This window comes from Oncorhynchus keta, chromosome 29 (assembly GCF_023373465.1).
Source record: "Oncorhynchus keta strain PuntledgeMale-10-30-2019 chromosome 29, Oket_V2, whole genome shotgun sequence".
In the NCBI taxonomy this organism is placed as follows: domain Eukaryota; kingdom Metazoa; phylum Chordata; class Actinopteri; order Salmoniformes; family Salmonidae; genus Oncorhynchus; species Oncorhynchus keta.
The window spans coordinates 17,854,032-17,926,120 of NC_068449.1; the positions used below are offsets into that span (position 1 = coordinate 17,854,032).

Here is a 72,089-nt window from a genome sequence, read left to right on the forward strand (position 1 = left end):
ATCCGTCAACTGAAACAAATTAATTACAGCCTAATCTATGGATTCACATGACTGTGAATATAGATATGTATCTGTTGGTCACAGATACCTTAAAAAAAGGTAGGGGCATGGATCAGAAAACCAGCCTGTATCTGGTGACCACCATTTGCCTCATGCAGCACGACAAATCTCCTTCTCATAGAGTTGATCAGGCTGTTGATTGTGGCCTGTGGAATGTTGTTGCACTCCTCTTTAACCTCTTGGTGCCACCCGACACGCTGGCGTCCCACCTAGCCAACAGGAAATGCAAATGCGCCACGCCAAATGCAAATAGCACTCGTTAAAACTCAAACTTTCATTAAAACACACATGCAAGGTACTGAATTAAAGCTACACTCGTTGTGAATCTAGCAAACAAGTCAGATTTTTAAAATGCTTTTCGGGCGAAAGCATGAGAAGCTATTATCTGATAGCATGCAACACCCCGAAATATCTGAAGGGGACGTAAACAAAAGAATTAGCGTAGCCGGCGCTACACAAAACGCAGAAATAAAATATAAAACATTCATTACCTTTGACGAGCTTCTTTGTTGGCACTCCTATATGTCCCATAATCATCACTATTGAGTCTTTTTTTTAAATGAAATCGGTCCATAAATACCCAAAATGTCCATTTATGAAGACTGTGTGATCCAGGAAAAAACAACCTTTTCAAAACGCAACGTCATTTTTTTTTTATTAAAAAAGTTGCCTATAAACTTTGACAAAACACTTCAAACTACTTTTGTAATCCAACTTTAGGTATTAGTAAACGTTAATAATCTATCAAATTGATCACGGGGCGATGTGTATTCAATAGCTCCACGTCTAAAAATGATGGTCGAAAATCTCTCTTCCAAAACATCCTGTCGTGTACCGGATGACATGGGGTGTCTCTTCTTCATTTGACCAAGAAACATCCTCAAGGCGGATGACATGGGGTGTCTCTTCTTCATTTGACCAGAAACATCCTCAAGGCAATTGCCGCAGGATAATTTGAAAGAAAAAACTAAAAGGTGACATCGCTGCAATTCATGGATTATCCGCTAAGGGGCGCACTCTTTCCATGTAGGACTTGAGACAGACTAAACAGGGAGCAATATCTGCTCTTGTTATGTTGTTTTTGCCTTCCGCTACACCCTCATTAGCCAAAAGTTATCGGAGAAAAGTAGATAAGGAGTGTAGAATTTTCAAAGAAAAATGGACCAATTTATTTACAGAGATGCACGGAAAACCTTTGTGCTTGGTGTGTTTGCAACAAGTTTCGGTATTGAAGGAATATAATATTCGACGCCACTACGAGACTCATCACAGCGAAAAACTAGACTAACACCTTTAAAATGCTGCCTTAGATACTGTTTGCATTGAAAGAATACAGCTATGTGAAGATGAATCCTTACTGTGGTGATTTAAAAAATGTGCACTTTAATGTTAGTCAGCAGCTTCAAAACAAAAGTTGTGTGATGGAATTCTACTGTTCATACAACTCCATAAATTTTCAGTATGTATTGTATGTATGCATGTATGTATGCAATGCATATTTGTGAATGATAAAAGTAAATTGCACATTTGTCTAAGGAAATATGAGGTGTTTCATGAAATGTTTTGTAAAAGGATAGTTCATTAAATTTATGCCCACTTGACATCTCCCTAGGCCGTATGTGGCCCACGATGCGAAATGAGTTTGACACCCCTGCCATAGACAATACAGGCAACTGGCGCATTGATATTTTTTTTCTTTTTTGGTGATCAGTTTTCCTTGGGCTTTTTCACGAAACACACGTTCTGTTATGGTCACAGCCGTGATTTAACCAGTTTTAGAAACTTCAGAGTGTTTTCTATCCACACATACTAATCATATGCATTTACTATATTCCTGGCATGAGTAGCAGGACGTTGAAATGTTGCGCGATTTTTAACAAAATGTTCGAAAAAGTAGGTCTAATGCCCCATATGACTTTATGGCACCCGAGGGTGAAAGAGCTGTAGAAGTGAAAAATTCACACTCCCATGAAAATCTCAATAGAGTTCCCTTTTGGAGCAGACTGTACTGTATATTCTAAAGAACTCTATGCTTTGGTTTCCCCTGTATGATATCTGACACTGACGTCTAAAATATGTCATTTTGCTCACTGGGTTATTTATTTTACCTGCACATTCATTGTGTACAGTATCTGAAGGAAACATTAGTTTGTCACTTTGGTAAAGGCTTCGGTCTAAAGTGCTTTCTCAAAGCCTTTTCATGACTTCAAACATGTAATAGGTATTGCATCCTCTGGTAGTATTCTCCCCACCAGGGAAAGCACTGTCACTCTATTTTCATTTGAAGAAACATATTGACATTGAATTTTCAAATCTAACTGCCAATGGTTTTTCTACACCTGCAGACATAATTCAATATTTGTTTTGCCTGTTAAGAGGATGGCATTTCTCACACACAACCCAAATGTGAAGATGTCTTTTACCTGAAGATAATCATTTTAATACTATTTTCTGTTTTGATTTGTGTATAAAATCTGCAGACCTTTGAGGGATGAAGAATGCAGCAGCATATTCAGCCAGACAAGGCTTTGTTGCAGGCAAATTATGTAAAAAATCAAATAAAAGTTTCAGCTTTTCGGTTGAATAGTTCAGCATAAAAAATGAGCGAAGGCAGAATCTTGACTGTGGCCAGTTGAGAACAAGTTCTCATTTACAACTGCGACCTGGCCAAGATAAAGTAAAACAGTGTGACACAAACAACACAGAGTTGTACATGGGATGAACAAACGCACAGTCAATAACACAATTTAAAAAATCTATATACAGTGTGTGCAAATGTAGTAAGATTAGGGAGGTAAGGCAATAAATAGGCCATAGTGGTGAAATAATTACAATTTAGCAATTAAACACCGGAGTGATACATGTGCAGATGATGAATGTGCAAGTAGAGATACTGGGGTGCAAAAAATAATAACAATATGGGGATGAGGTAATCGGGTGGGTTATTTACAGATGGGCTGTGTACAGGTGCAATGATCAGTAAGCTGCTCTGACAGCTGATGCTTAAAGTTAGTGAGGGAGATATAAGACTCCAACTTCAGTGATATTTTGCAATTCGTTCCAGTCATTGGCAGCACAGAACTGGAAGGAAAGGCGGCCAAATGAGTTGGCGTTGAGGATGACCAGGGAAATATACCTGCTGGAGAGCGTGCTACGGAGGCGTGCTGCTATGGTGACCAGTGAGCTGAGATAAGGTGGGGCTTTACCTAGCAAAGACTTATAGATGACCTGGAGCCAGTAGGTTTGGCGACGAATATGAAGCAAGGGCCAGCCAACGAGAGCGTACAGGTCGCAATGGTGGGTAGTGTGTGGGGCTTTGGTGACAAAACGGATGGCACTGTGATAGACTGCATCCAGTTTGTTAAGTAGAGTGTTGGAGGCTATTTCATAGATGATCACCAAAGTTCGATTGGAGATGCTTAATGTGAGTCTGGAACGAGAGTTTACAGTCTAACCAGACACCTAGGTATCTGTAGTTGTCCACATATTCTAAGTCGGAACCGTCCAGAGTAGTGATGCTAAACAGGCGGGTGCGGGCAGTGATCAGTTGAACAGCATTTAAGAGCAGTTGGAGGCCACGGAAAGAGTGTTGTATGGCATTGAAGCTTGTATGGGAGGTTTGTTAACACAGTGTCCAAAGAAGGGCCAGAAGTATACATAATGGTGTCGTCTGCGTAGAGGTGGATCAGAGAATCACCAGCAGCAAGAGCAACATCATTGATGTATAGAGAGAAAAGAGACTGTCAGGGGTCCCCCATAGAGCTTCCAGAGGTCCGGACAACAGGCCCTCCGATTAGACACACTGAACTCTATCTGAGAAGTAGTTGGTGAACCAGGCGAGGCAGTCATTTGAGAAACCAAGGCTGTTGAGTCTGCCGATAAGAATGCGGGGATTGACAGTCGAAAGCCTTGGCCAGGTCGATGAAGACGGCTGTACAGTATTGTCTTTTATCGATGGCGGTTATGATATCGTTTAGGACCTTGAGCGTGGCTGAGGTGCACCCATGACCAGCTCGGAAACAAGATTTCATAGCGGAGAAGGTACAGTGGGATTCGAAATGGTAGGTGATCTGTTTGTTAACTTGGCTTTCGAAGACTTTAGAAAGGCAGGATAGGATAGATATAGGTCTGTAACAGTTTGGGTCTAGAGTGTCCCCCCCTTTGAAGAGGGGGATGACCGTGGCAGCTTTCCAATCTTTCGGGATCTCAGACGATACGAAAGGGAGGTTGAACAGGCTAGTAATAGGGGTTGCAACAATTGCGGCAGATCATTTTAGAAAGAGAGGGTCCAGAATGTCTAGCCCAGTTGATTTGTAGGGGTCCAGATTTTTGCAGCTCTTTCAGAACATCAGCAATCTGGATTTGGGTGAAGGAGAAATGGGGGAGGTCTGTGGTTGTGAGGACGGTTGGAGTTACTTACAAATTCTCTAAAACGACATTGGAGGCGGCTTTTTGTAGAGAAAGGAACATTCAATCCTCTGTCAACAGCTCTGGTGGACATTCCTGCACTCAGCATGCCAATTCCATGCTCCCTCAAAACTTGAGACATCTGTGGCCATTGTGTTGTGAGAAAACTGCACATTTTAGAGTGGCCTTTTATTGTCCCCAGCACAAGGTGCACTTGTGTAATGATCATTCTGTTTCATCAGCTTCTTGATATTCCACAGATGTTAAGCATATGGATTATCTTGGTAAAAGAGAAATCAAATCAAATCAAAGTTTATTTGTCACATGCGCCGAATACAACAGGTGTAAACCTTACAGTGAAATGCGTACTTACAGGCTGTAACCAACCAGAAAAGAAGGTATGTGTGTGTGTGTGTGTGTGTGTGTAGGTAAGTAAAGAAAGAAATAAAACAACAGTAGAAAGACATTTGAAAAAAAGAGTTACAAGGCTATATACAGACACCTGTTAGTCAGGCTTATTGAGGTAGTATGTACATGTAGGTATCGTTAAAGTGACTGTGCATATATGATGATGAGAGTAGCAGAAGCGTAAAAAGAGGGGTTGGCAGGTGGTGGGACACAATGCAGATATTCCGGTTAGCCAATGTGCGGGAGTACTGGTTGGTCGGGCTCATTGAGGTAGTATGTACATGAATATATAGTTAAAGTGACTATGCATATAAGATAAACATAGAGTAGCAGCAGCAGTAAAAGAGGGGTTGGGGGGAGGGGGTCACTATCAGGGATGTAAACAAGTTTGTGCAAATAAATTGAGACATATCAACTTTTTGTGCGTGTTGAACATTTCTGGGATACTTTTGTTTCAGCTCATGAAACATGGGAACACTTTACATATTGCGTTTATATTTTTGTTCAGTATATATTACCAATTTATAACTTTATCTAAACCAAGGGTAAACTGGCCCCTTTGATTTCAGGACCAGTCAACTGAAGGGAAGGTTCATTGTGCTACTGAGCATCACTCTGGCCGTGTGTCTACTTTGGCTGCTTCCCAACAGGCCCAATGGACAACTCACTTCATGGTGAGTGGGGTTAGTGGTGCAATCAGCGCCATCAAAACAATTTTTCTGAACCTTGACTCATGAACAGTGAGAGAGGGAGTTGACATGCCTTGACCACCGGTGTGCAAGTGTGACCGATCACATTAGCCTAAGAGGCCTTAACCTCTCCTGTATCCAATTCACCAATGCTTCCCTCGAGCAGCACCATGTCAATGTTTAGACAGCGAAGAACATAATTCTCTTTTTGTGTGCTTTAATAAGGAGACATCCGAGTGTTCAGTCGACATGAGCACACAGACTGAAAAATACGGCAGAATGATATTATCCCCTTCATTCTACGCAATTAAAACATTAATGATTAATTGGCCCTAACTAACACGACTGGTATGCAAATTCAGGGATTTTCAAGAGTTAAAGACCACAAGGATTTTTTTTTTTGCCAAATAGTAGCCATTTAAAGTTGACCTCTGGAAATGTTATTTTGAATGCATTGTGTGGTGGCTGTTTAATTTGAAGAGGTACTTATCTCAAAGTCAACATCTTACTTCTGTTTTCCTGACGCACGCTTGGTCGCCCTATATTAGTTGGTAGCCTGGCAACCACAAGAGCAAAGCTTTAGCAAATGGATATGTTTGCAATATGACGGGCCCTGTGCACTCCTCCAGCACTGACCCTGCCAGCCATTTTTTTCTGGCCCGTGAAGGTGTCAGTTATAAACGTTACCTTGTCTCAGCAGGTGTGCCTGTATGGAGAGGCCTGCCGGCTCTGAGGGGGTCACCAACCCCACACTGTTACCCCCATTTATTTAAATAATGGGCCATTAGGACGGCTGGATGTCCAATGTGAAAGTAGCTGTTTGTGGATAAAAGAAGCAATTACCTGAGAGGGGACGATGTGCTGCTGCTACCGCTACTCTCCTACTTTTCCTCAGCTGGGCTCCAGGGCTTAGTTGAATATGCTCCCACCAATAGATGGCGACAGAGAGGGGAGTACGGAGAGGTACAGTCTAGTCTAGGCCCTGGGGAAAACTGGCATGAGAATCACACTTACATAGTTAAATTACAGTTTACTTTGATTGTGTTGGGTTGGGGAAATGAATATGGAGCAATGATGAATAGGTGTATAGGCTACCAAGTAATGGTGAAAAACATTGTGATAGCGAAGAAGCTACCTCATTCAGGAACCCCGATGATGAGCTGAATTTTTAAATCAGCTGTGTAATGCTAGGGGAAAAAACAAAATGTGCGCCCAGGGGGGCCACAGGACCGAGTTTGGAAAACTCTACTGTAATAGACATCGATCTGGATTATGTGTAGAATAGATATCCATGGCTGCAATCACTTGAATCTCATTGTATTAATCCTAACTGCTCATGGCTGCTGTATTCTCACATGCTGGTTTAATGCCTACTTTGACCACAAAAAGAATATCTTATTTTCAACCCCAGAATTCACTACTTAAATCAGCAAGTGTATTACACATTCATGTTTGTAAAGTTGGTGGGGAAGACATGAAATGTAAATCATATTACTTTAAAATGAAAAATGAAGCATAGGTTACTGTCAAACTTTTTAAGAGACTGAAAAGATACTTGATATTCTTAACAGGCATTGTGGTTCTTATTTCGCTTCCCAGAATCATTGAACTTCTTGTTGTACATTGTGTGTGCAAATGTGTAAGCAAGTCATTTAGCTCACTTAGAAAGGCACAAATTGTTCTTTTAGTCGTTATTATAACTCTCCTTGCCTTCTGGAATCCTATAGCTCAAGAGGGCCTTGCCATGCAGTCAAAGGAAAATGTGGATGGGCCTTACCTTTATAATGGAGTTGTATTCATATAAACCAACAAGAAGGCCAATTAAAGATTAGTTCTCATCATTAATTTGCCCTTGGAGGTTTATTCATCAATTGATATCACCTTATAAAAGCATCCTTTCAATGTTTTATAATGGGAGTCCAACCTCCTCTAATTGATTTCTATCTATCGTCATCACATTCAAAAAAAGTTTTCACCTCTCCACAAAACATGTTAATTGCCATCGTGGGCTTGTATAAAAGAATATCTACAACTTAATTATCCTGATTTTTTGGCTGGCCATCTGTAAAAGGCACATTGACATTTCTAAATTGCATTTCCCTTTTCTGCTTTTATTTTGGACACATTGTTAATCAAAAGGCTTCAGAAATGTGCAGATGGGTAATGCGGTCTGGTTCAAGGTGAGTGTTACCTCCTTGTAGACTCTCCTGCTGCCCTCCATTGTCCTCTTTGGGTGATGTATCTGGATTGGATCTTGAGGTTTCACTGTGAGCCATACGGACTACTTTCTGTAGCCTATGAACACACACATACACACAGAAACACACACATGCATGCACACACACACACACACACACGCACACTTTCACACACACTACAAGGTCTACAATGCAAAGAGGAAGGCACTGATTACCAGGTGTGACTCACTGATGAGTGAGTGGTCATTTTTTTAGATCATAATTCAAATGTGGGAATGTGTTCATTTTCAAAAACTAGATTCCTGTATGCTTAGAGCTTACTATGTCAGATTTAAGATAGACCTACAGTTTTAGCACATGTTGTACAAAGGAACTGATATTAAGAAGAAAGTAAAAATGTTGATCTGAGGTTTGTAAGTCAAAACAGTTGATACTCGCGCAATATGACTACTACATATTGGGGACTTCTCCCTGACATAACACAACTTAATCACATGCACTTGATGGTGTTATCAAGGGTATTTCATGACTTACAATAGTCTGTTATCAGAAAGAGCATTGTCATAAAATTATTTAGAACTTTATACGGTTTAATCTGCTCTTGAGTGAAACATTTCATAAGATTCTTCTTGGATAATGGCACCAGAGGGGATAGCTGCCGTTTTACAGGCTCCAAACCAACTGCGCTATTTTATTTTTTGCATTGTTGTAACTAATTTTGTACATAATGCTACTGCTAGCGTATCTTATGACCGAAAAGAGCTTCTGGACGTCAGAACAGCAATTACTCACCTCGAACTGGACAAATGTTTTTTCATGAATGAGTCCGACGCGAAGGAAACACTGCTTTGTCAAGACAAGCCCAAATTCGCTGTCGTCGTGTGAAGAAAAGACAGAGAAAAAGGGGGAGCAGGGCGGGGTGCCTTGTAACAATTTGCAGACGAGTTGGTAAACCACTACTACCCTCCGTGTTATAGGCCAACATGTAATCATTGGAAAACAAACTGGACAATCTACGATTAAGGCTATCCTACCAACGGGACATTAAAAACTGTAATATCTTATGTTTCAACGAGACGTGGCTAAACGACAACACGGATAATATAGAGTTGGCTGGCTTCTCCGTGCATCGGCTGGACAGAGCAGCTATGTCTGATAAGAGGAATGGCGGGGGTGTGTATCTATTTGTCAATAACTGCTGGTGCGCAATGTCTAATATTAAAGAAGTCTCGAGGTATTGCTCGCCTGAGGTAGAATACCTCATCAGAAACTGTAGACCACACTATCTACCAAGAGAATTCTCATCTATTTTATTCATAGCCGTCTATTTACCACCACAAACTGATGCTGGCACTAAGACAGTACTCAACAAGCTGTACAAGGCAATAAGCAAACAAAAAAAGGCTCATCCAGATGTGGCGCTCCTAGTGGCCAGGTATCTGTTAACTTAACTTAGTTTTACCTAATTTCTACCAGCATGTCACATGTGCAACCAGAGAAAAAAAACTCTAGACCACGTTTACTCCACACACAGAGATGCATACAAAGCTCTCCCTCACCCTCCATTTGGCAAATCTGACCAAAATTCCAGCTTCCTGATTCCTGCTTACAAGCAAAAACTAAAGCAGGAAGTACCAGTGACTCGTTCTGACGCTCGTCAGATGTGACACAGCTTGAAAACTATTACGGACGACAAAGCGAAAGCCAGCAAGTGACATGAGCCTACCAGACGAGGCAAGCAACACTGAAGCATGCACGAAAGCACCAGCTGTTCCAGACAAATGTGTGATCATGCTCTCCATAACTGATGTGAGCAAGACCTTTAAACAGGTCAACACTCACAATGCCGCAGGGCCAGAAGGATTACCAGGAAGTGTATTCAAAGCACGCACGGACCAACTGGAAAGTGTCTTCACTGACATTTTCAACCTCTCCCTGACCGAGTCTGTAATACCAACATGTTTCAAACAGACCACTGTAGTCTCTGTGCCCAAGAAAGTGAAGGTAACCTGCCTAAATGATTTCCGCCGTAGCACTCACATCGGTAGCCATGAAGTGCTTTGAAAGGCGGGTCATGGCTCACATCAACACCATGATGCCGGAAACCGGTGACAATTCGAATACAGCCCCAACAGATCTACAGATGACGCAATCTCAATCCCTTTTTAGTCCCTTCCTGTACTCCCTGTTCACCCACGACTGCGTAGCCAAGCGCGACTCCAACAACATCATTAAGTTTACTGATGACACAACAGTAGTAGGCCTGATCACCGACAACGATGAGACAGCCTATAGGGAGGAGGTGAGAGACGTGGCAGTGTGGTGCCTGGAGAGAAACCTCTCCTTCAATGTGAGCATGACAAAGGAGCTGATCGTGGACTATAGGAAAATGAGGGCCGAACAGGCCCCCATTAACATTGACAGGGCTGAAGTGGAGCCGGTCGAGAGTTTCAAGTTCCTTGGTGTCCACATCACCAACAAACTATCATGGTCCAAACACACCAAAACAGTTGTGAAGAGTGCACAACAACACATTTTCCCCCTCAGAAGACTGAAAAGATTTGGCATGGGTCCCCAGATTCTCAAAACGTTTTACAGCTGCACCATCGAGAGCATCCTGACCGGTTGCATGACCGCGTTGTATGGCAACTGCTCGGCATCTGACCATAAGGCGCTACAGAGGGTAATGCGTACGACCCAGCACATCACTGGGGCCAAGCTTCCTGACACCCAAGACCTATATACTAGGGGGTGTCAGATGAAGGCCCCAAAAATTGTCAAAGACTCCAGTCACCCATGTCATAGAATGTTCTCTCTGCTACCACAGAGCGCCAAGTCTAGGACTCACTGTTTATTATCTATGCATAGTCACTTTACAAATTAGCTCAACTAACCTGTACCCCCACACATTTATTTGGTACCGGTACCCCCTGTATAGAGCCTCATTATTGTTATGTGATTTTATTGTTATTTTTAACATTATATTTTATGTTTTTACTTTAGTTTATTTTAGTAAATATTTTCTTAATTCTATTTCTTGAATTTCATTGTTGGTTGATTAATTTTACGGCTTGGGCTTCTTCTAGCGGAACATTTCGACAACATCGGGTGAAATGGCAGAGCGCGAAATTCAATATATATACTGTACATTTCATACATTGACAAGTGCAATACACCAAATTAAAGCTTAACTTCTTGTTAATCTGGCAATCGTGTCAGATTTCAAAAAGGCTTGGTCCAAACATTTCAAACAACTTTCCTAATACAACTTTGGGTATTTTTTTATGTAAATAATCAATATTATTTTAAGATGGGATAAACTGCGTTCAATAGCGGATAAAAACAAAGTGGGGCAAGCTTTCAGGTCGCGCGTCCCTAACCACAACAGTACACTAGACTCGACCCTCGTTCTGAACAGCCTTACTTCTTCATTTCTCAAAGGAAAAACATAAACCAATTTCTAAAGACTGTTGACATCCAGCGGAAGCGATAGGAACTGTAAGCAAGCGCCTTAGAAATCTAGATATCCATAGAAAATCCGTTGAAAAGAGAGTGACCTCAAAAGTGTTTTCTATCCAAATCTACCAATTATATGCATATCCTCGCTTCTGGGCCTAAGTAGCAGACAGTTTACTTTGGGCACACTTTTCATACGGACGTGAAAATACCGCCCCCTATTCCAAACAGTATTAAGGGCTTGTAAGTAAGCATTTCACGGTAATGTTGTATTCGGCGCATGTGACAAATACAATTTGATTTGATTTGCATTAATGAAAACAGTAGATTAGTCTTCTCCTACCTTCAAAGGCACTTCAATACATTACTCAAGATACTTTCAAATGTAGTTTTAAAAGAAACTGGATATGAAGGACACATGGCATAATAGGAAGACTCTTTATATCAACTATAAATCCAAGTCATGTAAATGTGTCATGAAAATTAAACATGTTGGTTTAACCAAAGGCACTAGTTGAAAGTGCAAATGCTAAAAGTGGTGCTGTTATAATGATGTCAAACAATCGTCACAAATGAATCTAATTTAAACTGAAATTAACCTCAACAACCACATTCAAACATCTTTTCACATCCAGAGTTTATCGTTGTATGTAGAACCATTGTATGTAGACTTATTTCCATTAGGCCATCTTTTGTGAATGGTCCTTCTGATATTGTACATGTCAGAGGAGGCTGGTGCGAGGAGCTATAGGACTGGCTCATTGTAATGGCTGGAATGGAATATATGGAACGGTATCAAACACATCAAATACATTGAAACCACATTTGACTCCATTCCATGAATTCCATTCCAGCCATTACAATGAATCCATCCTCCTATAGCTCGTCCTACCAGCAGGTAGCCTAGTGGTTTATCACGTCGGGCCAGTAATCGAAAGATCGCTGGTTTGAATCCCCAAGCCGACTAGGTGAAAACTGTCAATGTGCCCTTGAGCAAGGCACTTAACCCGAATTGCTCCTGTAAGTCACTCTGGATAAGAGCATTTGCTAAATGACTACATTGTAAACTAAACTGGAACCAGACTTCTCTGCTACAAATGCTTGTCCTTTGATCAACAGCAGTCCATGTTTTCCAAACATTATCTAGGTTCATGAATGTAACTATACAACAGTACTGTATGAGTTTCCTCTCTTTGTTATTTCACTATGAACGTATAGGGATGAGGCAAACATCATCTTTTACCTCTGGACAGCTTTTGAAATAGAGGCTCTAAAGCAGTCCTTGAGGGCTGGAGTGTGCAACCAAGGACTGACTCACTTACCAGGGATGGATCCGGCCTTGGCTGAGGCTATGGATTATTACCATCAATGGAAACCTCTCTGAAACCACTCTCTCCATTCCTTTAGTGCATTTTCCTCTACACCCCCCCCCCCCCACACACACACATCTTCGTTTTTGGAATCAATGGAGAACAGTGGGGAATCATGATAGTGGAAAATGTTCATAACTGCTCTGCGATACCATCAGATCTCAGACAGTCTGCTTGCTTCTGTCCCTGTCGAACAATTGGTGGACATCTTTTGAGAGCTTTTATGTGTTAGTATACAGTGGGGCAAAAAAGTATTTAGTCAGCCACCAATTGTGCAACATCTCCCACTTAAAAAGATGAGAGAGGCCTGTAATTTTCATCATAGGTACACTTCAACTATGACAGACAAAATTAGAAAAAAAATACAGAAAATCACATTGTAGGATTTTTAATGAATTTATTTGCTAATTATGGTGGAAAATAAGTATTTGCCCACCTACAAACAAGCAAGATTTATGGCTCTCACAGACCTGTAATTTCTTCTTTAAGAGGCTCCTCTGTCCTCCACTCGTTACCTGTATTAATGGCACCTGTTTGAACTTGTTATCAGTATAAAAGACACCTGTCCACAACCTCAAACAGTCACACTCCAAACTCCACTATGGCCAAGACCAAAGAGCTGTCAAAGGACACCAGAAACAAAATTGTAGACCTGCACCAGGCTGGGAAGACTGAATCTGCAATAGGTAAGCAGCTTGGTTTGAAGAAAACAACTGTGGGAGCAAGTATTAGGAAATGGAAGATATACAAGACCACTGATAATCTCCCTTTATCTGGGGCTCCACGCAAGATCTCACCCCGTGGGGTCAAAATGATCACAAGAACGGTGAGCAAAAATCCCAGAACCACACAGGGGGACCTAGTGAATGACCTGCAGAGAGCTGGGACCAAAGTAACAACGCCTACCATCAGTAACACACTATGCCGCCAGGGACTCAAATCCTGCAGTGCCAGACATGTCCCCCTGCTTGAGCCATTACATTTCCAGGCCTGTCTGAAGTTTGCTAGAGAGCATTTGGATGATCCAGAAGAAGATTGGGAGAATGTCATATGGTCAGATGAAACCAAAATATAACTTTTTGGTAAAAACTCAACTTGTCGTGTTTGGAGGACAAAGAATGTTGAGTTGCATCCAAAGAACACCATACCTACTGCGAAGCATGGGGGTGGAAACATCATGCTTTGGGGCTGTTTTTCTGCAAAGGGACCAGGACGACTGATCCGTGTAAAGGAAATAATTAATGGGGCCATGTATCGTGAGATTTTGAGTGAAAACCTCCTTCCATCAGCATTGGGCATTGAACATGAAACGTGGCTGGGTCTTTCAGCATGACAATGATCCCAAACACACTGACCGGGCAACGAAGGAGTGGCTTCGTAAGAAGCATTTCAAGGTCCTGGAGTGGCCTAGCCAGTCTCCAGATCTCAACCCCATAGAAAATCTTTGGAGGGAGTTGAAAGTCCGTGTTGCCCAGCAACAGCCCCAAAACATCACTGCTCTAGAGGAGATCTTCTTGGAGGAATGGGCCAAAATACCAGCAACAGTGTGTGAAAACCTTGTGAAGACTTACAGAAAACATTTGACCTCTGCCATTGCCAACAAAGGGCATATAACAAAGTATTGAGATAAACATTTGTTATTGACCAAATACTTATTTTCCACCATAATTTACAAATAAATTCATTAAAAATCCTACAATGTGATTTTCTGGATTTTTTTTCTTTTCATTTTGTCTGTCATAGTTGAAGTGTACCTATGATGAAAATGACAGGCCTCTTTCATCTTTTTAAGTGGGAGAACTTGCACAATTGGTGGCTGACTAAATACTTTTTTGCCCCACTGTATTCATTGGAAGGCATTTCAGCAGTTATCATGTAGCAAATCTTGAAAGCATACTCACCATTCCACTGTGAATGTTTTGCTCCTCTTTCCATTGATCACTGGTCAAAAAGATGGTTTGCACCATTCAATTCGTTTTCATCCAAGTCAATTGCAGCGTTAATAAATGTTCACCTAGTAGGTCAAGGTAATAAGTGTTGCTTAATGTTGCCTTTTTCAGTTCAGTATATGACTGGATAGGCAAATAGTTAATTTATGGTTAAATATCGGAGTAAACTAGAAACATTCTTCATTTTGAGTTTGGTGACATTAGTTAAATAACTTTGTATAATTTCACAAGACAAAATGTGTCCCTGTTTTTTTGTGTACTACGTCATCCATTTCGTGTGATATATTACGAATTTTGCAATTCGTATGATATCATAACAGTTTAAATGAATTTATTTGGAAACATCTTGCCACTCTTCTAAGCCTCTCTACAGCCCTCATCTCCTTACCTTTCCCTTTCCAAGAAGAATTGTGAGAAGCCGGAATGTTTAAGACCCACCACCCAACACTCTGCACAATGTGCCATCACCACACAAGAAATGATAGTATCCTCCAATCTTTAGAACCAGGCACTTTTGTCTGAGCCTGAGCAAAACAAGGCTTTTATTTCTACATTCCCTCTCAGCTCTTAGCGGACCAAAGACTTCCATTCATCAGGGCTGCCACCCAGGCCTAGGACTACTAGTGCCTCACGCTCTCTGAGTGCATGAAGAAAAATGGCTGTGCCTTTTAATAGGAGAGGGCTGTCTATGATACGAACCAAAGGTATTGTATATTAACTACTCCCATACCAGGGGTCTCAGCCGCTCTGCAGGGCTCACACAAAACCACACAAGTGTGCCCTCGTGATAATTAAACATTTTTACCGAAAGTGAATCTTCCCGTGAAAATCAACCCAATTTCCCCTGGTATTTGTGACTCGAGAAGCTCCTCTCTCAGCTCTCCTCGAGTGGTCGATATATTCAAACATAAACTGATTGATTTGAGAATGCCGTGCCGTCGGTGTTTTTGTATGGCGTTTGACTACATCTGAAGTGTCTTAGTCATCAGGCTTCAGACCAGGGATTGATAGTAGCTTGACCGCTGGGCCTATTTTACGCATCCTTGTTCAGGAGGTCTTGTATTTAGTCTCCAGAGCACTTTTGATGAATCTGAAGCAGCACAAGAGGATTCACAGTGCAGTTGAGTGGAAGGTATTTCTCATTTCTCGGGACCTATGAATACATTCAAACTCTAACTAACTACTTTGGCTTAATGTGGAATTTGAAAAGTGGGATGAGGCCAATGTATGTATTTGTATTCCCTACGTTTTAGCAGGAAGGATAATCTCAGTCTTTCAGCGGTAAAGTGGATGTGCACAAAAAACATCGGTAATGTATTCTGTATTGATTGATGGTCGCTCCTGCAGTACTAGGCAACACCATTATTATCATGTAAAAATTCCAAACTGCCCACAATAAAATCACTGTGGCTTGATTCAAGTTGTCCTCCCCCCTGTCATAATACCACAGCTGATGTTTGCTTCATATATCTTTCTTCACAGCAGTCATTGGCATCCCGCCTCATCCTTACAACCACACATAGATGTACTTAGTAGTCCTGTTGCTACAATCTGGGAAGTTTTCTGAATTAAAGACATTTCTCATTTCCTGCAATATGTAACAGACGTTAATCAAATATTATTTGAGATCCAGCCTATATCGAAATTACAGAATGCCTAGAAATTCTGGTCTTAATATGGTGAAAAACTCCCAATGTAGTTGTTTATATGTATATATTTTAATTGAATTTAAAATAATAAAACACGTTTTTTATCCAGACTAAATGTTTTGCATGCTCAGTTGGCGACATACTTTGCAAATCTGTAATTCGTACTGCTGCTGTGTTATGAATAGTCTTCTATATCCAGCTAAAATATGCTATTTTCATTTATTTGCTATGATTCTTGAGTCATATACAAATGTCAGGCTTGCAGCTATGTTTACAAGTTGCAGTTGAATATTATCACCAAACGTGCATGATGACTGGCAAACGTTCGACAACAGTGAACGTAGCCTATCCATCGTTCCCGAAATAATGAACACTTTGTGTCGTCTACATCATGTCGTTGTAAAATCCCACGGTAGTGTATAATGAAAATGTACAGTTAAATTGCTGAGATTATCATTGTTATCGGGTGAGAAATTGCTTACTGTAGCCTATGGATATCAGCATGTAGCATAATTACTGGCATGGTGATCAAAAATATGAATAATATTTAGGAACAAAACGTGTATGCTATTTTATATTACATTTATAGATTAATTATATTATTATTATTTATTATAATTGTATTTGTATTGTAAATGTACATTTAGTCCTAATTGGCGTGATAGCAAGTCTCCCCATAACGTTGAACTTTAACGCTATAAAGCTAAAATAGAGATATATATGACATTTGCCTATATATTTCGATTGATTGATATAATGCATAACCTGTAAAATACATATTTTCTTTAAATTCCACACTTGTTACATTAGGGGGCGGCAGGGTAGCCTAGTGGTTAAAGCGTTGGACCATGTAACCGGAAGGTTGCAAGTTCAAACCCCCGAGCTGACAAGGTACAAATCTATCGTTCTGCCCCTGAACAGGTAGTTAACCCACTGTTCCTAGGCCGTCATTGAAAATAAGAATTTGGTCTTAACTGCCTAGTTAAATAAAGGTAAAATAAAAAAATAAAAAATAGATATAGTCCAAATCAACCAGTGTGCATATATTGTGTTGTTTGGTTAGGCCTATAAGACTACAACTGTGTGTAAATTTCATCATTGAGAGAATGCCATACAATTGCAAAGAATCATAGTATCAATCATTGTATCCGGGTATCTAATGTAAACGGGGGTGTCGCATGGATAACATGCCACATCTGGTCACTCGGCATTGTTGCTTCTTGGTTACCAAGCGATTTATTAGAGACCCTTCTGCACAACGACTTGGCTACGAGCCATGTTCTAAAGAACAGACAAAGTCCCGGGCTCAATTTCAGTTTTAAAGATCTAAGTTTCACATGTAAATATCTATACAAAATCTTAAAATAGCACGCGATTTAGAGGCACGCGATTTAGAGGCACAAGAAGCAACCGGAACGGGAAAGTCTGGTTGGCTCAGTTACAAGTATCATCAAGAAGGAGCCGTGTTTGTTCTCATGACCAATTTATTGCCAATGAACATATGGACAATATTCTGTCTCACGTCATAGCAAGGGGGAAAACAAACATCATGCAAGGTCAGCTATTCAGTAAGAGCAGAGCACATTTGCCAGCTATGCAAACTTACTTGGACCACATCAGAAGAGGGCCACTTGCTTTCTGGGTATATAACCCGCATCAGGCTTATCTCTGCACGCACTGCTGACTCCCATTTGGAGATATTTCCGTTAGAACGCGCTGTTTTAACGCCGGCTACACCACTCAGCCCCTTCCAGTCATCAATCACCAGGTGAGCGCAATATGCCTATGATAGTTTAAAGCTAGAATCATTAGTTGCTACATCAATTTTTTTGTACTTATAAACTAATTATATACACATGAAGAATTTAACCTATACCTACTATTTTTTTTACCATAACAGAGGCGGGGTAAACCGTCTTGTTATGGTTTCAATTAAGTACTTTAGCTGTAAATCACTCAATTAGGCTACTGTGCACTGTAGGTGTAGTAGAATAATACGTCTTATTTTTGTGTTTGTTTGTGCGTGTATGCCTGCTTCCTACCTTTTCCTAACAAGTCAAGGATGTCATAGCTTACATGTCCATGTGTTTATAACTATAACTTTTTGCTAATGCATACTGCATTTGTTATATTCCTAGACTTGCATGTGTATCACAACAACGTTTTTTGTCAGTATTGGAACATTGGTTGTTGATGATTTTACGCACGTGGGAATTAAGCTTTACCATGACAGTTACTGTGCACACATTTCCCACCATATTCTACATGTAACTTTCAATGCCTCCATATATAAAACAAAAATAATGGTTAAATCAATATAGTGTCCACTGTAACTGCCTGCTTGTCTTCCCTTCATGACTTCCTATGGTAAAATAAATACTGTAAGTATTTTACTATGGTCAAAGCAATGCAATAGTTAACATTAAAACGTGAAGACAATATATATATTATTGAGTGAAATAAGTATGGCTTCTGAGTCAAATTTGAGAGAGCAACGTTCACACAGGCCTGCATCTGACACGGGTGTTTTCTTTTTCCTGTCATTTCACTGCTTGGTCAGTAGAGGCCGCTGGAGTATTACAGATGTGTCTCCAGTGCCAGAGTAACACTCCTGCATAAGAACACTGTCAGAATGTTTTTGTTATATTAGTGACTCCGGAGCTATTTGCTTATTGGTATAGGTGATGCGAATTGTTTGAGAACATGTAATCGTATTTGCAGGGTGAATGCAGGCACAAAGAGTCAACTTCTCGTATGATTCATGTCAAGCAGGTCGCAGAGACAAACAAATTGTCCTTCTCGGTTAGAGATTGAAAGGGGGAAGTGATTAAAAATAATAAACCGTTTAGCAATTTGTCTCAGAGAAGCGGATAAAGGCCTGGCTCACTAACAGAAAGTGCAGCATGAAATTCAACGTTACAAATACACTGGTGGTATAACAAATGAAGGCAACTCCTCCGGGCACGGGCGCAGCGCTAATCTCATTGTGACATGTTTAATCATTAGAAGAAGGGAGACGAATACAGGCATTGGGTTTGCCCGCAAGCAAAAGGTGCTTGGATTTCTGGAACCAAACCGCTCCAAATGATTTGTGCCTCGGGCCAACCTCCCCGGGCCATGGCTTAGTCCCATAAATAAAACGGACATACTTTTACCTGCATATTATATATAGCCTTTTAATCATACAGGGGGAAATCGGTCTTGTCACTTTATACATTCATCATGAGCACCTCGAGGCAAACGGGGTTACATTTTACAAAGCCTAAACGCCAGCCTGAGGCATCGAAACACACTGAAATTCAGCGATTAAAGAAAGGAATTATCAACGATATTATACACCGTCCTGAAGCATTGTTAATGTATTCAATCTGAATACGTATTTAATCAACTGTATAAAAGGTCTTTCTTCTTTAATTTGTGAACAAAAATTTGGGCGAGAACTATCTATTCTCCCGAAGGCTTTATTGATTAATTTGAAAATTAATTATGCGATGATGGAGAATGCATGTTACTGCAGTAGCCTAGTTTGGTATTGTATTTTATACATTTTAAGTATGAGAACAGTCTTATAAAAGAAGCTGTTTACAGCACTTAGGGCTCTATCACGTATTCTTATAAAACACTAACTAATCCAACAGTATTTTTTTTCGGTGGAGTATAGACTAATTATTTATATCGCCCGACTATTCCATACCTTTATGCATGCTTTTAGTTACATACACAACCCGTGATAAAATAGCTAGGAATTCCCATGTGAATTCAAAATGCATTGTTTAGAGTGTATTCTTGTTTAGTGTATCCATGCCTTTAACGACAACTGGACGGTAAATGTAAGCAACACGCCTCGCATGTCCTCCCCAGAGCTCGAGCTCGAGCTCTATTTGTTTGTAGAGCACCAATTTAAAACAATAGTCAATGTTGCATCTTGGTGCATCTGTGGCAATGAGCAGTTATTCTGCTCATCAGCACTCTCCCTCTCCGATCATTATTGGGTCCAATACCCACCAGAAGAAGCGCTCACTCACCCACCCCCTTCAACGCTGAGCCTGAGACCTTCTAGCAGCAGGGAATGACGTGATGTTGTCATCCTCAGTTTACGTAGTTTTCCGAGTTAAATATAACAAGAGAGATTAGGTATTACATAATTATTGTTATTATTATTTGGATTGCTGTGAATACGCCTATCATTAGGCCTTCTAGTAGGCTACTGTTATCATAGCAATTAGTGTGCTTTCTATTTTATTTTTCAGTTTGAAATGATATAGCCATAGTAATAACATATTCATATCAAATATGTAGCCTATTAATACATTTAATAAGCTTCAGTAAATTAAGCTCACTTCGTGCAGTGGGCTGGTTGGATGGTGCATATACTTATTATGAGGCACTTATTGCCAGGAATCGGTCCAGTCATGTTAACTGAACCGGCTTTGCTAAAGACTGCCATGCACTGCCCATAAGTCCGAGTGAAAAGGCAAGCGGCCTGTTTGAGTTACCTGTGAAAGTAAACAGGTAAACACAAGGAGATGGCTCTCGAAGTGAAGTACGGCCACTTAGCCTGTGCACATTTACCTCTTCTTGCCGAAACCCTCAGTTCAATTGTTCAAATACATCCCCAATAACTGCCCACAGACTGCGCTCGTGTGCTCCTACCACCAACAACAGCGTGCTCTCTCATTTTGCCATCAAGAATCATGGCCAAGCGCAATGACAACGCCGGTAAGCCTATAGCCTAGCATGACGTTAAATAATGCATAAACTTCAAGTTTGCGGAACATAAAAATGACTCGTAAGGAGGAACTGCTCAATATTGAATGTAGTCTATTGATTAGATGTGCACATAGGCGTTGCAAAAAAAAGTCCACGGTTGTAGCCTATGTCGGGCAGTAAGGTCTATGTCACGGCTCGACTTTGCTCAAACCCCGTTCTGTTCATTAGAACCATTGTAACTGGTTGAGACAGTGTGATTAATTCTAGCTGCCAAAACTCTCCTCTGGTGAAATATTCAGCTAGGTGAAGTGCTAGCTCCGTGAGAGAAGGAAAACAGATCTAGCATCATGCAGTGTTGATGAGGACCAATAATAATAATAACAAAATAATAATAATAATAACAGTAATAATGTTGATATTATCATTCAAATCTTTTGTAGGCCTATTTCAAACTGTGGAAGAACGGGCTTTCCTCCGTGAAAATTGCCTCTGTGGGCGAGAGTGTACCTCACTTTGTAGCCCACTGTATTTATTGAGCCACTAAAGTAAATGGCATATTCAGGCACTAGAGAAGATGTTTTGACACCTTCCTAGTTTGTGAGAGGGAGAAGGATAAGGAGAGTGTACGTGTATCCGTGTGCGCTAAAATGAAGGACTTTCCTTAATTTTGTCGAAGGATACAGGATTGAGTAAAGAGATAGTCCATTGAAAGCAGTTGAATACCATGACAACTAGGAACAACCTCAGATTTATTCCAAACAGTTAGAAAGCATTGTACAGGGGCGTCAATCATCCATTATTTCGCCCCTGAAATAAATGCAGAAACTACACCCGGACAAAAGCTTCCAACAGGAGCCGGACATTTGTCTACATTTCCCCCATTGTCTGCAGCTTAGCAGTCGGTTTGTATTTGTCTTTGCCCGGGTCCGACCACCCAGGATGCGCAGAGAAGTTGCTAGAAAAGTGCAACATTGTCACCCACATCACATACTAGATAGTAGGCAGAGGGGCTAGAGCAGAAGCAGTGGAAGCTAAAAAAAATATCCTTGAAGGGAGTAAAATAAAGTAATCTGCAATAATTCCTCGCTTTCTACAAAAGAGGTGACGACGTAGCACATTGAAGAAGCCTGCACAGACAATAGGCTACTCTGCTATATTCTGGGGGGAAACTCACATAGAATACATTTCATAAGAATAATGGAATTGGAGAAATGTGTACAAAAATATACACAAATCCTGTGAGAACCTGTTATGTACAATTTAATATAGTAGGTTAAAAACCATAATTGTCAAGATTATGATATAGTCCTAAACAGCCTATAAAAACAGTATTCTTCATATCGGCTAAAACGCTGCTATTATTCATAGGCTTATGTTACATTATTATTATTATAATGAGTATTATTATTAATTTATTTCCTTATAGGCTGTTCACCATTATTATTATTATTATTATCAGTCGGTTATCATTGATCTTTTTAGGTCCGATCGGTGTGTTTTCCAAATAGAATCCGATCTTAATTAAGCCCCTAAGTCTGAAACAAAATATAGACTCAAATGTTTTACATGAATTAGTGTTGACAATTGAAACATCTTTTTTATCAGGAGGGACATTATGATATCAATGCTATCGAACGGGCATCCAGACCACAGTTTTGGACCAACCGCCAAAATGCAGTTTTCCTATTGATTCAATATTGTATATATGTGGAGAGAAGCCTATATTGCAATAGCTTTTTCAGGCGCAATTTGTTAAAACTCGCTTTCAAGTATTCGGAGTATAAAGCTACTTGGAGGTCCTTTGTATGTAAATAGGGTGTAAAAAAAAAAAGGCCCTTCCCATCTTTGTAATTAATTGACACGTTATACCACTCATCATGTTCTGAAGCACCAATGGTAGAGGCTCGGATCTCCCCAAAACCCACAATTTCACATCTGCAAACACTGTCTTCATCCACTTGACTCCCAAGACCCGCCCACACGTGGCCAACCTTTTGCGTTTTTAATGCTTTTTCACTGCAGGTTCATCTGTTGAGACCAACCTTATATGGGCTGATCGGACCGGTAATGGCTTATTTCTCTGTAGCACCCAGCAGTAGCACAGTATCAATGAGACAGATATAGCACTTCAGCCACTTTGGCATTCTTCCTGGACTTACAGAACTGATTCCTCTACTACTTGGATAGGCAATGGTTATCGACAGAGGCTCATTATTTTCTTTGAATAGTTCAAGGTAAAACAGCACTGAGATATCATTTTTTCTGAACTGCGATTGTGTTTTGTGTTTTAAAGCAGCGGATTGCCAAACTGGTGCAGCAAATTTCCAGCATACATTTCCCCAGAATATGTCGTTGACCAACACAAAGACCGGCTTTTCTGTGAAGGACATTTTGGACCTCCCTGACACGAATGATGAAGAAGGATCTATCACTGGACCGGAGGAAGATAACGAGGGATCGGAGACGACAAAACCCACTGGAGTTTTGGTACAAAGTCCGCTAGAAAACGTTCAAAATCTGCCTATAAAGAACCGCTTTTATGATAGTAGTGACAATCCGTACACAAGATGGCTTGCCACCACAGACACTCTCCAATATTCACGTAAGTAGCCAACTCTTTAAGAATCGTAAATTCATTTGCAATGCACTTAAGTGAATACTTTAATCTGCCTGTTTTCTGAGTGAGAACGCATCATATATATGTTATCCAATCTACACTTGATGGAATGCATAATCTTTATTCCGTCGTGTCTGGGCTCAATGGTGCCCTTGAATGATGTGCAGCATTCATCTTTATTCGCCATGCATTGCTGCGCTCGTCTTAAAGGCGTTACCAACATTGAAATCATTTAATGTTCACATGTGCTCTAGTGACTCTAAACGTTTTTAGAATATGATCGATAGAGACTTGCATCGGCTATAAAGACACATAAAATCGGCGACAGAAATGTACATTTTTTGCATGATGAAGATTTGTAGGCAGACAGAGCATGGTGTTGCTGCTTCAGTGATTCACTTTCTTTGGGGACTGATGGGAATCAATATTGTGGGTCCCAACAGAAAAAAACTAATAACATTGTATTTTGGCTGTACAAACGAACTATAAAGACACATAAAATAGACTTTAGAAATTTGACCCTGTGTATTACACACACACAAAAACAAAAAACACTGTATTTTGGCTGTACAAACGAAATGCGTTACTTTAACATGCTTTGAAAAATGCATTTTACATGTAGCAGCTTAACATTTCCATGTGTGCTTGGTAGGTGTATTTCAGTAGAGAAAACAATTTTAACCGTTGTATTTTGTCTCTCCCACGCAGTGCATGGTCTTTCAGCAAGTTCTCAAGACTCAGCCAAGTCCCCAGAACCCTCTGCGGACGAATCGCCAGACAATGACAAGGAAACGTCAAGCAACGGCAGCGACTCCGGTAAGAAGCGAAAAAGAAGAGTGCTGTTTTCCAAGGCACAGACGTACGAACTTGAGCGTCGGTTTAGGCAACAGAGATACCTATCCGCGCCAGAGAGAGAACACCTCGCGAGTTTGATTCGCCTGACACCAACTCAAGTGAAAATTTGGTTCCAGAATCATCGGTACAAAATGAAGAGAGCGCGCGCTGAAAAAGGTATGGAAGTGACCCATCTCCCCTCTCCCCGGCGGGTGGCCGTACCTGTCTTAGTCAGGGATGGAAAGCCTTGTCATACTCTTAAAGCTCAGGACTTGGCGGCCACTTTTCAGGCTGGATTCCCCCTCTCGGCGTATAGCGCCCAGACCCTTCATCAAATGCAATATAATGCTCAGTACTGCGCCGCCACCACTCCACAATTCCCTTCAGCACATCACTTGGTGCAAACGCAACAGTGGACTTGGTGAACTAGTTGAGACTGACGGGGCTGCGGTTTAGGAGCACGATAGGGATTTCACTAGAAAATAAAGACTTTTCATTTTGCAGCTTGACCCATATCTACCATTTTTTTCGGGGCTAATATGTGCGCCGTGTTTACATGTTTTCGTTAAGAGAACTGGGTCCAGCCTCTCCCGAGATTTAAGATTGTCAATGCTCTTGTAAAATTTTGTACAGTATGTTTGTGTGTTGTAGATATGTTTTATTTTTGTCCTTCGTGTTATAAGCACGTGCAAAACCACTTTATAATTATGGAATATTTTATTTCTTGCTTCTTTTACAATGGACCGAAAATATTTATGGCCATGAATAAACATTGGCAACTTTTAGCTTTTTTCCCTTTGTTTTTGTTTTTTTGTAAATACTTTGTGGTAATTATTTGCAACCTAGAAACATGTCAGGATCGTATACGTGGAGATATACATATTTCCAATTCAAAAAGAAGGAAGAATTTCTGGCGGAATTGTCATGACTGTCTAACAGAGCCCATATTATTATGTGAATAACAGGTAAATCGCGCGCTGATGGGGAAATATCCCAATTTTTATAAGGATTTTAATAAAATGCTGTGTTTCAGAAATTACGTTTTGGTTTGCGTGTCTTAATACGTCCTATTTAATTGATTGAATAATTGATTGAATACATACGCTAAACATTGTTAATGTGATGCATGGCAGCCTATACGTGTTACCAGAAAGCAGGTGAATTTATGTGTCGCGCACTTATTATTATTTTTTAACCTAAATGAATCCGTCTAAATGGTCTGCATATGGACACGTCAGTAATAAGGAGGCTAAAGTCACTTGTGAAATGGGGCTAAAATCCACTCACTTAGCCTAATATAAGAGGGCTTCTTCAGCTAAGAAGCTTTTGAGTCAAAAGCTCTCCTTTGCAAGGTCTCGAACTCCTCTCGGATTGGGATGTGAAGTGGTAGGCCTATATTTTAAAAACGGATTTAATGCAAAGACGTTTTAATTTTACGCACGGTTTCACGCTCGTCATTGTTGTCAAACAAACACAACCCGTGAAAGGAATATCAATCAAGTTACGTAGTCTTCAATATCCCTTGCTCTATGTTAGCTTATGCGTTTAGCTTTTTGTAGATGCAGGCCTATGGATGGATGGGCTGTGGATGTGTACCAAAGTAGTCGACACAATAACCAAATGGGTCCCAAGTGAATCACAGAGTGCATTGTGATTATCAGACCCAATGCAGTATGTTGGGTAAATATGATTACCTTTGGCAAAATCTTAACTGCATTGTTTTTGACCCAGCAGCGAGATCTTATAGAACAGATGTTAGAGTCGCCCTCACTATCATTGAACAAACAGCTAAATTGACACCGATTGCTAATTAGGGGGGCCACTGCTTTTGGTCCAGGCTACAGAGACTCCATTTGTTTTCTTCAGAGAGAGGCTACAATGTTTACATTTGCAAGCTGTGCTGCTGACGTATTCCCTGATATTATTCGTTGCTCCATTAACCATGTAATAGTATTACTACAAGCTAATGGCGGTGTTCTATCGCATTATTTATTCACAATTAAGTTGTTGTTTATAGGCTATAAAAATAGTTTTTCAATGGAAATAGACATCCTTGAATGACCTATAGGCTAATAGTTTCGATTTCATATAGCACCATTGGGCTCCTTACCCATGGTGCTACAATTCTGATCGCAGACGTGTGGAAGTGGGAATGATAAATAAATGGAAGTACAATTTATAGCAGTTGATTTTCATTTATAACATCATTTTTTCTAGATTATTGTTGCTTTCATTTGTCTATACGCCTATACCCTCGAGTGAAATAACAGCTTGAGGTAAAAAAATATGACACTAATGTTAGGCTACAATACAACTAGACGAAACAAGTAGGCTACAATAATACATTCTAAAAACACCCATCACTCTAGCAACCTGCGTAAGAGCGCTGATATAATTTTAGTCTACTTAAGTCAATAAAACATGTTGATTGCTGTCTGGCTCTAACCCCGATGGCCAGAGATTTAGCACTGTGACGAGGGAGTTTTGTGCAGTCTATCGTTGCACAATATACAGTACACCACACAAAAAGCACACAAAGGCGTAGGGCCAGTTGTCGTGGATGTTAGAGGCGTGCATATTAACGAGGACCCAGAGTGGGATTGCAGACAGTGTGGATAGAGAGCCTGTCAAAGTTTCTTGGGGCTATTCAATTCCTTTATCTTGACCAGTGCATCCCGGAGTCAGGGAGATGTATCCTTGGGTTTTTGTCGTGCCTGTCAGTTAGTGCCATTGTGATCCTTGTTGTACACGTTGTATCCCATATGGACAGCTGGGCTCGGGCAAGGAGAAAAGGATCCCTCACAAACCCAAATTGTGTCCAGCTCTCAAATAAAGCATTGTTGTCTCAAAGAAAAACGAATTAAAAATTCGTGCTATATCTATTCTGGGAAAAAGAAGCCACATTCACAGATAACAGGGGGTCCTTCTTCCTCGATAAAGCTACGCTAACAACAGCCCTCTCATTTCTCTTTCCCTCTCTCTCGTTCCCCTCGATCTTCCCAGCTCAAAGAGTGAGTATTGTCTGTCCCCAAAAGTGTGTGGTCACTGGGCAGCAAAACTATTTTAAAACTCCTAATTTCGAGCAGTCTTATTTCCTGTTAGCTTTTTATCAGTGTCACGGATAGCATATTTCTGATCTCCATGGAAAATATCTTACTTGATTTATATACCATGACAAGAGACAAGACATTTAGGAATTCTGGATTCTGCATGAAATAATAATTTCCCTGAGCTTTATCCGTTTAATTTTCCAGACGTTTCCATTCACTTGAATACACGTTATAGACTATGAATGCGTAATTGTCATCTTATATTGGCATTTCAAAACACGTACAGAACTCGTTTTTAGAGTATAAACGTGTCGTTTTCAACAAGGACAATACGATGAATACAATAGGCCAACAAATAGATAAGAGAGAGCAAGGGATATTGGTTTTGAATTTAATGTTGTTCTTGTAAATCTAGTCGGATGCAGGCCTAAATGCACTTCAACGATAACTATAGGCTTCCTTGTTAATTTAGTCATTTTGTTTGTTGCCCTTGACCTTGGGATAAGAATTTAATATAATTAAGACAGGTCTCCATGCAGACAAAAAGCGAATTATGTTCGATAATAATGACTAACTTGGTGAATAGCACATAGCTCACCAATATTCAGCATTAGACACATTTGGTTTTTTTTTGTTTTATGTCAGAGAGGGGATAATTATCAATGCGATTACTCATTCCCAAGAGCATGCACAATGTATCTTATCTTTTGATGGCAAAAGTTACTATTGCATATGTTCAAGGTCTATCACATTATGTTTTTTTGGATATGGAAGTGTGCACACCTCAAACCCAGGTAGAAATATTATCCATGATGCACATGCACCTTGACATCCAACTTTGGTTCTTATATTCTGATTAATACACGAGGTAATGCAGCTTTTCGATGCCAGAACAGTAGAAGCGCTATGTTTATCTGTAATTGTTTTAGGATGCACTAAGAAACCCAACAACATTAAAATAAACATATCGGTGTGTGCACCATAGCTCACCCCGTTGATAATGCTATTATATGCTTTAGAATAGAATACTTCAGGAAATATGCACTTGGGTCTCTATGGATCTTCGTCTTTCTGACCGTTTGAACCCCAACATAAATCATTCTGTATCGTGTACATCTCCAAATAAACGAGGATTTCAAAGCTACAATAAGCAGGGCTTTCATTTAAAGGAAGCAATCTAGTTTTATTGCCTTAAAGAAGATCCAGATTAGATTCGCCTACCGCCGTGACACATTGCAGATATTAAAGAGAGAGAGAGAGAAAGAGACCGAGAGATGAAAAAATAGGAAATATAACCGATACACCTGGTTGCCACCAGATGGAAGTAGAGGTCTATAGTTTGGATCTGTATTGCGCCCTTGTCCTCAAAAGGCAGTATTATCATTATAATTTACTACATTTTAATATTATTTTACTTATTGATCATTATGGTGCCTTTTAAAAATAACAATCATATGCTTATTAAAAATTGGTTGAATTAGAAACAAAGACAAGCTTGGTGTAGCCTACAATATTTCAATGACATGCATTCCAATATTATATTGCACTTTTGAAAATAAAACCACTTACGCACTCTCATTGAGAGAGAGAGAGAGAGAGAGAGAGAGAGAGAGAGAGAGAGAGAGAGAGAGAGAGAGAGAGAGAGAGAGAGAGAGAGAGAGAGAGAGAGAAAGAGAGAGAGAGAGAGAGAGAGAGAGAGAGAGAGGAGAGAGAGAGAGAGAGAGAGAGAGAGAGAGAGAGAGGGAGAGACAAACTCCACAGTGTGGCGCAATTGGATTATGAAAGGAATTTTAAAGAACATAGTTTCAACATTCTCCATATCATTGATTGCCATATGCATGAAATTGAATGATATTTTTGATTATTGTAGCACCGAGGTCATCTAAGGACAAATACAACATGCAATTGTCAATACGTTGGTGGAATTTAGAGGTTGATTGAGAATATCATATTTTGATAGATAGTTGCCTATGTGTTCAGTGGTGGAATTGGATAAAGTCATTCCTGGAAACTGACCAATGTAAAGTTATTGATTATTATATTAAAAAGGACATTTCACTGTGAAACCATCATCAACTTCCTCCTCCTCCTCCTCATCATCATCATCTCAGAGCAATGGTGCCCTGCTCCCACAAATTATTACATCCAGGTGGGGCTATTTAAGCACAAATAAGCAACAATAAAAACTGCTATTTCTAACAACCTCTCTACAGAAAGCCTCCGAGTCCGTATCATTTGTATGGATGTTGGATTCATTCAGCCATAGGTTACCAATACCATCCATCAGTTTAAGCAATTTTGCAGCATCATATACTTTTATAGCCAGGACAACCGGCCAGTAGAGTTGGCGCTAGTAACAAATAGCTTACTTTAGTTAGCTTTTATTTAAGGGTATCACATTGAAGCATATGAAGGCGATTCACGGTGTTAAAGACTAATGAGTAACCTAGTATGGAGACCAATGTTTATATACATCATTGATGGAGATGCAGTGGTGGAAACATACCTTTTTGATATGATGACTGACTGGTTCTCAGATGCCTCATTGTGCATTTTACAACATAAGGGTTTATAACACCTTACAGTGTCTTCAGAAAGTATTCACACCTCTTGACTTAAAAAAATAAAATTGTGTTACAGCCTGAATTTAAATAGATTAAATTGCCTTTTTTTTGTCAATGACTTACACACAATAATACCCCCTAATGTCAAAGTGCAATTATGTTTTAGAAATGTTTACAAATTAATTAAAAATGAAAGTTGAGATGTCTTGAGTCAAACCCTTTTTTATGCCAAGCCTAAATAAGTTCAGGAGTAAACATTTGCTTAACAAGTCACATAATAATAGTACCGAGGAATAATAGTATTTAAGATGATTTTTGAATGACTACCTCATCTCTGTACCCCACACATACAATTATCTGTAAGGTCCCTCAGTCAAGCAGTAAATTTCAAACACAGATTCAGATTCAACCACAAAGACCAGAGAGGTTTTTCATTGCCTCACAAAGAAGGGCAACTATTGGTAGATGTGTACAAATAAATAAAAAAATAGACATTGAATATCCCTTTGAGCATGGTGAAGTTATTAATTACACTTTGGATGGTGTATCAATACACCCAGTCACTACAAAGATACAGGCGTCCTTCCTAACTCAGTTGCTGGAGAGGAAGGAAACCACTCAGAGATTTCACCATGAGGCCAAAGGTGATTTGAAACAGTTACAGAGATTAATGGCTGTGATAGGAGAAAACAGGATGAATCAACAATATTGTAGTTACTCCACAATACTAACCTAATTGACAGAGTAAAAAGTAGGCAGCCTGCACAGAATAAAACTATTCTAAAACATGCATATTGTTTGCAACAAGGCACTAGAGAAACACTGCAAAAAAATTTGGGTATATCAATTTCCTTTTTGTCCTGAATACAGTGTTATTTTTGGGGGCAAATCCAATATGACACATTACTGATTATCACTCTCCATATTTTCAAGCATAGTGATGGCTGCATCATGTTATTGGTATGCTTGTAATAGTTAAGGACTGGGAAGTTTTTCAGGACAACAAATAAATGTATATGCCAAATCCTAGAGGAAAACCTGGTTCAGTGTGCTTCCCACCAGACACTGTCAGATTAATTCACCTTTCAGCAGGACTATAACCTAAAACACAAGGCCAAATCTACATTGGAGTTGCTTACCAAGAATACATTGTATCAGACTTCTGGTGTAAATCGAAGGTAAGTTTCTCTAGGTACAGAATAGCAGAAGCCTGAGAAAGCCATATCCTCACAGATAGTACTTCAGGTGTGGACCACAATAACAAAATAATGTTTTTGGCTAAGTGAACAAGGGTATTGAACAGACTTCAGAGTCAGGGTCAAACACAATGTTACAATCAAAGTAGAGTAAATATACATTTGGTGAAAGAGCTAATTGTCTACCCAAGATCTTCTGGATGTGGAGACGAATATCGTTCCAATAACAGTGGATTATGCTACAGCACCAAATGTGCATGAAGGTGCCAGTATGCTTTTCACATTTGAAATATAAATGTGATGCATTGGAAAACATTCTGTGAAGGCAAACAGGTGTAAAATAGGTTCTATGATATTTTTGGGGGGTGGGGGGATTGAGTTCTTGTGTGTTTATGCAGGTGCATTTGGGGTAGACCCTTTCGCAGATTGAAGTCCAGCCTCTCCCAAACATGTCTGAATGCATCATAGGATGACACACTTCTGTTCAATAAAATAGAATATAAGTCTTAACTTAAAACTTCAGTCATTTGAAAACGTTGTTTATCGACTTTCTTCCGACCCTATATGAATTGTCTAAGTTTGTAGGCACTTAAAAAAATTGTGGGATAAGTCAAAATCTCGTTTTATCTGTTGGAAAGATTTAAGAGTGTCCTGACTAAATATAGGCATAAGGTCAGCAATACCCTTTGTCTTCCAGTCCAGAAGTCCAATACTCCTTATTTGAGTGGGAAGTCAGGATTAAGGGCAATCGGTGACCAGAGTGATATATGGTCTGGAATCTGCAAGTATCTCCTTGCACCTTTCCAAGCTAAGAGTGTATTATGTACTGTACAATTGTCAGATAAGGCCTGGAACCTTTCAACGCTATTAATAAATGTGAAGGAAGCTATTGCTCTTGGATGACATTCTATTGATTCCATCCCAACCCAAAGTGAGTGCCGTCTGTCTAGGCACCAACTGTGTGCTTGATTTGACCAGACCGGTAATATAGTTACAGATTTGGCAAAGAGACACCTCCTACTTCCTTAGGCTTAATTTGTTTTGTAAATTTGTTTCTAGGTTTCTTATTGTTCCAGATATATTTAGAGATATAGGCATTCATTTTCTGAAAAAGGACTGAAATAGAAGGCAGGGGATATTTTAGAATATATCATTTTGCAGAGGAAGAATATTCATCCTGACTACATTAATCCTGACAAAAAAAGTTTTTGGTAGGGCTGTGTAACGGTTTTCCTCCTCTTCTGAGGAGGAGTAAGAAGGATCGGACCAATATGCAGCGTGGTATGTGTTCGTCATTTTATTAAACTGAACACTACAATACAAAGTAAACAAAAAGAACAACCGTAACTAATACAAAGACAGAAAACAACTACTCACAAATCATAGTGGGAAAACAGGCTGCCTAAGTATGGTTCTCAATCAGAGACAACGATAATCATCTGCCTCTGATTGGGAACCATACCAGGCCAAACACAGAAATACAAAACATAGAACAACACACCGAATGCCCACCCCAACTCACGCCCTGACCAAACTAAAATACAGACATAAAAAAGGAACTACGGTCAGGACGTGACAGGCTGACCACTTGACCAGGTCTTGTTTAATCTTTGTGAGCAAAGGCATAATTTTGAAGTGAACAGGTCTTTATGATTTGGAGTAACATATATGCCCAAGTACTTAAAGCCTGTTTCAGTAAATCAGAATGGAGATATTGTTTCTAAGTTGATTGTAGAGGGAATATTCAAAGGTAAAGCCACGCATTTATCAACAACGTTGTACCCTGACAGGTTACCCTATTCAGATAGTATGTATGTTACTGCAGTGACAGAGGTCTCTGGTTTAGACATGTATAAAAGCTCATAATCGGAAAATAATGAAATTCTATGGTCTTCGTCACCCACAGAGAAGCCCCTGATGTTATTACTAGACCTTATTGCCTCAGCCAGTGGTTCTATGACTAACGAGAACAGAACAGGAGATAAAGGACATCCTTGACGACAGCCTCTACCGATAGGAAATCTTTCTGATAGTTTACCATTTGAGTTAACTGCTGCTGATGGGTCAGAATAAAGTAATGTTGCTAAATTAATAAAATGGTCCTCCATCCTGCGAGCAAGTGTCTTAGCAATTATTTTAACATCAACTCCTAGCAAACTTATAGGTCTAAACAAAAAGCAGTTTAATTACTTTTTTAGTTTTTTAGTATCAGGCAAATGAATGCAGTTTCCCAGGACTCTGGTATGATGTCTATTTTGAACATATCATTTAGAGCAGGAATGAAGATAGGGCATATATCAGGCCAGAACTTCTTGTAGAACTCTGCAGAGAAGCCATCTAAGCTGGGTGCCTTACGAGAAGGCATTGCCTTAATAGCTTCCCTAACCTCTTCAGGAGTAAAGGAAGCATTTATTATTTTTCTATTCTCATCTGATATAGTGGGCATGATGATCTTATTAATATATTTTGTAATTTCGTCATTCGATCTTGTACATTGTGTAGTATAAAGAGATTTATGTAAGTCGTAAAATGTATCATTGATAAGCAATGGGTCATAAGAAGTGGAGCCATCTGCCATCCTTATAGACTTAGTCAATCTTTCATTCTGTCATTTTTTAAGTTGGTGTGCATGTAGACGGCTCAGCCGGTTACCGAACCCAGAAAATCTTTGCTTGGTAAAAAACACGTTTTTTAACATGCTTTGTATGATCTAAATAATTAAGTTTGGTCTTAGTACAAGCTAGTGAATTCCAGTTTGCCTAGATTGGTTATTGTTTATGGAAAAGTTCTAAATGGTTTACTTCAGCTTCCAATTTTTCCCACTTTTCCATTCTAAGCTTCTTAATCAGAGGAACTTGGGAAATAGTTGCAGCTGAGACGAGAGAGTTGACTGTTGAGCCAGTAATTTGATCATTTATCTTTTATCACAGAGTAGAATCCTTCATCATTTTAAGCAGAGACTATGTCTCCAATATCTCGTTTTGGGATTGTTTTGCCAATTTCAATATCTTTATACACTGGGGCATGGTCAGAAATGTCTATAGAACCAATACCATGCATGTAAGTAGAGGCCATAAAACATTTTTCCAATCTAAAATATTAATTATGGGATCTAGAGTAGAAAGTATAGTCTCTGACATTAGGATTTAGCTTCCTCATAAACTTTTTTTTTAAAGATGAAAAAAGATTTTCATTTTCATCTGAAGGCATTACACCACATTAGTCACTGGCTTTATCAATAAGTACTTTTGTTTGAAATAAAATAAGAAAAATACACCTGGCCCACGCAGTTCCCTTTTAGCATGTTTTGTTGAATATAAATGGGTCTCCTGTAGAATAGCATTGAAACTCTTTCCTTTTTTTTATTTTCTTCCTCTTAAAGAGCTGTCTACATACCACCACAGAATGAACTAAAACCGCACTAAAATGATCTGTATTCTCCTCCAGTGGCTGCATTCCTAGGTTGGAACTAAACCGCACTAAGCAGGAGGCAAATGATCTGATGAAGCAGATTTACAGACAAACAGGCATTACACCACATTAGTCACTGGCTTTATCAATAAGTACATCAAGGACGTTGTCCACACAGTGACTGTACGTACATACCCCAACCAGAAGCCATGGATTACAGGCAACATTAGCACTGAGCTAAAGGGTAGAGCTGCCGCTTTCAAGGAGAGGGACTCTTACCCGGAAGCTTATAAGAAATCTCGCTATGCCCTCCGACGAACCATCAAACAGGCAAAACGTCAATACAGGACTACGATCGAATCGTACTACACCTGATTGGATGTGGCAGGGCTAGCAAACTATTACAGACTATAAAGGGAAGCACAGCCGAGAGCTTCCCAGTGACACGAGCCTACCAGATGAGCAAAATAACTTCTATGCTCTCTTCGAGGCAAGTAACACTGAAATATGCATGAGAGCATCAACTCTTCTGGATGAGTGTGATCACGCAGCCGATGTGAGTAAAACCTTTAAACAGGTCAAAATTCACAAGGCCGCTGGGCCAGACGGATTACCAGGACGTATACTCCGAGCATGCGCTGACCAACTGGCAAGTGTCTTCACTAACATTTTCAACCTCTCCCTGTCTGAGTCTGTAATACCAACATGTTTCAAGCAGACCACCATAGTCCCTGTGCCCAAGAACACTAAGGTAACCTGCCAAAATGACTACTGACCTGTAGCGCTCACGTCTGTAGTAATGAAATGCTTTGAAAGTCTGGTCATGGCTCACATCAACACCATTATCCCAGAAACTCTAGACCCACTCCGATTTGCATACCGCACCAACAGATCCACAGATGATGCAATCTCTATTGCACTCCACGCTGCCCTTTCCCACCTGGACAAAAGGAACACCTATGTGATAATGCTGTTCTTTGACTACAGCTCAGCGTTCAACACCATAGTGCCCTCAAAGCTCATCACTAAGCTAAGGACCCTGGGACTGAACAGCTCCCTCTGGAACTGGATCCTAGACTTCCTGACGGGCAACCCAAAGGGGGTAAGGGTAGGTAACAACTCACCCGCCACGCTGATCCTCAAGACGGGGGCCCCTCAGGAGTGCGTGCTCAGTCCCCTCTTGTACTCCCTGTTCATTCATGAATGCACGGCCAGGCACAACTCCAACACCATCATTAAGTTTACTGATTACGCAACAGTGGTAGGCCTGATCACCAACAACGATGAGACAGCCTATAGGGAGGAGGTCATAGACCTGACCATGTGGTGCAAGAACAACAACCTCTCCCTCAACGTAATCAAGACAAAGGAGATGTTTGTAGACTACAGGAAAAAGAGGACGAAGCACTCCCCCATTCTCATCGACGTGGCTGTAGTGGAGCAGGTTGAGAGTTTCACAAACTAACATGGTCCAAGAACACCAAGACAGTCGTGAAGAGGGCACGACAACACCTATTCCCCCTCAGGAGACTAAAAAGATTTGTTATGTGTCCTCAGATCCTCAAAAGATTTTACAGCGGCACCATCGAGAGCATCCTGACGGGTTGCATCACTGCCTGGTATGGCAACTGCTCGGCCTCCGACTGCAAGGCACTGCTGAGCGTAGTGCGTACGGCCCAGTACATCACCGGGGCCAAGCTTCCTGCCATCCAGGATCTCTATACCAGAGGAAGGTCAGAGGAAGGCCCTAAACATTGACAAAGACTCCAGCCACCCTAGTCATAGACTGTTCTCTCTGCTACCGCTTGGCAAGCGGTACCGGAGCGCCAAGTCTAGGTCCAATAGGCTTCTGAACAGCTTCTACCCCCAGGCCATAAGACTCCTGAACAGCTAATTAAATGGCTACCCAGATTATTTGCCCCCCCCCCCACTACGCTGCTGCTACTCTCTGTTATTATCTATGCATAGCCACTTTGACAACCCTACCTGCGTGTACATAATTATCTCAAATACCTCGATTCCAGTGCCCCCAGACATTGACACATTGACTCTATACCGGTACCCCCTGTATGTAGCCCCGCTATTGCTATTTACTGCTGCTCTTTAATTATTTTTAGGTATTATTTTTATAGGTATTTTCCTATAACTACATCGTTGGTTAAGAGATTAAAAGTAAGCATTTCACCGTAAGGTTAGTATGTGACAAATATTATTTTATTTTATTCATTTTTTAACTTGTCAGAAATATCCAGAACAACTAGCCCATGTTAGCTAACGTTTTTTATTCAGGATTTTTAGCCAATAGATATTGTTTTAAATCTTTTGTCACTCAAATATCAGATGAATACACATTAAACATGGCAAAATGTATAGAATTGCAAGAAAATTTGCTTTAAAACTGAAAAATGTTCTTTGCACCCCTTGATAAATTATGTAGAATTGCAGGAAATAAGCTGCAAAATTCTCTCCACCAGAAATAGGGGTGTGAATAGTTTGTGTCATGAACAGTGCTCATAGAAATAGACGTAGTGCGTGCGTGCGTGCACACAGCGCTGGTGTGGGTTGTTCCCCAATTCTAGAAGCAAAGCTCCGAGTGAAACAGTTTGGGATCCCCTGGGCTAGGCTACATGTAACTAACTGTATAGTGTGTGTGCAGGAACATGCATATGAGTGTACAAGCACTAATGCTTAGGAAGATTTGAACGATTAGGTTATTACTCATTTTTCATCCACATGTCCAGAGATCTATGTTAATTCTCCTTTATTCAATACAGGACATAGTGACATTACTTTTCTTAAAAAGCCTTGGTGGGCTTCCTGTTAGTAACGTGACAGAAAATAGAGTTGGTAGTGTTTTTGGGGTTTGTCATTTCATTAAGGATCATTATACCTTATCCAACTCATTATACCTTATCCAACCTTACAGTTCCATCACCCACACATGCGATGACATCACCTGGTTTACCTCCACTGTATTCACATCCTACCATACCTCTGTCTGTACATTATACCTTGAAGCTATTTTATCGCCCCCCAGTAACCTCCTTTTACTCTCTGTTCCAGACATCCTAGACAACCAATTCTCATAGCTTTCAGCCATACCCTTATCCTACTCCTCCTCTGTTCCTCTGGTGACGTAGAGGTGAATCCAGTCCCTGCAGTGCCTAGCTCCACTCCTATTCCCCAGGCGCTCTCTTTTGATGACTTCTGTAACATTAATAGCCTTGGTTTCATGAATGTTAACATTAGAAGCCTCCTCCCTAAGTTTGTTTTATTCACTGCTTTAGCACACTCTGCCAACCCGGATGTCCTAACCGTGTCTGAATCCTGGCTTAGGAAGACAACCAAAAACTCTAACTACGTCCCTAACTACAACATTTTCAGACAAGATAAAATGGCCAAAGGGGGCGGTGTTGCAATCTACTGCGGAGAGAGCCTGCAGAGTTCTGTCCTACTATCCTGGTCTGTACTCAAAAAATGTGAACTTCTACTTTTAAAAATCCACCTCTCTAAAAACAAGTCTCTCACCGTCGCCGCCTACTATAGACCACCCTCTGCCCCCAGCTGTGCTCTGGACACCATATGTGAACTGATTGCCCCCCATCTATCTTCAGAGCTTGTGCGGCTAGGTGACCTAAACTGGAACACGCTTAACACCCCAGCCATCCCTTATAAATATCATCCTAACCAACTTGCCCTCTAAATACACCTCTGCTGTTTTCAACCAAGATCTCAGCGATCACTGCCTCATTGCCTGCATCCGTAATGGGTCAGCGGTCAAGCGACCTCCAATCATCACTGTCAAACGCTCCCTGAAACACTTCAGCGAGCAGGACTTTCTAATCGACCTGGCCCGGGTATCCTGGAAGGACATTGACCTCATCCTGTCAATAGAGGAAGCCTGGTTATTTTTTTTAAATGCCTTCCTCACCATCTGAAATAAGCATGCCCCATTCAAAACATTTAGAACCAGGAACAAATATAGCCCTTGGTTCTCTCCAGACCTGACTGCCCTTAACCAACACAAAAACATCCTATGGCGTTCTGCATTAGCATCGAACAGCCCCCGTGATATGCAACTTTTCAGAGAAGTTAGAAACCAATTTACACAGGCAGTTAGAAAAGCCAAGCCAAATGCTTCCTGCAACACAAACTCAAAAAAGTTCTGGGACACCGTAAAGTCCATGGAGAATAAGAGCACCTCCGTATTCATTGACCTGGCCAAGGCTTTCGACTCTGTCAATCACCACATCCTCAATGGTAGACTCGATAGCCTTGGTTTCTCAAATGATTGCCTCGCCTGGTTCACCAACTACTTCTCTGATAGAGTTCAGTGTGTCAAAACGGAGGGCCTTTTGTCTGGGCCTCTGGCTGTCTCTATCGGTGTGCCACATGGTTCAATTCTTGGGCCGACTTTCTTCTCTGTATACATCAATGATGTTGCTCTTGCTGCTGGTGTGTCTCTGATCCACCTCTACGCAGACGACACCATTCTGTATACTTCTGGCCCTTCTTTGGACACTGTTAACAACCCTCCAGACGAGTTTCAATGCCATACAACTCTCCTTCTGTGGCCTCCAACTGCTCTTCAATACAAGTAAAACCAAATGCATGCTCTTCAACCGATCGCTGCCTGCACCTTCCCGCCCGTCCAGCATCACTATTCTGGACGGTTCTGACTTAGAATATGTGGACAACTACAAATACCTAGGTGTCTGGTTAGACTGTAAACTCTCCTTCCAGACTCACATCAAACATCTCCAATCCAAAGTTAAATCTAGAATTGGCTTCCTATTACGCAAACAAAGCATCCTTCACTCATGCTGCCAAACATACCTTCGTAAAACTGACCACCCTACCGATCCTCGACTTCGGCGATGTCATTTACAAAATAGCCTCCAATACCATACTCAATCAATTGGATGCAGTCTATCACAGTGCCATCCGCTTTGTCACCAAAGGCCCGTATACTACCCACCACTGCGACCTGTATGCTCTCGTTGGCTGGCCCTCGCTTTATACTCGTCGCCAAACCCACTGGCTCCAGGTCATCTACAAGACCCTGCTAGGTAAAGTCCCCCCTTATCTCAGCTCGCTGGTCACCATAGCAGCACCCACCTGTAGCATGCGCTCCAGCAGGTATATCTCTCTGGTCACCCCCAAAACCAATTCTTCCTTTGGCCGCCTCTCCTTCCAGTTCTCTGCTGCCAATGACTGGAACAAACTACAAAAATCTCTGAAACTGGAAACACTTATCTCCCTCACTAGCTTTAAGCACCAGCTGTCAGAGCAGCTCACAGATTACTGCACCTGTACATAGCCCATCTATAATTTAGCCCAAACAACTACCTCATCCCCTAACTGATTTATTTATATATTTTGCTCCTTTGCACCCGATTATTTCTATTTCTAATTCGCACATTCTTCCACTGCAAATCTACCATTCCAGTGTTTTACTTGCTATATTGTATTTACTTCGCCACCATGGCCTTTTTTTTGCCTTTACCTCCTTTATCTCACCTCATTTGCTCACATCGTATATAGACTTATTTTTCTACTGTATTATTGACTGTATGTTTCTTTTACTCTATGTGTAACTCTGTGTTGTTTTATGTGTCGAACTGCTTTGCTTTATCTTGGCCAGGTCGCAATTGTAAATAAGAACTTTTTCTTAACTTGCCTACCTGGTTAAATAAAGGTTAAATAAAAATATATATAAAAAAAGGGACTCGGCAGTGTGGTTTTGCAAGTTAAAATTTTTGTGTTTTGATTTAGTTTAGAGTTACACAAACGCCTTATTGTTTTGTTATTGTGATACACTACTTCATCTGGGTTAAGTTATTCTATAATATTCTGTAACATAAACAGTTAATTTAAAGCAGTCTCCTGGAATGTTTGTGGCAGTGGGCATGTGGTTAAGGTATGTAATGAATAATATGAAAAGAGGAAATGAAGATGCACTACCCAATTTCGAAACTGGTTTTAAGATATTGCTAAAACCTGCAAAAACGGCCTCCCGGGTGACGCAGTGGTTAAGGGCGCTGTACTGCAGCGCCAGCTGTGCCACCAGAGACCCTGGGTTCGCGCCCAGGCTCTGTCGCAACCGGCCACGACCGGGAGGTCCGTGGGACGACGCACAATTGGCCTAGCGTCGTCCGGGTTAGGGAGGGCTTGGCCGGTAGGGATATCCTTGTCTCATCGCGCACCAGCGACTCCTGTGGCGGGCCGGGCGCAGTGCACGCTAACCAAGGTTGCCAGGTGCACAGTGTTTCCTCCGACACATTGGTGCGGCTGGCTTCCGGGTTGGATGCGCGCTGTGTTAAGAAACAGTGCGGCTTGGTTGGGTTGTGTATCGGAGGACGCATGACTTTCAACCTTTGTCTCTCCCGAGCCCGTACGGGAGTTGTAGCGATGAGACAAGATAGTAGCTACTAAAACAATTGATACCATGAAATTGGGGAGAAAAAAGGGTCAAATAAAAAATGTAAAAACCTGCAAAAACAGGTTTTAAGATATTTTTACAAATGTATATATAAAAAATATATATATATCCCATTTATATAAGTATTCAGACCTTTTACTCAGTACTTTGTTGAAGCACCTTTGGCAGCGATTACAGCCTCAAGTTTTCTTGGGTATAACGCTACAAGCTTGGCACACCTGTATTTGGGGAGTTTTTCCCATTCTTCTCTGCAGATACTCTCAAGCTCTGTCAGGCTGGATGGGGAGCGTTGCTGCACAGCTATTTTCAGGTCTCTCCAGAGATGTTCAATCGGGTTCAAGTCTTTGTATGGGCCACTCAAGGACATTCATAGACTTGTTTCGAAGTCACTCCTGCGTTGTCTGTGTTCTTGTTGTTGTTTGCCCTGTTGAAGTCCTAAGTGCTTTGGAGTAGGTTTTCATCAAGGAACTCTGTGCTGTGTTCCATTCATCTTTCCCTCGATCCTGACTAGTCTCCCAGTACCTGCCGCTGAAAAACATTCCCACAGCATGATGCTGCCATGACCATACTTCACCATAGGGATGGTGCCAGACTTCTTCCAGATCGCACGGTAGGCATTCAGGTCAAAGAGTTCTATCTTGATTTCATCAGACAAGAGAATCTTGGTTCTCAATGGTCTGAGATTATTTTAGGTGCCTTTTGGCAAACTCCAAGAGGGCAGTCGTGTGTCTTTTACTGATGAGTGTCTTCCATCTGGCCACACTACCATAAAGGCCTGATAGGTGGAGTGCTGCAGAGATGGTTGTTCTTCTGGAAGGTTCGCCCATCTCCACACAGGAACTCTAGAGCTCTGTCAGAGTGACCATTGGGTTCTTGGTCACCTCCCTGACCAAGGCCCTTCTCCCCCGATTGCTCAGTGTGGCCGGGCAGCTGCCTAGGAAGAGTCTTGGTGGTTCCAAACTTCTTCCATTTAAGAATGATGGAAATCACTGTGTTCAATGCTGCAGAAAATGTTGGTACCCTTTCTCAGATCTATGCCTCGACACAATCCTGTCTCTGAGCTTTCCAGACAATTCCTTCGACCTCATGGCTTGGTTTTTGCTCTGACATGCATTGTCAACTGTGGGACCTTATGAAGACAGGCCTTTCCAAATCATCTACAATCAATTTAATTTACCACAGGTGGACTCCATTCAAGTTGTACAAACATCGCAAGGATGATCGATGGAAACAGGATGCGCCTGAGCTCAATTTCAAGTCTCATAGCAAAGGGTCTGAATACTTGTGTAAATAAGGTATTTCTGTTTTTTATTTTTAATAAAATTGATAACATTTCTTAAAACCTGTTTTCGCATTGTCATTATGGGGTATTGTGTGTATCTTCATGAGGGAATAAAACAAATATATATTTTAGAATAAGGCTGTAATGTAACAAAAATGTGGAAAAAGGGAAGGGGTCTCAATACTTTCCCAATATGTGTTTATGTGAGCGTCTATCCGTTTCAAACTTTGTAAAGACTCTCCATATCAACACAATTGAACATCTATGAATCAGGCAGAATAGGACAGGCAGCGATTCTCAACATGGCCGGGAAACCCTAGCGGGACTTATTGTCTCATTTGAGTCAAGGACCTGGCCTTTGGAAAAATATACATGAAAGTATTTTTCAATAGCTTATTTAAGCCTATCATAGTGGTTTTGTAAGAAAATCACTTTTCGATCAGAATAATAAAAACGTTTTTAAACCTTTTCTAAATTCTAACAAATGATGGAGAACCCCTGGAAAGACCTACTTCTTCACTACCAGCTGGTAAGAAATAACTGAGCACATATGCGTAAATATATGATTATACATTATCAGTGTTTTATAATATATATTTTTTAAATCCATTGAAAATCCATTGGCCAGAGATTTCTCTATTTTGTGCCTGCATGATGCCCGCCTTTTGATGGGCAGTCAATTTAGCCAGACATGATTTAGACCAGGAACATTTCTCCTTCATGGAATAGTGTGGTCCTTGGGTACTTCATGGATGGACTGTAGTTAGTACCACAGCTGTCAGTATTTGAATCATCCAAATATCTACTGGACTAGCAACTACAGTGAGACCAGGGAAACAGGTGAGTAAAGAGAAAGATAACTGAATCTGGTTGTGTTATTAAAATGGCTTTGTTGTAAACTGTGCATTGATACCATGTTGACATATTTCATTGTTTATGTGTTCAATGTCAATTAAAAACAATAGCAACAATGGATTAGCAATACATCATGTTATTTTTAAGTAGCTCTCAAGGCGAATTACAAAATTGAGGGCTATTTGCATATGAAAATGCTCAATGTTTTTGTTGGTGATATGCATATCCTACAGATTGTGGATTTAAGAGCTGTCTTTTTAAAGCTGTGTGTGTGTGTGTGTGTGTGTGTGTGTGTGTGTGTGTGTGTGTGTGTGTGTGTGTGTGTGTGTGTGTGTGTGTGTGTGTGTGTGTGTGTGTGTGTGTGTGTGTGTGTGTGTGTGTGTGTGTGTGTGTGTGTGTGTGTGTGTGTGTGTGTGTGTGTGTGTGTGTGTGTGTGCGTGCATGCTATCTTCTATCCCTACCAGGTATATGCTGGCCTTCACAGTATAAAAACTAATGTATACGAGTGGAGCTGAAATGCTTCGGGTGAAGGCTCAGCTTCCCAGAGAATATAGCTGGATGACACACACAGCAACAGAGATATGAGCAAGAGATATGTAACCACCAGAAGCCACTAAGGCATAGTGTTTAGAAGATTGTTTGTAGAAATGTAATGTATATAGCTCAAAATAGTTCTGCATTCTATATGATGAAGAATCAATACACATTCTATGTTATATTCCTAAACACTATTTCTTTGGTGTTTGTCTTTGTTCGTGTAAAGTGAGGTGAATAATGATTAAATATGATAACATTCAGCTCTTCTGTGTTACTTCTTCTTTGAACCATCTGGCCAACACCAATTCAAAGAATCCGTGATTGCTTTGCCATGTGACATGTATGGCCTTGAGTCATGGAATAGATCCATACAGTAATCTAAATTAGAAGAATTAATAACAAATATGGTTGTGAATGTAAATGCTACATTGCACCTGGCCAAAGGTGTCTTTTCAGTACATTAATGTTGAAGGTTGATGTTAAGATAAAAAACAGCTATATTCATGGTTCTTTCAGTAGGTGTTGTGTACAATAGGCACCCGGTGACCTTCAGTAGTCCTGCACTCAGAGATGTCAATGCTGCCTGTCTCCATAATGATAACTGTCTCAAGGTCTCAGCTGCCTGCCCTTGCTTGCTTTCTCAAGAGTTCTGCAGGATAGCACATCTATACTGTGTATGAGGTCAGGGTTGCATTCTGTAGACTCCAAACTGCAGTAACTACTTCAGGTATCATTTATTCTATTAGAGAATGATCCATCTGGTTTGATGACAACTAATCGTGACCTAGTTCAATGGCTTTGGAATTAATTTATTTGGGTCACTTTTAACCTTTTACTGCATTGGGCTAAATCAGGGTCACACAGCGTGTTTCTAACACGGAACCCAAACCGGCGCCATCGTGCATAAATTATTTTGTCCCCCCACACCAAACGCGATTACGACAAGCAGGTTAAAATATCAAAACAAACTCTAAACCAATTACATCAATTTGGGGACAGGTCGAAAAGCATTAAACATGTATGGCAATTTAACTAGCTAGCTTGCACTTGCTAGCTAATTTGTCCTATTTAGCTAACTTGCTGTTGCTAGCTAATTTGTCCTGGGATATAAACATTGAGTTGTTATTTTACCTGAAATGCGCAAGGTCCTCTACTCCGACAATTAATCCACACATAAAACGGTCAACCGAATCGTTCCTAGTCATTTCTCATCATCTCTCAATGAGCAGATGGAACGTGGGTACCTGCTTCTATAAACCAATGAGGAGATGGGAGAGGCAGGACTTGCAGCACGATCTGCGTCAGAAATAGGAATGACTTCTATTTTAGCCCTTGGCAATGCAGACGCTCGTAGGTGCGCGCGAGCAGTGTGGGTCCAATAATTAAACAACATGGATTTCAAAATATATTTTGCAACGCTCGTGCACCCGATGTGTCCGGTCTGGTCAGCATGTTAGTCTTAAACAAATCCACATTGAAACAAAAGTATACACCTCACACACACGGTTATGAGTTCAAAAAGAGAAGACACCTGTACCATGTTAGATATAGAGTTAACACGTATTCCATTCTGAGTTTGCATCCCAATATTACACAGAAGTCTGAAATATAACAAAACCGTTTGATGTAGAAACACCAGATTTTTGCGTCTTTTAAAAAATAATGTTTATTAATTATGAAATTCTGAAAAATATTAACACAATTCCACCCATGAGGCTACTAGGTCATTTGACTGCAGGAAAGGTCTAATGTGCAGCGCATTGAGTAAAGGAAGTTAGTGAGTTAGTCTTGGGTCTAGTTGTTGCCTTCATACATCCAATCACTTTTTACTGTTTTGTTTTGTAATGGGTTACTGTTACATTGCCATTATATTACCATTCATACCTGTTGTGCACAGAAAAACAAAGTTATTACTAATATTACTAAGTAAGTACAACCTATGTTCGTTCTCCTGACCCATTGGCCAAACAAAATTCAAATGAACATTAGTATGTTAATACTATGGTATGAACTAGACTTCCACTTTGACAGTGTAGTAGTAGCTAGTATCCTACAGCACTGAAATGTGCAAATGGCGGAGTCAATGAAATGCGACAAGACAGAGAGAAATGCTTTTTTTTTAAAGCATCAGAGATTGCCTGGTCATTTCACATATAGGTTTAGTAGATTCTGCTTACCAGGCAAAACCAGCAACTTCATTTTGCTGTCAGAGATGCTGAGTTGGCTATTTTTAAGAAAACTGTCTGTGTTTTAATATGCTTTGCTTAGACATCCATCAGTTTGTTTAGTACCTTCGAAGAGAGAACCTGAAGTTGCTTACAATAAATCCCAAGTTTCGAATGGAATAGGTTGAGAATACATTGGCAAAGTGGTCGTCTCCAAAAGCAAAGCGCACTGGAGGCCTATCAAGTTACCAGTGAGAACCGAGGGGGAAATGGCAGAGGATTTATGTGTATGATCTGTTTTTTGTAGCTTTCCCAATGTTGAAGTTTGAGCAATTATTTTGAATTGATGCTTATATTCCAGATTTGTTCAATTCTCTCTGTATTCAGGCTGTAATATCCTGTCTTATTGCAATTAAGGATGCATTCATGAAGAGTGTATGTCAACTACATTACAAGTATCATATTTACACTACAACACACATAGCAAGTATATTAATGCACAATATAAACTCCTGCACTAGATTTCTGTCCATTCAAAAGTGTTGTTGCTGTGAGGTTACGGTATTCTCATTTCTGGTCTTATTTTCTTTGTCTTCTCTTTCCCAATGTTCCACCTCAGGACTTGAAATGTCTTGTATAACAAGCACAATCTTCTCAAGTAAGATGGCCATTGGAGACTACGCCAACAATCATGTTCCAAGAGATGAGTATGTATGCCTTTCCCTAAATGGATTGTCTCACATTCTTCACGAGATGAACCTGAGATGCTTCAGATGCCAACAGTGTGAATCGATGCTTGGATTTTCAGTTTGATAATGACTGCCCATCATCTCTCACAGACAGACAGACACTCTTCAATCAGAGAACAGTTTAACCATGATAGCAAGACACAGCTTGGATGGAAGCTATGTGTATAATATAACAACTCAAAACTATTTCAATGTTAATGAGGAACTGACAGCGTTTTAACTACTTTGCATACATAAAACAAACAGGTTTTATTTGACTCAACATTGCATTACGTACACTAAGGCATTGTTGGCAGGTTCATATAATTCACCAATACATTTCTTGGTAGTCCAAAACATATTGCTATCAGGTTGTAAATCCCAGCTGGCCTGGTACATTGTCTGCTGCCTCCATTTGGGATGTACTGTGTCAGTTTCAATGACTCAGTATTCTGGACAAAAACGGATGAATGTTACTAAGGCTGGAAATGTCAATATAATCAAACTAGCAAGTGCAATGATCACAAGTCAGTCATAACCTGGCTAATATGCTAGCGTATCTATTTATGTAGCAAGCTAAAAAAAAGAGCCTAACTTTAGCTAGATTGGCAGCTGCTAGGAGGACATCATGTCATTGGAGGAGTGTGTGAGTGATTGACTTTTTTAACTCATATTGTTTTTCGGTGGCTACACAGCTAGAGTTGCACGTGTCATTTTGTTAGCTAGCAAGAAATGTGAATCACTTTGAAATGTGAACAACTTTTATCCAGTTAGCATATCTCTTGGGCTCGCAAATTCACTCTGGCAAGCTATCTACTCTAATTTCAGAGCACTCTTGTTTGAGTGTGCCAGAGTGCAGAGTAACTGATGCATTTCCCAACGCGCAACACCCGTTGAATATGACCAGTGTCAGTAAATGCAGGCTAAACAAAGTAATAGTTAGTCAAGAACGCTCTATGTAACATTCAAACATTGTAACCAGCTCTGCTAGGACAAGTAACATGGTCAGTGAGGTGTTCTCTCATTTGTGTCTGGAAGTAGCTAGCAAGCAAGCCATTTTTAGTCAGTAAGCTTGGGTGCTTGGTTGGGACAATGCATGTATAGGCAGGCAAGCTGCAGAAGGATAAGCAGTCTATTCGACATTGTTTATCGGTGCAATTTGAACAGGTTTGAGAGGGTTTACCTAATGTTCCTTTGTTATATTTTTAGCTCATCTTGCTCTGGCTATCATTAGTTGTTGATCATGTTGCTGTTGATGTACATATAGGGAAAGCCTACCTTTTTATGGTTGTTTGATCAATAGGACTGTAAAGTTCCCAAATGTATAAGGACTCCTACATATTTGCAGAAAACCATTCAAGTGTATTTTGTCGCTTTTGGCAAATGCGTTCTAATGCTCTAAAGTCCAGCTGTTGAAACTGCCTGTAAACACACAGTCCAGTTCAAAGTGGATGATGGCAGGCCCGTGTGGCAAATGGCTTGTTTGCATATAGGCCTACTGTATCTCTGATTGGCCATGGCGCACCGGTCTACGTAGACTCTGGTCCTGGGGGTGTATAGGAACAGATTTTAATAAGATTTCATCTTGCTAAAGTGCTGTCAGTTCCACTTTAAGTCATAGATCTAAGTTTTGTATTTTGTCTGGAAAGCGTTTAAAATTCCTCAACCTTTTTATGGGGGTCCCTGTAAAAGTCTAGTTTATATTGATTGTATTATTTTAATGACACATTTTTTAAATCTGTTTGACAGTGGTGAAATAAACATTTATTTATCTGTATTTGACAGTGGTGAAATAAAGTTCAGTCTGTATACATGTATCAAAAAGTGTGTGTTTTCTTCCCAAAAAGAAGAACAGTTTTATGTTGGAGTCCACTGAGGTACCTTTTCATCAACAGAAGAGACAGAAAGCACTGAACCACAACACAAAAACCACATCAGGACCATGCCTTCCTTCAAAATGTTGAGTGTGTGTGTGTGTTTGTGTTTTAGTTAGCTGCTTAAACATACACTCTTCATACATTTGAGTAACCCCGGAACCCGTACTGTACATACAGTATAAAATACAACTAATAAGAAGGGAGAAATTAAAAGATTTGACGTTGATTGAAAACACATCAAAGTGTTTTGATGCCAACAAGCCCCTCTGGAAATGGCCACACTTTCCTGTAGAAGAGCATAACTAGAAGTTTAGATGAGTGTGCCTAGCTTGAAGATGGTCAGGAAATGTTTTAGAATCAGAGATTTGGGGACTTTATTTTATGGTAGGCCTACATCCTGTAAATCACCAGGGTTTGCCATACAATTAAATGTCATATTGCACATTAATTACACTGTCATAACCTAAGAATTAAACTTCATGTTGTACACACACCAACTCCACATGGGAACTATCTGCTACAAATTAGGAAGTAGATTTTTCAAAGTTAAACACCATGGCAAAAAAGAAGCGGGCAAAGTGCCTTCGGAAAGTATTCAGACACATTGACTTTTTCCACGGTTTGGTACATTACAGCCTTGTTCTAAAATTGGCTAAATTGGCTAATGACAAAGCAAAAACTGTTTTAAAATGTTTTGCTCATTTATAAAAAATAAAAAACTGAATGACAGCATTGAGTCTTCTGGTGTATGACGCTACAAGCTTGGCACACCTGTATTTGGGGAGTTGCTCCCATTCTTATCTGCAGAGAAGCTCTGTCAGGTTGGATGGGGAGCGTTGCTGTACAGCTATTTTCAGGTCTCTCCAGAGATGTTCGATCGGGTTCAAGTCCGGGCTCTGGCTGGGTCAATCAAGGACATTCAGAGACTTGTCCTGAAGCCACTCGTGCGTTGTCTTGGCTGTGTGCTTAGGGTCGTTCTCCTGTTGAACCTTAACCCCATTCTGAGATCCTGAGCGCTCTGGAGCAGATTTCCATCAAGGATTGCTCTGTACTTTCTCCCAGTCCCTGCCGCTGAAAAACATCCCACAGCATCATGCTGCCACCACCATACTTCACTGTAGGGATGCTGCCTCCAGATGTGACCCTTGGCATTCTGGCCAAAGCGTTCAATCTTGGTTTCATCAGACCAGAGAATCTTGTTTCTCATGGTCTCTGAGTCTTTAGGTGCCTTTTGACAAACTCCAAGCGGGCTGTCATGTGTCTTCTACTGATGAGTGTCTTCCATCTGGCCACACTACCATAAAGGCCTGATTGGTGGAGTGCTGCAGAGATGGTTGTCCTTCTGGAAGGTTCTCCCATCTCCACACAGGAACTCTAGAGCTCTGTCAGAGTGACCATTGGGTTCTTGGTCACCTCCATGACCAAGGCCCTTCTTCCCTGATTGCTCAGCTTGGCCGGGCGACCAGCTTTAGGAAGAGTCTTGGTGGTTTCAAACTTCTTCCATTGAAGAATGATGGAGGCCACTGTGTTCTTGGGGAACTTCAATGCTGCAGAAAGATTTTGGTACCCTTCCCCCGATCTGTGCCTCGACACAATCCTGTCTTGGAGCTCGACGGACAATTCCTTTGACCTCGTGGCTTTGTTTTTGCTCTGACATAAACTTTCAACTGTGGGACCTTATATAGACAGGTGTGTGCCTTTCCAAATCATGTCCAATCAATTGAATTTAGCACAGGTGAACTCCAATCAAGTTGTAGGAACATCCCAAGGATGATCAATGGAAACAGGATGCACCTGAGCTCAATTTTGAGTCGCATAGCATAGTGTCTGAATACTTGTGTAAATAAGGTATTTCTGTTTTTCATTTTTAATAGATTTCCAAAAATGTTTAAAAACCTATTTTCGATTTGTCATTATGGTGGCATTGTGTGTAGATTTCTGAGGGGAAACAAATAATTTAATCCATTTTAGAATGAGGCTGTAACGAAACAAAATGTGGAAAAAGTCAAGGGGTCTTTAATACTTTCCGAAGGCACTGTAAATTGGGCCAGGAGGAACCTTCTCTGTTCCAGTGGAAACCACAAATGTTTCTCCATGGCAAGACTCTCCAGTTCTGCCAACAGTGCTACAACAGATCCAAGATCCAAGGAAGGAGGAATCTTGTGGAAGAATATGAAGGTAAATTAAAGTGCATCTTTTACATTGAAATCCATATTACTGAGACTGTACTCGTGAAGGTGGTAAATGTCATTTTAATGGTGTCAGATCAAGGCTCTGCATCTGTCCTCGTGCTCATAGAACTTAGTGCCGCTTTGACACCATCGATCACCACATTCTTTCGGAGAGATTGGAAACCCTAATTGGTCTACACGGACAAGTTCTTGCTTGGTTTAGATCTTATCTGTTAGAAAGATATGTTTGTCTCCTTGGATGATTTGTCCTCAGACAAATAAATTGTATGTTTCGGTGTTCTTCAAGGTTCTGTTTTAGGACCACTATTGTTTTCACTATATATTCTACCTCGTGGGGATGTCATTCGGAAACACAATGTCAACTTTCACTGCTATGCTTCGAAAGCCAAGTTAACAAACAGATCACCGACAATTTCGAATCCCACCGTACCTTCTCCGCTACGCAATCTGGTTTCCGAGAGGGTCATGGGTGCACCTCAGCCACTCTCAAGGTCCTAAACGAGCTTCAATGCCATACAACACTCCTTCCGTGGCATCCAACTGCTCTTAAATGCAAGTAAAACTAAATGCATGCTCTTCAACCGATCGCTACCCGCACCCACCCGCTCGTCTAGCATCACTACTCTGGATGGTTCTGACTTAGAATATGTGGACAACTACAAATACCTTGATGTCTAGCTAGACTGTAAACTGTAGACTCACATTAAGCATCTCCAATTCAAAATGACATCTAGAATTGGCTTCCTATTTTGGAACAAAGCATCCTTCCATCATGCTGCCAAACATACCCTCACAACACGGGCTATGCTACCGAACCTCGACTTTGGCGATGTCATTTACAAAATACTCTCCAAGACTCTACTCAGCAAATTGGATGTAGTCTATCACAGTGCCATCCAATTTGTCACCAAAGCCCTATAAACTACCCACGACTGCGACCTGTATGCTCTTGTTGGCTGGCCCTCCCTTCATATTAGTCGCCAAACCCACTGGCTCCAGTTCATCTATAAGTCTTTGCTAGGTAAAGCCCCGCCTTATCTCAGCTCACTGAACCCCAATAGCAGCACCCATCCGTAGCACGCTTTCCAGCAGGTATATTTCACTGGTCATCCCCAAAGCCATCTCCTGCTTTGGCTGCATTTCCTTCCAGTTCTCTGCTGCCAATGACTGGAACGAATTGCAAAAATCATTGATGCTGGAATCTTATATCTCCCTCACTAACTTTAAGCATCAGCGGTCAGAGCAGCTTACCGATCATTGCATCTGTACATAGCCCATTTGTAAATAGCCCACCCAACTACCTCATCCCCATATTGTTATTTCTTTTTTTGCTATTTTGCACCCCAGTATCTCTACTTGCACATTCATCTTCTGCACTATCTATCACTCCAGTGTTTAATTGCCCAATTGTAATTATTTTTCCACTATGGCCTATTTATTGTCTTACCTCCCTAATCTTACTACATTTGCACACACTGTATATATATTTTTCTATTGTGTTATTGACTGTACGTTTGTTTATCCCATGTAATAACTCTGTGTCACACTGCTTTGCTTTTTCTTGGCCAGGTCGCAGTTGTAAATGAGAACTTGTTCTCAACTGGCCTACCTGTTTAAATAAAGGTGAAAATTTTAAAAAACACACAACTATACATTTCGGCAAAACATGGTGAAGTCCCAAATTTGCCTACTCTGGAAGCCTGTGTTTCAGACATAAGGAAGTGGGTGGCGGCAAATGTTTTTTTTTTTAACTCGGACAAAACAGAGATGTGTGGGGGCTGTATCCTGCCTGGTTGGCCCAGTCCGGGGGTATCACCGGATGGGGCCACAGTGTACCCCACCATCTCAATCTCCAGTATCTAAGCTGCAATAGTCTATGTGCCGGGGGATAGGGTCAGTCTGTTATATCTGGTGTAATTCTCCTGTCTTATCTAGTGTCCTGTGTGAATTTAAGTATGCTCCCTCTAATTCTCTCTCTCTCTCTGTCTGTCCCTCCCCTCCTGAGCCATAGGACCATGCCTCAGGACTACATGGCCTTATGACTCCTGGCTGTCTCCAGTCCACCTGGTCATGCTGCTGCTCCAGTTTCAACTGTTCTGCCTGCAGCTATGGAACCCTGACCTGTTCACCAGACATGCTACCTTGTCCCGGACCTGCTGTATTCAAATCTTCTTCTCTCGCTTTCCTTCTCTCTCTCTCTTTACCGCACCTGCTGGCTCAACCGAATGCTTGGCTATGAAAAGCCAACTGACATTTACTCCACAGGTGCTGACCTGTTGCACCCTCTAGAACCACTTTGATTATTATTTGACCCTGCTGGTCATCAGTAAGCCTATGTGTCATGAATCACGTCTGCTTTTCCTTTGGCCTGATTGGCCTGATTCAGACATGCAGGAGCGTCTTTCTGTCCTTGCCTGACAGGCTGAATAAAGCCTTTGTATGTTCGTTAGAGTCTTTATCAGGTCATCTACTTAAGCGCCAGTAAGCCTGCCACTGGCAGATGCCGTCAGGGAGATTGCTGTTGGACAATCACTCTTGAGCCAGAACATCAGCCTCACCAATAAGCTGTTAGCGCACTCCAACCATAGGATGTCATTGGCGAAGTAGATGGGGACCGCCAGGCCCAAGAGCTCACAGGTGATGCACATGACCAGGTAAAGTGCCCACATTGTGCCGAAGCCCAAATTCATGCGGAGGTAAAGGAGGGGCCTCTGTCATTCGGACTCCACTGCCAGTATTTTTTCTGCATCCTTATCAGCCCTTTAGCTGCTCTAACTTGGCATACCTGAAGCTCAAGTCACTCTGCAGCAGTGGGTTGATGTTGTCCCACTGCTCTGACAGCCCGTAGGCCTCCAGAATAACCTTCCAGTGGAGTCTCCACTCAATGCTTGAGGCTTCCAATTATCAGAATAATAACTATGTGCACTCTCTGCGCAGACTGTAATTTATAAACAAATACACAGGACTCAATGATGGCCAGCATGTTGAAGCTTATCCCGTTGGAACTGAGCCCAGTCGCAGAAGTAATCTATTGGGTCTATGTGGTTCCACCCAATGTCACCATGCTGGCGGAAAAGCTGTTGAAGAGGGAGTGACAAGTGGAAGAGTTAGAAATAATCTACAAACATCTTCTACCAAGCAATGATACATTTTTCTGGTGTTATCAGTACTACAGAGCCTCTCTAACTTGATTAGAGAAACAACAACACCCTAGTGAAGAGGGAACATTCTTTCAGCTCCATCCCTCAGCTTTATTGCAAACCAAGTGACAGGGCTGACTGACTTTATTTGAAAAATTGTGTGCGTAGTTAATGTGTGCGTAGTTAATGATTCGAAAAAGCTAACAATTCAATACTGTGATCATGTGATGACTTTGCACGTAGTGTCACGAACGTCGTCGGGGAAATGACCGGACCAAGGTGCAGCGTGGCGAGCGTACATTTTCCTTTATTAAGAATGTCACCAACAAAAGAAGAAACACCAAAAAAGAACGTGCAGCTTCCTTGGGCTATACAGGCCACTAACAAAGACAACTACCCACAACTAAGGTGGCAAAACAGGCTGCCTAAGTATGATTCCCATTCAGAGACAACGATAGACAGCTGCCTCTGATTGGGAACCACACTCGGCCAAACACACAGAAATACAAAACATAGAATGCCCACCCCACATCACACCCTGACTGTGGTAAACATCTCCTCCAGTACAGGTGGTAATTGTGGTAAACATCTCTCCCAGTACAGGTGGTAATTGTGGTAAACATCTCTCCCAGTACAGGTGGTAATTGTGGTAAACATCTCCTCCAGTACAGGTGGTAATTGTGGTAAACATCTCCCCCAGTACAGGTGGTAATTGTGGTAAACATCTCTCCCAGTACAGGTGGTAAATGTGGTAAACATCTCCCCCAGTACAGGTGGTAATTGTGGTAAACATCTCTTTCCACTTGTTGTTATTAAGCTAACTTAGAAGAAGACAATATTCTGGCCATCTCTGCAATATGCAAAACATTATGTGAACTCAAGTGGGAGAAGGGTACGGAATCAGACTAAACCTCTGTCTGTCTGTCTGTCTGTCTCTCTACCTTCCCACTTGTTGTTTAGGCATTATACCTTCTGTGTGTTTATTGCTGTTTTTAATAGTAGCTTGCAGATAGTGATTTTCTGAAGGAAGAAAACCAATCACACAGACAGCAACTCTAACATTACAACTATGAAGAGAAACAATTAACATTAATGATGACTACACAAGATATCCAGCAGAAAACTGCAAAAATATTTTTTAATTGTCTTTTGTTATTTCTAGTGTAACACTATTAGCTAAAACGTGAACCCCTTATCTGTTCACAGCAGTACATATTAGTTTGATTTGAAAGGACAAAAATATATATTTTTTAACTCAAACATGACACTGTCACACATATAGGCCTATCTGACAAGTGAGCATAAAGAAAAACATGTATGGTAATTACTATAGGGTAAAAGTTCCTCCCTAGACCAGGATTTGTATGTAGATCTTTCAATTCACAATAAGGGTCTGATTTATAAACTTAGTGTTTATTATTTTCATGTGAATGTGTTATCAATGCCGTACCTTTAACTAGATTAGATTAGTTTATTAGTCACATGCACAGGGACGCAGATATAATTGCAGGGTACAGTGAAATTGTTATGCTCAGTACAGGTCAAAAAAAGAGAAGTGAATGAGACAATGATAATAATAATAGTATTTACACATTTACAACTGTAGCAATGATAAATTGGGGTGTCCGTTGGGTAGACATTTTCTCATATTATGATAATACGATATGAATAATACGTTATGATTTCATTTGATTGGTGATAAAAAGCTCCTCAGTCTTTTGTCCAGTTGTAACATTTTTTATTGCCTTATCTGACACAGTGCTGAACTGTTTCACCAGCAGTATATCACCCTGCATCAACTTTACGCTTGCCTCTGAAGCAAAGCAGTGTAGGTCCTGGTCAGTCCCTGGATGGGAGGCCAAATGCTGCTTGAAGTGGTGTTGGAGGGCCAGTAGAGGGCACTCTTCCCTCTTGTCTAATGAGATGCCAATGCCCCAGGGCAGGGAAGAGGACATTGCCCTGTGTAGTCTGCTATCATTCGAGTGGGATGTTGTCCTGACTCTCTCTGGTCCAAAAAAATCCCATGCACTTATTGTATGACTGGGGGTGTTGACCCTGGTGCCACATCCCCTTGATTCCTAATTGGCACATATCACTCCTCTCTGGCTGATGTGTGGTGAGTGTTCTGGCACAAATGGTTGCTGTGCATCACCCTTGGTGGTAGCAAATTAGTCTTAGAAATACTTAAACAACAGCACCTGGTATGTGAGGTTGACCCAGCAGTAGGATTTTAACATGCTACATGCTGTGTCCACTGACATTGAGGCTGGTAGTGCTGACTCTGACCCACAATCCAACACAGTAGGTGGTGGTAATGCACCAACGTTGGATACCAACTGCTTTAAATGCCCACAGAAGAAGAAGGAACCTGCTAGCTAGCTGTGCTAGGAGACACCGGTACACAGTGTCCTTTGACCCTGCCAGCCGAGCACTGCGTTCCCGCAGTTCTGTTAAGTGTAGCAAACTCAACTCTCGTGTGGCACTACCTTCGCCTTAACTAAAATAACGGGGGGAAAGAAGTGCTCAGCAGGCAGGGGTGAGGACAGTGTGTGCCGGTGTCCTAGCTAGTTGCAGCATGTAGTGGGCGCAGCATGTAATAACCACAGTCTGCAGATAGACCCTACTCACTTTTTTTGGCTCAGAGTGAAGCTTTTAATTTGCAACCGTGAAGATAATACCAAGGGGCCAAAAATACTCACAATAATTGCAAACTGGTCAGAGCAACAAAGAACATAAACTGAATAAATTACGTGGAGCTCTATCAAAAGAAAAAACAGGCTTCACCCATGCCTGGAAAAACCCAGCAGCAGCAGCAGAGGAGCAGTAGAAGTGGAAAAGCAGCCAATAGGAAATCATTTGACATCATGATGACAATTCATATTCAAAAGACATGAAATACAATACAACATGTGGGGGATCATAAACATATATGTATTTCCATAGCGCACACTTCTATAAAGATGCTACACCCATGCTTTAAGCATAAATGGAAGTTAGGGATATAAACATGTACATCAGTGGAGGCAGCTGAGGGGACGACGACTCATAATAGTTTGCCGGAATGGAGCTAATGGAATGGCGTAAACACATGGAAACCATGTGTTTGATGTATTTGATATCACTCCACCCATTCCACTTCAGCCATTACCACGAGCTCGTCCTCGCCAATTAAGGTGACACCAACCTCCTGTGATGTACATCCCCCCGGGAATAAACTACTACCGTATTACGGTACCCTGAATAAACCATGCACTCGAACGCACCCAGTTTGACAGTCAAACTAACCAGGAAATGGACAGATACGCCTCAACAATAATGAGGAAAACAAGGCATATATTTTAGCTTAATATTTAATAGTTAAACATGATCACGGAGGTGTCATGACGTTGTATTAGATAATGTGATGACTGTTGTTCATCGAATGATTCAAGTTTCTAATTGTGTGATTAACTGAATCAAGCAATTGTTAACTAATTAACCTAGGGCACCATGGGAAAACGAGTTTTTATTGAGTTTATATTTGCCAAATTAACTCTAAGAATATCAGAATATCAATTTTACAACAGCCTCTATTTAACCAGTTGCCTCTACCAATCTCGTTCAGAAAGTCATATAGCCCGTGAATCTGCACGGACCCGGGTCTCACCAATGAATTCGTACCACACCAATCTTAGTTGAATATTTATTTACTAAAAATCTAAAATGATGATAAAAGATACACATAGACAAAACACATTATAGGCTATTGATTAGAACTTAGTATAACGGGGCCAACACACTATGGCACATGTTACCCACAATGAGGATTTCAAAAGAGAGAGAAGAAAAGAAAGTACACAAAATAAATATACATTTGGGTGAATTTGTCAGCTATGCTATTTTAACCCTAGCCTTGCCCCAAACTGCCGCTCTTATGGGTCAGAATATAATGATGTAATTACGTGGGGATGATCTCCGAGGATTCTCTGCGTAGGCCTTCAGCTGTTCGATGATGCACTACTCCGGCGCACCTCCCTGATCGTCCTCCCGCTGTCTGTGTCCTTTTGGGCTTAGGAGTCTGTTCCCTCACCCTTTGCTCTGGAAGGGGTCTTCTGAGGACAGACAGCTGTGTACCTCAGAGCTCACAGCATAGGAATGAAACCCTTTAGATACCACGATTCAATAGAAGATGGAGGCGAGGTGGTTCAACTTGAATTCACCCGCTTAGACACAGCTACCTGCCTCCAAACTTGCGTTGCGTTCTGGGTTCGTTGACTTTTTAGACCTTGCTGCAGCTGGGGCCACATCGTCCTGTAAATTCTATACTCACAGGTTTTATACCCTTGGGTCAGAAGTGGGCGTAACCGCCTTTAGGGCAATTCTCTGGGCGTACCAAGAGAATGAGGCTGTCACGTTCTGACCTTTATTTCCTTGGTTTTGTCATTATTTAGTATGGTCAGGGCGTGAATTGGGTGGGCAGTCTATGTTTGTTTTTCTATGTTTTGGGGTATTTCTATGTTTCGGCCTAGTATGGTTCTCAATCAGAGGCAGGTGTCATTAGTTGTCTCTGATTGAGAATCATACTTAGGTAGCCTGGGTTTCACTGTGTGTTTGTGGGTGATTGTTCCTGTCTCTGTCTTTGCACCAGATAGGACTGTTTAGGTTTTCCATGTTTATTGTTTTGTAGTGTTCATGTGTACATTTGCGTATTAAAAGAACCATGGACACTTACCACGCCGCATATTGGTCCTCTGATCCTTTTCGCCTCTCCTCTTCGGAAGAAGAGGAGGAAATCCCTGACAGAATCACCCACCAACCAAGGACCAAGCGGCGTGGTAAAAGACAGCGATGACAGCAGCAGCAGCAGCAACAACAGCGGGCAGCATCACAGGACTCCTGGACATAGGAGGAGATACTGAACGGAGAGGGACCCTGGGCACAGGCTGGGGAATATCGCTGCCCCAAAGCAGAGCTGGAGGCAACGAAAGCTGAGTGGCGGCGATATGAGGAGGTAGCACAGCAGTGCAACAGGTACGAGAGGCAGCCCCAAAACATTTTTTTGGGGGGGGGGGCAGATGAGGTGTGGTACTAAGCCAGGTAGCAGACCTGAGCTCACTCTTCGTGCTTATTATAAGCAGCGCATTACTGGTCAGGCACCGGGTTATGCGGTTAAGCGCACGGTGTCGCCAGTACGTGCCCATAGCCCGGTGCGCTATAGGGCAGCCCCTCGAAAGTGTCATGCGAGTGTGGGCATCGAGCCAGGGCGTATGGTGCCTGCTCAGCGGGTCTGGTCGCCAGTACTCAGTTTTGGTCCAGGGTATCCTGCGCCGGCTCTGTGTTTCCGGGGCGCTGGAAGGGTGCAGTGCGTCCTCTGCCTGCGCTCCGCTCGTGCCGGGCAAATGTGGGAGTGGAGCCTAAGGGTGAGGTCCGTGTAGTAAGCACTAGATCTCCCGTGCTTACCCACAGCCCGGTTCAACCTGTGCCTGCACTCTGGAGGGTCCGGGCTAGAGTAGTTGTACAGCCTGGGGAAGTGGTGCCAAGGTTGTGCACCAGAGCTCCAGTGCTCCCCCACAGCCCGGTCCTTCAGGTGCCTCCTCCTAACACCAAGCCTCCTGAAGGTCTCCACAGCCTGGTGGTTCCTGTGGCAGCCCCACGCACCAGGCTGTCTTTCTGTCTCCTCCCTGCAGGTGGTCCTGTCTGTCCGGCGCTGCTGCCGGAGTCTCCCGCCTGTCCGGCGCTGCTGCCAGAGTCTCCCGCCTGTCCGGCGCTGCTGCCGAAGTCTCCCGCCTGTCCGGCGCTGCTGCCGGAGTCTCCCGCCTGTCCGGCGCTGCTGCCGGAGTCTCCCGCCTGTCCGGCGCTGCTGCTGGAGTCTCCCGCCTGTCCGGCGCTGCTGCCGGAGTCTCCCGCCTGTCCGGCGCTGCTGCCGGAGTCTCCCGCCTGTCCGGCGCTGCTGCCGGAGTCTCCCGCCTGTCCGGCGCTGCTGCCGGAATCTCCCGCCTGTCCGGCGCTGCTGCCGGAGTCTCCCGCCAGTCCGGCGCTGCTGCCGGAGTCTCCCCGCCTGTCCGGCGCTGCTGCCGGAGTCTGAGGCACCAGAGCCCCTCAGCCTAGAGGCGCCAGAGCCCCTGCCCCTCTGTCCCGAGCTGCCCCTCTGTCCCGAGCTTCTGCCCCTCTGTCCAGAGCTTCTGCCCCTCTGTCCAGAGCTGCCGCCCCTCTGTCAGCTGCCGCCCCTTTGTCCTGAGCTGCCGCCCCTCTGTCCCGAGCTGCCCCTCTGTCCCGAGCTGCCCCTCTGTCCAGTGGGGTCATTGAGAAGGGTGGCCATGGTTAGAAAGCCACGGAGGCGGACAATAAAGCAGACTAAGACAATGGTGAAGTGGGGTCCGCGTCCCGCGCCAGAGCCGCCACCGCGGACAGACGCCCACCCAGACCCTCCCCTATAGGTTAAGGTTTTGCGGCCGGAGTCCGCACCTTTGGGGGGGTACTGTCACGTTCTGACCTTTATTTCCTTTGTTTTGTCATTATTTAGTATGGTCAGGGCGTGAATTGGGTGGGCAGTCTGTTTGTTTTTCTATGTTTTAGGGTATTTCTATGTTTCGGCCTAGTATGGTTCTCAATCAGAGGCAGGTGTCATTAGTTGTCTCTGATTGAGAATCATACTTAGGTAGCCTGGGTTTCACTGTGTGTTTGTGGGTGATTGTTCCTGTCTCTGTCTTTGCACCAGATAGGACTGTTTAGGTTTTCCATGTTTATTGTTTTGTAGTGTTCATGTGTACATTCACGTATTAAAAGAACCATGGACACTTACCACGCCGCATATTGGTCCTCTGATCCTTTTCGCCGAAATCCTTGACAGAGGCAAGGTCCGGATTTTATTCAAATCCAATTTTAGACAACCAACTTAACATTTCATCTTCCCCAAAATAATGTATAAACATGAAACATATACTAGGAAAACTCTTCACATTACAATGTTTTCGTAATAACGTCATCTATTAACCTTTAATAACAAAACAAAAATGACATACATTTTCATATTCCATCTATTGTCATGACCACCATTATGGCTGACGGAAACCATTGTCCCTTTATTTCATGTTTAATGTTCTGAGGCTGGTTCTCCATAATAACAGGACAAAGGAATTTGTCTGTGGCCTGAGATTTACCAGGGGCGTGAGGGGTCATAAAACCCCACATATCTTCAGACCCCTAGATCTCTCCTTCTCTGTTGGGGTTGAGAGATAATCTGTAGGGTTGTGGTCTCCTGTAACCTGACCTGATCAGGACAGTCATGACAGAGGGTGCTTTTCAACTCTTCCAACAAATCAGAGTTTGGGTAGGCGTGGCTTAAAATGCAAGCGGGAATTGTGCTCTTGAAAAATAATACCCTCTAGAACGTGACAGAGACAGACACAATGCAGACACGTATAACTAGGCTAATTACAGCCCCAGCCAGTCAGTAACACTTGTAGGCCTAACGCTAACGTTAGCTGTCATTGCGCATGCAAACCACTCATGTGCTAAATACACTCATTGAACATATCCTCCACAAGCTCCATTTAGCTAGCTAACAATTACGTGTCTGGCAAGGATGTTCAAGGCAGGCCAGGGCACAAACGGGTAAGGTTCTATACAGATTTCTTATAATTCTAGTCTGCATTTTCAGTGAAGTGTCCCTTTAAAATGAAATGGAACACAGACACTTGAACATCTTTTGTTTTACATGAACTTTGATTGCTGATAAAAGTCCATCAACCAAGTTGTCTGGAGGAATCCTTTGTGTCCCAAAGACACCGCTAGTAGGAGGAGTATTAAGGAGAGGACTTTCTGTACACAATTTCACGATGGTTTGATAGAAAAGGCCAGCCAGGCATTTCGAGTAGGGAAGCAGCAAGAGGCTAGAGGGCAGTATTGTTGAGAGGAACAAGTAGCATAATGACCAGGAGGACAAGATGACATCAAGCGTCCTCAGGAGGATCTGGTATAGAGGGAGGACTGATCACCTGCAACGGGAGAACCAGTGGCACAAGACAACACAAAAAACACAAACAAAAGAGAGCTTAGCATCACAAGTAGTAAGGGATATAATATCACTGTACAGTCCAGTGTCTCAGTTACAGTTAGCAATGTCAAATTTTGAATGAACTTCTTCAATGTACAATCTAGAATTAACTTCTTCAATGTAAAGTCTTGAATGAACTTCTTCAATGTAGAATCTTGAGTTCCATGTTTCTAATGATGAAAATTACAATAGTTTAAAAGCACTGTCCACCCACCCCCAGAATAACCAATACTTCTGTTAATCAAAATCCACAAACACTTTACATTAAGGTATACACTTTCTAAAGAGGTATTGTAAGGTTGTATATCAAGTTTGTAGACTGTTAATTATTAATTAATAAATGTGTAATAAACTATAATATACTGAAACCCATGGTTGGATTTTTGTGTGTGTCATTTAATGCATTATGTGATATTATGGTGCACCTTGTTAGGGCATTATAATAGTGCACCTGTAGAAGATCTTATTTTGGCAAGCATCAAAATGACATTATCGCAACTTCTACATAGTCATAACTTTATTATCGATGTATAAACTAGTAGATGCATCCAGTTTTCTGAAAATGTGTGCTGGAAGTTGTATGGAAACAACATTAAGTCCAAATACAATTACCAACTCAATCACCAAAGAAAATGTAGTCCCGTCATACCCGCGGGAAGTAGTGGTGCTGAGGGTGCTGCAGCACCCCCTGAAAAATCGGAATAATAAATAAATGTTTTGTTTTTTTCATAGATAATTTTGGGGGAAAAATATACTTTTTCACAAAATTAGTGCACTGGGCCTTAAATAGTGGAGGAGACTGGTGGGGGGAGTTATAGGACGGGCTCATTGTAATGGCTGGGAAAAAATCTATGGTTTGTGTTTGATGTGTTTGGTACCATTCTATGGATTCCACTCCAGGCATTATAGTGAGCCCGCCCTCCTATAGTTTCTCCCACCAACCTCTTCTGAGTTCCACTCATTTTTTAAATGGTTCCCCTTTAATCAGGGACTGATTTAGATCTGGGACACCAGGTGGGTGCAATTAATTATCAGGTAGAACAGAAAACCAGCAGGCTCCGGACCTTGTAGAGCAAGAGTTGAATACCCCTTCTAACCCGATCCACAATGCCCCAGCAAGCCGTGAGCCTATTAGATCAGGGTTTCCCAAACTTGGTCCTGGGGCCAACCCTGGGTACATGTTTTCATTTTTCCCTGGCACTATACAGCTGACTCAAAAAATATAACTTGATGGGGGGGTTAATATCAGTTAATCTTCTATCAGTGTCATATAGTGTATATGACCAACTATGGAGGGGCTTCTCTGGTCCAAGAAGACTTGGTACCAGCCTCATTCATAAGTTTTAAAACAATTAAAAAACACAAAACATCCCTTACAAATGAACTGTCAGTGTTAGCGAAGCTATTCTGAAAATATAGTTGGCCAAGCTACCAATTACTTCACACTGGAAGAAGTTAAGCACTAAAGATACCCTATATGAAAAATATAGATTATTTAACTAAAGTTACTATGAAAAAGCAGTTCACTACATCCAAACTGCTTGGTGAAAAATGTACATATGTACATCTGAAATATCATAGACTACAAACTGCAAGAACAGCTCACTTTGGTGTCATATGGTATAAGAATGTGTAATTTAGCCTATTTAACACAAAAACAATGTATCAAGTGAGAATTAAGGAGGCCTGATGGCGAAAAATAATGGAAATTCTTATGTAATTCACCCATCTTTTCTTTTTGTAAGAAAAGTAGTGTGTACTCCCAGTACTTAGCTACACCAGTACATGGAAAAAAAGTAATTAACTACTGAAAGCACTACCTAGATTTTAATTTAGTTCAACTACCACCAAGCTACCGCAAAATCTAGTTCAATTAGGCTAGTTGAGCTACATGTAGTTTATGGAACTATGAAGAGACACACACACACACAGGCACAGACACATTCATACACTTGCTAACACATGCACTCTACACACATGTACACATGGATTTTGCATTGTAGACGTGTGGTAGTAGAGTAGTGGCCTGAGGGAACACACTTAAAGTGTTCTGAAAAGTGTTATGAAATGTCATGTCATGTAATATTTTTGTATTGTATATAACTGCCTTAATGTTGCTGGACCCCAGGATGTGGAGATAACAGGAATCCTTAATAAATACAAATAAATACCACTCCCCAACACTGCAAACTGTCTTTATCACATTTGAATAAACAAATATGATAATGCATGATGAGGATCCTGACAAACCCCATTAGATAATAGAGGCTAAGGTATAAAGGTTTACTTTGTGTTGTGTTGTGTAATTATATTGTCTGAACTTTGATCTCTTGAGATAATGCTGTGTGGCTAAACGGATAAAAGCTACATGGAAGCCGAATGTGGGACAAATAACATACAGGTTCAAAAAACCCATCTCATTGGTATTCAGCTCCTGTTCACCTCTTCATTGTTGAGTTCTGAAACTATTTAAAAGTTTTCTTCATCTCCACATAATGCCTGCTATTGAAAGAGCTTTGAAACTCTGGATTAGACCGAGCGTCTCTCGACTGTTATATGAAAACATGCAAAGTTGAGTTCCTGGCATTGAGTGAATGTAACATGGACAGCGGGAAACACTTATCTATTTGCCAACATTACAGGAGTGACACCATTCTCGATTATTTCTTTTTTACATGATTGTGAGACCAAAATGGAGTATGTAAGTCAGGTAGTGTCTGCTATAGTATATCAATGACACCAACCACCCACAAACTCCATAAAAGAAGGGTAACTTCTTGAATTATTCAAGAACCAACATTTTTCCATATTGATTGTATGTAGTATCAGTCGTCCAGTTACTTATACTTCACATTGGTTTCTGTACGGGACAAACAATGAATAGATTACCGATGTTTTGCTCTAGATTTACTTACTCTGATGGAGTAAGGCAGGTAAATCAGGACAATATAATAGGTCTACCAAACTAAAAGGTAGAAAATGAAATTGTAGGCTCACTTTCTTGTTGAATAAAAAGTTGAACGACCTATTCAGTTACCTATGGAAAAATACCACAGGCAAAAAAATATGAAGACAATTACACATGGTTGATCAAATGTATCCTCTCTTCAAAGGAAATGGAAGTTTAGTAACATTTAGTTCAATGAATGAGGACAATCACAGACCAAGCAATTGGATATAGTAGAAGAATGACAGCAGGGACGTTTCGCTATGAACTGTGGCTGAGTCACAAACACAAACACTTCAAAAGCTTTGTTTATGTGCCCTTACTGTTGGGACAATCAATGCTGCGGAGAAGTGTGTCAGAGATGTTACCACTGACCATAAGGACCGAACCAGACAAAGTACACCTCGCTTTGTTCTCGCAATGGTGTTAATAAGCTTTTCTTGGCTTTGTTTCTGAATTATGTTTGTATAGAATAGTAATTGTGTGAAAATATCCACAATCAAACCAATAAATAGTAGTGGAAAGCAACAATTTCATTTGAAGAGAGGGCTAAAAGTCCAGATATCTGGTGTACATTCTTAAGAGCTAATGTAAACAATGGATCAGATTCCATAAGCAACAATATAGTAGCACACTTGTTTTACAAAAGTGATTCAAAAGTGTTTCAACATATGCTTTCTTCTTTCTGACATTTTTTTCCATAATTTCTCAAAGACTCAGTAAAAACTATTGTTCACAAAAAAACACATTGTATGAATATCTAGTATTATTTACAGCATGCAACATCAGGTTTTTGTTATCACTAAACATTATATTTGGGAAACTTGCACAACCCAATAGTATCAAAAAGCCCTTGATTGTTTGGGTTTTAGATCCAATAACCATAAGAGGTCTTTGAATGTTTCTTGCCCTATTATTAAAAAAAGATAAGTGCAACTGAGACAAATGTTCAAATGTAATTAACAAACCATAATGAATTTATTCAAGTATTAGGCCTAGCCCAAGAACAAAGTTTTGAAAGAAATATTGAAAAGTACACTATAGTAGTCAATTATAGTTGATAGTGATTGTCATGATCAAAAAATGAATCTTCACACCTGAACTTTATACTGACAAAGACACATTTAACTGAAAATATCTGATAGTGAACGATGTAGGCCATATGCAATTATTAGACCATTTTAGTCAATGTAGGACACATTGCAGGAATGTCGACTTGATCCTCCACAAAAGTTAGATGAAGATGAAGAACATTGTTTCTAGACTACTAGCTCTTTAAAAGATATGCAAATATCCTAAATTCTTCACAGGTTTGATATCTAGTAGCCTACCAAAACACTCATTGCAATTATATTCAGGCGTAAAACTTGTTTTACTGCCTTATATGTTTTTTTGCAGGCTATTAGCATCATTTCGTCCATCAAGCGAAATTAATTGTAGTTGAATGAAAACTCGTGCAGAAGAAAAAGGCCTTCAAGAGGACTGTCAGATACTTGCTCCACTTGGGAGGACCTTTAACCTACTTACCGGTGGGCCTACACAGTTTCAAGTAGTGCAAATGAAAGATGTGCACCTGCTTTTACGCACAAAATGGTCGCCAGAGTAAAATGAGAGTTTGGCTTTATTGAAATCCTGAGTGCATCTTTTGAGTTACCCCCCCCCCCAACTCTTATCTTCGTAACAATCAGAAAAATGGGGTTTGGTCGCAGTGTCCTTACATTGATATATTGCAATCATAGTTTAAACATTTTGGATATCAATCTGCAAGAGGATGCTGGAAAATGTGTGTAAACCCAATGTCATACATAGCATATTTTGTTCGAATTGAATTTCTGGTATTGTGGTTGTAATCGACTAAAAGTAGTCTATATCCCTTGTCATTGTTTTAGTTATCATATAGCCTAAAGGGAAACTATTATTAAAACGATAAGTGTCCAAATAACCTTGAAGGATATTGACATTAAAATACACACAGGCCGAACGGGGAAAGAGGAGGTGGCTAGGCCTAATGGTAAGAACAATTTCCCGTTGTAGGCCAATGCAGTAAAGTTTAAAGATTATTCTGACCATAGAAAAAGAAGCATCATTAGATGGATCATGGACAATGATTAGTCAAATGTACCATTTCTCTGGGATTTCTTTCGTTTTTTTGGACGCACTTTGTTTAGAAATATCGTAATTGTTATGTTTTGTTGGTGGGGATATTCCCGTAAATACAAGTGCATTGGCTTTTCAGGAATAGTAGGCGCTTAGATCTGACAAAGAGGGCCCATGCTCGACATACTGTAAATATGTATATGTTTATATTCAACTTTTATAAAGTTACATCACTTGCATTGAAATTTGCATTTATATCTCCTTCACCAGTAATATCCTTATGCATACCAGTCTGCTTGTGAGATATCAATCAGTCAATCCAGGTTTACACCTGTCGAAGGGTGTTTGTTTATCTATTTATATACATGAATATCCTTCTTCAAGTCTGACGTTATGGGACCAACAGGCAACTTCAGTCATCAACAATTAGTCACTTGGCCATGGAGCGAGGCTTAAAATAAGACTAACGTGTAAATAAGTAGGCCTATAATACTAATATATGTAAATGTATTTTAATTGAAGAAACAAAAAAGATCACATGTACGCTGGACTTCTTCAGGTGAATTGGCCTGAATTCCCTTTGGAATAATTGGCACCTGAAATGTTTGTGCAAATTGTACAATGCGTACCATTATGGTATGGTTGGAATTTAGTTTTGGTTGGCTGTTTAAAAAAACATGGAATGTACAGTTAAATGCGTAATCCAGCAGAAAATATTAGCAAAAACATGAGCAATACCTACGCGCAGCCGTGCGTCCTAGGCGCATTTAGGCATAAACTCTGATCCTCCGATAGTTTCCATTTTAGATCATTTTAGACCATGAGTTTATGTAATTTTAAGCATCATACACAACGGCCACAACATTTGACATGAGTCTACCAACATAGCACATTTACCAGTTGTGCAGTGTCTCGTCTATTGATGCCCAGCAGCAGTCACTTCCCAGTGGTCACAGAAGTCAATTCAACGTCTATTCCACGTTGGTTCAACATCATTTCATTGAAATGACGTGGAAACAACGTTGATTCAACCAGAGTGGGCAGAGTGGGTTTGTTCCGCCGGTGTATCTTTGAGGTGGTAGGTCAGGACCCCGGCTCTTACACCGAGCGCTCCAGCCCTTCACTGATCTATCCAAATCTCTCTCAGGTTATTGAACCAGCGCGCAGTGATGGAGAAAGCACTTCAGTGACCACGCTCAGGTCCATCTGCTGTGCTGCTGCAGTATACCTCAGCCAGTGTCACTGGGGGAGGGGCTGTTTTGAAATATAAAAGCATCGCCCATTTATGATTAAATTGTCAAATAATGCTTTGGTGTTTATGTTTGACAAGATAACAATTCATTAATGAAACAAAATATCAATAACACTGACATCAGTGCTCCCAGCAGTGTGGAGAGAAATAGCCTGGAGCTAAAAGTTAGCCTAGCCCAACCGCATGTGCCCAACCGGCCCAACCGCATGTTTCTGACGCCTGAGTGGGGCCGTCCAGGTTATTATGATGACCATTCAATTAATGCCATTTAACTCAGAAGCAAGATATGTGTCCTTGAAAGAATCGTGATGCGTTTTTTAAAATTAAATCCTTGTTTGCCTTTAGACCCTTATAATACCATAACTGTAACCTTGGACCATGGTGGTAGTCTACACATCCACAATAATATCACATTACAGGCCCAACAGCGCATGCATCTGCTTAAGGAGGAGGTGATCTATTGATCGAGCTGGTTAATCCGGACACAATCTAATTACAAATCGGCCCAAATAAACAAGATTGTTCGGTCATAAAACTATCATTGTTCTACAACATTGTTCCATACGCTGAAATGTCAATATTATAACTGCGTGATAACAAATTAGAAAATGACCATGAACAAAGCCTAAATGTTTTCTGTCAAATAAAAAGTTTTATTTAGTGCATAGTTTCAAATATATTATGAGCATATGTTATTAATTGTCCCCTCTTAACAAGTAGGTTTACCAAGGTGCTACAAGTTTAGCAGAAAAGAAAGCAAAGCAATTGCAGAAAGCGCGCTGCGAAAACCCAGAGAAAAACGCATAACCTAACCATCTTTGATGGACAATACACAACTTAACCGTCGCAAACGATACTATGACACCAATACAAAAATAGTGTATATGTACCTAATTAGATTTGATATTTCAATTCAATTTCCTCCATTCAATTGGTGATACAAAGTCTACGGACGATACATCTCAAAATTGGAGGGCAAGCCTTTACCCGTATGTGGAACATGGATAGGATATGCCTACATTTTAACTTTTTTGAATTTAGCAATCTTGGGGTTATTTATTATTTATTGTTTGATGTATAAATGAAAGATGATATTTTTCAAAGCTAAATAGCAAATAGACTACAGGCAATCACAACAGACAAGCACAGTATAGGTTGTGATGGAATTACAATGTAATCTGAATAACAGTGGCATGTCTTTATCGATCCATTTGCACCAATAAACCAATTGAAATATAAATCTGACAAACCGTCTAGAGGTCTAGGCATTTCCTTCCCCGCACGTCCAAATATCTTGCTGTCGAAGAGAGGCCTCTTATAATTTCATGTTCACCTGCTCTACAAGTTGTAACGTAGGCTACAAGAGTGTATATGCATCAAAACTATTACTACTCTAAACTGTGCAGCCAACCGGCGCGAGATTTTAGTGCTTTTCCAATGTGGAGGGTCTCTGGACTCCGGTCGTGCTCTCTGACTCAATAATCCGGAAGGTTGAGAGGTTTGCCTAATTTACATAACGTTAGAGGTGCTGTGGCTGTGGCCTACCTTTTCCTTGTTCCCAAAACCCACCACGAGCCTCAGCGTATAGCCAAAAGCGTAGAGATGGCTCACAGGGGCCGTTTATTTGATGGCCTATACAGGTAAGATCACATACCGTACCTAGGTGGATCATGTTTAGCAGTATATTGAATTAAGCAGGTTAATGGAGGTTTAACTGAAATAGGCAAGTAACAACACGTGTACTGTTGTGTTTTGCAGTTGAATTGCAAGAAACCTTTCAAACAAAGGAAATTACCATATAGTCTTGGTATGATATTTACTCTGATGGGAGGTTAACTTTATGCATAATGCTACTGACTTTTGAGTGCCGTGAATGGGCTTGTCTCCTGTATTATGCCTCCTAACCTATACAAAATCCATCTATTCCGTTGGATAAATGCGATGAGAAGGTTTTATGAGTAATTGAAGGATGCAAGTGAGCACCTAAATATTGACTGAATTAAATTGCATAGCAACAAGGATTTATTACTCATAATGAACATCTTAAACGGAGATTGGTGTTGCGTTGCGAGTAATTGATGGCTGACCATGTCGCATCTTCATTTGCGCTATTAGGATACCCTACTTACTGACGTGTCATACTAAATCAAATTATGGTGAGTTTAGACCATTTTTTCCCCTCTTCAACAAAGGGAAATATTCTACCATATATGATAACATTGGTGCTTTGGTATATGGATATTTTTATTTGTTTTAGTGAGTTCTGGTCACCCTAAATGACACTTTGGTCATTTAAATGTAAATAATTGATCACAAATAAAGAAAGGCCTATTATCAATAATTTAGACCTCAGTAGTGCTTATGTCTGAGTATTTTAGCTTTGCTCGGAAACCGATAAGTCTACCATAATAAGCTCAATGTCTATACAGGTAGCTAATTGTCCTGTGTTTTGTCCAGTTATAACATTAGCCTAATAAGAACAAATACGATGTCACTAAGTCAAAATCATCAAAACAATCACCACCACCATCTTAATCTTCTTCATCATAACAATCATTTCCCATTGTCTCTTTTCTTAAATCACTGATTTTAGTAATGGTCAAATATTTTCTAAAACTTAACCGATTAGCCTTGATAAAACAAAGATCAGGCCACTGCAGTTGATGAACTGTAAAATAAATATAGGAATCATAATAAAGTAATAATAATAGCCTAGTAATACCGTCACATTTCATGGCTAATTGTTTTGTTGATTCAAAAGTCATTTTCTTGTTCGGCTTATCTGATGTTTCTGCCTCTGGCGCCTGGGAGTTTACACAAAGATTACGATGCCAGGTCACGCAGTGGGTTTATGAGTCAGGTGGTTGAGGGCCGGAAAAGGATGTTGTTGCATTTCATCAGTTATCATAATGTGAATTTGAATTCCAATGAAACATGATCAAATAATTCGAATTCATTAAAAGCAATGCATAAACAGAATATAAATCCAGTATTTTATTTTACTTTCATTTATATCTGTAAACTTGAAATAGACAGAAATGTACTTCTGCACTCTGCAAAGTCATATCTTGTCCATTCGGGTAAAGCAAAACAACTTGATCAGATCTATTGCCTTCAAGAACACAGGTGGAAACAACTTGTAGGCTAGCCTATTCTAGATAGGTAGATCTTCAAGTATTTCTAATATTATATGTATCTAATGTCAATATGCTGTTTTTAATAACTGAAAGCAATATACTCACAAGTTAGGATTGTACCAGTGTACCTCTTTAGTGATGCTCGCTGCCGCCTATGTCTGGTGAAGTGCTCTCAAAGTTTCTAGAAAGTATGGAATTCCCTATTGACGCAGAACAACATTACACGTATTATATATAAGCGCAGCTATTGTGCATAACTTTATTATGGATAGACATGTGGACAAATAATGTCTAATTCCTTAAATTATATGTTAGAAACATAAGTACACAGATTTTATTTGGCATTGTGTTCACCTTAATACAAAAGTAACAACATTTTCCTTATCTTACTAAAATGTCGATGACTATTATTTGCTCATTTAGGACGTCGCTCCGCCCCCTGTGTTTGTCGTAAACCTGGCTCCTGGCTACAATAAACCCGAGCTATGAGCACCCAGGGCTCGCCTCCTTCTCCAAGGCGATCAATCGGATCGCAGGCGTACTACAAGCACTCTCTTACGTAGCCATCCACAAGGAGAGAGCTGATACAACAACACGGTTGATCTGCTCAACAAAATCTACCTGCTTTCTGAACCATGTCGTTGAGCCCAAAACATACAACGCCTTTCTCAGTGAGTGATATTTTGAGTCCTATCGAGGAGACCTACAAGAAGTTTAGTGCCATGGACGGCGCAGGGAACCTAACCTCTCCACTGGGAGCTTACCGACAGCCTCAGGTGTCCCAGACTGGCATGCAACAGCACTCCATGGGCCACAACGCCACCGTGGCGACAAC

The 72,089-nt window shown here is 41.0% G+C and overlaps 3 protein-coding genes across 6 annotated transcripts in view; 2 read left to right on the forward strand and 1 right to left on the reverse strand.

The window, feature by feature from the left end:
• Positions 1–680, reverse strand: part of LOC127913444 (sporozoite surface protein 2-like) — a 2,299-nt gene extending 1,619 nt beyond the window's left edge. Inside the window, exon 1 of the mRNA XM_052485390.1 lies at positions 552–680. Coding sequence (XP_052341350.1) covers positions 552–597 — 46 coding nt within the window. The 5' untranslated portion in view covers positions 598–680. The remainder of the gene's footprint in view (positions 1–551) is intronic.
• Positions 681–22,811: 22,131 nt separating this feature from the next.
• Positions 22,812–48,380, forward strand: LOC118362367 (homeobox protein Nkx-2.2a-like). Of its 3 annotated transcripts, none has more exons than XM_035742644.2 (3): positions 22,812–23,498; positions 24,222–24,329; positions 46,469–48,380. In XM_035742644.2, exons 1-3 carry the CDS (start codon positions 23,243–23,245, stop codon positions 46,660–46,662), a joined length of 558 nt encoding a protein of 185 aa, XP_035598537.1. In that variant the 5' UTR covers positions 22,812–23,242; the 3' UTR covers positions 46,663–48,380. The 3 variants fall into 3 exon arrangements, with proteins under 3 accessions (XP_035598537.1, XP_035598536.1, XP_035598534.1); XM_035742643.2 differs by having other exon boundaries at positions 22,815–23,498; positions 24,222–24,524; XM_035742641.2 differs by lacking the exon at positions 46,469–48,380 and having other exon boundaries at positions 22,828–23,498; positions 24,222–25,386.
• A 21,306-nt stretch (positions 48,381–69,686) lies between these two features.
• The window catches only part of LOC118362031 (homeobox protein Nkx-2.4-like), a 4,365-nt gene continuing 1,962 nt past the window's right edge, over positions 69,687–72,089 (forward strand). For both annotated transcript variants that reach the window (XM_035742240.1, XM_035742241.1), the window contains exons 1-2: positions 69,687–69,757; positions 71,678–72,089. The exon at positions 71,678–72,089 is cut by the window's right edge and continues 170 nt beyond it. In XM_035742240.1, the coding sequence (XP_035598133.1) occupies positions 71,890–72,089 (200 nt within the window). In that variant the 5' untranslated portion in view covers positions 69,687–69,757; positions 71,678–71,889. The remainder of the gene's footprint in view (positions 69,758–71,677) is intronic.

Bases quoted from the DNA above. Each gene is read 5' to 3' on its own strand.
- LOC118362367 (XM_035742641.2), top strand. From the start codon at position 23,243: ATGTCGTTGACCAACACAAAGACCGGCTTTTCTGTGAAGGACATTTTG. The intron at 23,499-24,221 runs GTAAGTAGCCAA...TCTCCCACGCAG, and splicing joins AGACACTCTCCAATATTCAC to TGCATGGTCTTTCAGCAAGT.